Consider the following 72089-nt stretch of genomic DNA (forward strand, 5'->3'; position numbering starts at 1 on the left):
GTGCCATGCGTGTCTATGTAAATTGGGTTGGTGTTACTGTTTGCCATTCTGTCCTTGAGGATGCAATATGGAGGCTAATGAAAGTATGTATTGCCTACCCCAAAAAATTTAAAAATAAAAGCTTTGTTACTATATTTTTTATGATAAACCAATTCCTTGTTTAATTTTAAATCTCAAATCAATTATATAAAAAAAAGCTTTCTTAAGGATGTAGTTGTGGTGTGCGCAAATTGGTCCAGACGAACATTAAATCCAAAAATTTTTACCAACTAATTGATATAAAAACAACAATGATCCCATTAAAAGCTTTGCATAAAAAATATCCCCAAGCCATTCTTAAGTAGAATTTTAGTTAAAAATTACTTAACAAGTAGAGTTACCTAATGTTATTATTTACAAAATCTTTTTAAAAATAGAAGACAAGAAGACAGAGATGAATTGAAGTGATGGAACCCAAAAAGAAAGCTTCTGAAATTAACCTCGAGAGGTGGGTTGGTCATTTGGTCTCAATAGTAAGATTAATGCTTTATAATTATGAGGTCAAGAGTTTGAATTGTATGTAAAAAGCTAACGTCTCGAGAATGTGAAAACTAGGAAAGTTATTATGTGTTTCATTGCTTTATAATTACAATCGATACAACATTTATAGACTTGTGACATATGTCTACAAATATACACGTGTCATTATACCTCAACATTCCCTCCCCTTACCCAAAAAAAAGAAAAAAGAAACTAGGCCAAGGTAGGAGATCTAGTTTGTGATACAACCTAAAATTCATGAAGAGGTAGAGGTTAGTAAAAATATCAGCTAACTATAGACTGAAGGAGACAAACCAAGTCACTAAATAATCGAGTGCCACCTTCTCCAGAACAAAGTAATAGTCCATCTCAATGTGTTTTGTATGAGGGTGAAACATGGGATTAATAGTCATCCGTAAAGCACTCACATTGTCACAAAAGAGAATGGTTGGTGATGGTTGGGAATGCCAATATCCCAAAGTAAGAAGGCAAGCCATGTAAGTTCGGTTATGGTGGTGGCTATGGCCCAATATTCAGCCTCCAAGATATACTACCCAAGAATTTCTTCTCTTCCCACATGTGAAATATCTTCATTTGCCTCCCCTCCCCCAACCCCCAACATTGGATAGGGTTTTTAAAGATAAAGATAACGAGTATAAACGTCAATTAAAATCCTATTTTTAATGAAGAAGTAGTTAAATTTCAATTAGAAACTGACTCCTCAATCTCTATAATTTCCCCTATTTATTCCCCGCCTTTCTTTTCTGATTTCTTCTCTTCTCTTTCTTCACATGCTTCGGGAAAACTTGGAAAAATTCAATTTTAAGAGTTCATTTCTCTCTCTCTCCCTTTCTCGATTTTTTTAATTTGATTTTTTATTGTATATATATATATATATTTTTTCTTTTCTCTTTTTATGTTATTCTTTTTATTTAATTTTATATTGTAAATGGAATATCTCACATTTGTTTAGTTTGCATCTAGCATTTATTGTTGAAATCATGTATTTTTTTCTTTCTCTAATGTTGATTATGTAAGATTTTTTTCTCTTATGAAGGAAAACATTCATTAAAACTAAAAAGAATTATTCTGTATGATAAAAAAATAAAAATAAAAAATGTTAATGATCCTCATGTTTTAATTTATCTATATTTTTTAATGGTAAAACTGCCATTATTAATAATTTATGTGCATTTTTAATGTGCGGATCACATCCCATAATAAGATAAAATAATTTAGAGGTGAGACTTTTAATGAGCATGCACAATATGTGTAGTGAAAAAACATCAGTGCTTGCCCAGTAGAGCGGTGATCTGGATTTTCATTGTCCCCCCTCCTCCAAATGTTGAATCCTGGCTTCTCCCATAAGGCCATATAATTGAAAAGCTATTTTAATGAATGCAAAGTCCACAGTCAAGAGTGCCTTCAACATAGTGAACTATTCCTTTAAATAACACAAAATCAGCCTCAGAAAGACTATGCATAAATTGACATACTGAACATGTCTACAAACAAATTATCAAAAAAAAAAAAAAAAACGTGACTATACTTCAACAAGTTATGTAGTCAACGTCCGTGTAAGCTAGCACGAGTATTTTTTCAAAATTATAAAAAATAACTAATTTAAAATGTTAATAATTCAGTTGCAGTTCTAAACCCCTAAACTGAATCCAATTAGATTTTCAATTGGTTGGTCCAAATCTGGTCCCATTTTTGTTCGGTTGGATTAGTTTGACATGGATTTGGTATTGATTTTATTACAAATTAACACCCCCATTAAACTCTTGCTTTCTTCGACTAGTGCATACTATACTGGGTTTACTTGAGCTGAGATGGGCCTAACTCAACTATGGACAAGAAACCTGTTTAGATAATGAAAGTGTTGGGGTTGAGCCGAGACATATGATTTATAGAGCAGAGTCTGGCATGAAAATAGTTATTCTCCGGCTCATGGGCAGAGAATCCTAAATTTCCAGAACCAAAACCACCCGAACTGAAAATGGTTGCTGAGTTAGCATTTGGGGCTGGGAAAGTCTAACAAACTTCACTGATGACAAAAACTGGGCCTTGGATTATGGGCCTCCACAGCCCATCATGAAGTCCCAAAAAAACACACGTTAATTTACATGATGTCCCACGCCAACCCTTCCAGAAAGAAAGGGCCAACCAGCCTGCCCGCCCGCCAGCAACCCCACAAATGAAGGAGAAATCAAAAGCTTTAGTTTATTAAATCATTCTTCTTAAATGGGCCCCTAAGTATCATTTCCTTTGCAACCACTTGTGGGCCCACGACCCATTCCCCAATTGCATGGTTTGCATCTGAATCCAATCCATTAGTCAGAAAAAAGGAAAAATCCATGTATTTAGCATCTGGATTTTGGCATTTGGTTGGGGAGAAAGAAAAAAAGTAGGAGCACCGGTAGGTCAACAACTAATATGCAACTGCAACAAGATTCTTTGAATAAATAATCTTTACCAAAAAATAATAATAATAATAAATAAATAATCTTTGACCACTCAGATTTTGTTGACTGCTCACTTCTTGATTCATATTGTTTTCATTCAAATCTGTATTTCCAACCCCAACCCCACCCCCACAAAAATAAAAGTAAAAAAAGAATTTGGGCCCCAACAAAAGCCCATCTCTTTATATCCGACTTTCTATGGCTTTAATTAGAGTTGCAATGGATTCCCCCCCCCCCCCCCTCTTTCTGTAGGGAGTTGCAATTTTTGACCCCGACATGCATGTTCCCCAATAAAAATTTATTTCAATAGCGGGATGTCATAGGAAGGGCAAGTCCTCAACCAAAGAAGGGAATTGCCTTGCATGTATTTTATTTTATAAAGGCATAAACACAAAAGAGGCTATGACTAGACACTGGCGAATAAAACACTAAAGAATTGGTTATCCATAAGGATAAAGAAAACTTTCTTGTAGTTCCACTTCATTGTCCGAAAACAATGAAAGACCTATTGAAAATCGCTGGTTGGGTTGGTCCGACCAAGAAAGTCATGCGAGTTGTTGAGTGCTGCTTGAGCTAAGTCAATTAAGTTTAAGTAAGTTCGAGTGTTGTAAAGACTCGAGAAAATGGTGGTCCTAAAAAGCCATTGCTTATTCTTTGATCCAAATCCTACCTTACCCTTAAAAACTGTAGTTTTGCTTTTACCAAAAATATCTTACTAAGGTGCTATGGTTAGGGCATATTGAACGAGGGGTCAAATATTCATCCAGCACCACTTGACTAGACTCTTCAACTAGTAAAAAGAATAGTGTTTTTTGTGTTTTGTTATTATCAAATTAGTAGTAGCTAGTCAAAGTGTCAAACCAATAGTCCAATGAGGGTTCCTCTGGCCTTGATCATGAGAGCCGAATTAACCACGTAGCCTGATTGAATCCAACTGTGTGGGACTGGGGAAGTGTTTCAAATTAAGTATCTTAATTAATTGCATCTCCTTTTAATAAAAGGATACTACTTAACTTATAATTGAAGTTAATTTATTGGAGAAATCTTCAGCAAAAAGGGGGGAGCACAACATTCTTATTCCACAGAGAACAAAGGATAATAACAAGTCAAATATGGGACCACCTGGCTCAATTTATTCACTCGTTCTTCCTCAGAAGTTTCAGAATCTTGACCACTTCTACCTATCCACTTGATTTTGCCTCAATTAAATAGGTTTCGTTTGAACCCAAATGAACAGAAGGACCGAGTGAAAATGAACCCTGTGACTCTTGAATTCTGCATGCCAGGCCGGGCTGAGCCCTATTAATTTCCTTATCCTTATCCTACTCCATTCTATATATATTGCTGCTATTCCCTCAAAAGAATACATTCCTTTATCAATGGGATAATTTTGATTTGTCTCTCTTAAAAGGGTAAGAACCTTCACCTTTAAGCTTTAACTAGTGAAAAAAAAAATACAAAAAAACAAATACCAGTAACCGTGGACCATATATGGTTTTGAGATTTCGATATTATATTTGGTAAGTTACGTACCATTTGTATTGAAACTGTATTGTTTCTAGAGATGATTTAGGCTCTCTCACGCAAGAAGAAGGGTATAATAAGAATGGTATTAGGTAATTTTAGGGTTCAATTACTTTGATTCTGGAGTCTGAGTTCTTCTATCTTCTAAAATATCCTATCCTATCCTGCTTGGACCATATATATTCAGGAAGGAATCGAGTAAAGAATCCTGATTCTTCAATCCTTTGTAGATCCCACCATTACTCTATGCGAAATAAAAAGAATAAACAAATAATGAATGAACCTCACTATTTTAGAGTTGAAAACTTAGAACTTGGAAGCTAGCAAAGTAGAAGATTATGGAAAACGACAAATTAATCCATTGACCTTTGACAGAAATGTCGAATAGAATTAGGTAGCTAGCAACCTCAATAGTATTGGGTGGCCTTGCAGCAGTGCAACTGTGCAAGTGCAACCATCATTATGAAATGAAACCAAGTAAGTTTGATTATGCTTCATTTCTAAGGAACAGCTAGCTTTATTGTTCGGATTCATTGCATTTAAGCTTTCCATGAAAAGACCAGAGTCAAAACCCCAAGCCTACCAAACCAAAGGTCCAAAGCTGCAGGAAGGATTGCTTCCTGGGTCTGGGTCAAATCATTAGAGCCCTGGACTTCTTAGAAACTTGCCGTCTCATTCAAGTCTTCACTCCACTGTGGAACTCATGGAACTATATATATTCCCTTTCAGTTTTTTCAGTATCTTGGAGATAATTAATTAATTGCCTTTTAATTAATAAAATAGACCAAAAGCGATAAGACGAGTTTTATAGTGTTCACCTCAAGACTAAGTCTGCGGCTGACTAGCAGAGATGAATCTTAACAACCTAATCGTATAGGAATAGAAAACATGTGAAAACTATGTTTTAAGAAAAATATCAAAGTAATCCTGTGCTCAAAAAGCACCTAAAAAGGGGGACTTTTCTTCGGACTGCGCATTAAGACCGTCATGCAAAACAACTCAAGCTGTTGGATTGAAATTTCGAATCTGATGATCCAAAATTCCGCAAGACAATAAAACTGAACTCCGAGTAGTTTGGGGTCTACAATCAGTCAATTAGAAGAACGAAAAATGACCATATGTTTAGGCTCCTAAACAATCGTGGAGCTTTTTAAAAGATGAAAATTAGTCTTCATCACAAATGTCAATATCAACCCAACCCATCACCCAGAGAATCAAGAATCCATGTGTCGTCAAATTGATCAACGTCATAACTGAGGAACCATTAACTAAAAACTAATAGAACTATTCCCTTTTGTTACAGAAATTTTTTAAAAAAGACTATGCATAATTACTTGTAAGACTGCTGCAATTACAAACTTGATAGAGTTTAAACGTATTAATGATACTTTCTTTAAGATATTTAAATACCTCGATTTGTGTAACACGAGTTTTAACTGTCTTCACCCCCAAGATCAATTAACCCCAACTTTTAGGTTACACCACAGAAAATGTTACTTCAGGTTCAATTTTGTTGTATTTACTACTAAACAAAAAGACAATAGGGAGAGACAGAAAGAGAAAATTCATTGTCCACAAAAGAGTTTGATTTTGAGTTTATATAGAGCCCCTAAAGCTATGGCAAAAAGGCAAGGTCATGGGCCTTGATCGAAAAGCCCATTGCTAGGTTAAAATGTGTAGATGTCATTAGAGAGGCGGCTTTCAATAGGGAGGTGACCTGAAGAAGTACCCTCACAAAGGGAGGTGAACTTATGCTTTCGCTCATAACTTTAGGGGTTCTATAAGACCAATGATCCACAATCCAAGTTCCTAAGTCCCAAGTCCCAAGTCCCAAGTCATATATAGAAATATTAACATGAATTATTATATAAGCTATATATCCATGGCTCAGTCAAACTAGGGTTCAAGCTGGGTTTGCGTCGCACACAAGTTTGCACCATACTGCGTGAGTGCGATCCTTAAGCCCAAAGGTAAATAACATAGGTCATTTATATATCATACTAGTATTATAAAAGTCTGAATTCAAGGGACACGACTACATTTCGTGTGTCCTTTTGTATTCAATTAATTAGACCTTTGAATCAGTAATAAATGATGTTATATTATTATAAAATAAAATTCTTGAATTAATTTTAACTCTAAACCCCCCCCCGTTCCCCATTTTTCAACAAATCATTAATTACCTAACATGTTATTTGATGTTTCTTTCTTTCTCCCAAGAAAAGGGATCCAAATTAATTAGATACATTTATTTCTTTACTAATAAAATCCACGAACCAATGGGTGAAAAGCCCAAGCACATAGGAAGAAGATATGTTCCTTAAATTCCAATATTACAGTGAAATTGTATTTAATTAATTGAAACCCAAAATATAAGGAAGAAGAAAAGTTGGGGGATAAGATTGTGCCATGTGGTTTTTAAGTAATCTATCGGTTACCCAACAAACTAGAGTTTCAATAAAATTCAAATTTATGGGTGGATTTAAATACAATTCAAATTTAGTTTAAATTGGATAACCGATGGATTACTTAAATGCCACATGGCACAATCCTATGATGGAATTGTAGGGAATTCGCACAGGAGGCCGGGAGAAAGGATCACGAGGATGTGAATCCCGGCCACAACAGGAAAAAGGGGGTAATAAATAACAATAGGGGTACGGCCCATGGCACAACGGAGGGAATTATAGGGAATGGGGGAGGGGGGGGGGGGCTTACCAAGTCCACTATACATTTCGTCTATTGCTATTGTTTTTTTTTTTTTCTTTTCTTTTCTTTTCCTTTGAGGATTTGTGCTAATCCTAATCGATCAAACTCGGAGATATTTGCAAAGAGGGATTCTTCTACAATTTGCAAATTATCTAATGTAAGTTCTCTGCTTTACAATTACTACAGCTCTAACCTAATGTAAACTCCCTTTCTCTTCTTTGGCGCATCTATTATTTCAGTTCTAACCTGTTGGTACTCCTTCTTCTTGTACTTTGAAGCAAAGAAGGTGAGGAAAAGCCTTTACAAATCGTATGACATTGTCCTATTATCCTTAAGTCTCTATTTTGGATTCAAATCCTACAAGAACGAAGTGCATTTTTGTATTTTTGTCTCTTCGAACAGAGGTATTTTTGGGGTTTTTTTTTATTTCTCCCTATTTTCTTCACCCATGTGCTTGAATATTTATAAAGTGTGTTGTTAATACAATAATAGCATGTGTATTTTTCTTGATGCGATATACAATTGGTAAACCAATAATACAAGGTTTGTGTGTGTGCGCGCGTATATATATATATATATATATATATATATGTGTGGGGGGGGGGGGGGGGGGGGGGGGGGGGGGGTATATATAAATATAGGGGGGGGGGGGGGGGGGGGGGGGGGGGGGGGGGGGGGGGGGGGGGGGGTTAAAAAAAAAAATAATATGGGGGCCCCCCCCCCCAACACAAACACCCACCTCCCCAACAACACCCCCCCGATGCATATTGTGAAGCACACCTCTCTTACACAATATGGCGTCATATTTCCATTCTATATATATATATATCTTTCCATATCAGGATTTGTTGCATATATTTTATTTCCAGGGAATTGTATTCTATATATTTAATTGACAATGAATTACGCTAGAACTTTATAAAATGTTTTTTTGGGGGTTGGTTTTTTTGGTTATGAAAAAAGAAGGGGGAATAAATCACTCTTATTTAGTTTTTCTATATAATAATAACTTCAAAAAGATACTCCAAGACTAAAAAAGAGATCAGCAAGTTCAAACAAAAAGTAAATGGGACAAAGGGGATGTGAAACATGAATATATTTGACTATGGAAGGTAAGCCAAGGCTGAGGAAGGATAGAGATATTTCAAACAAAATGGTCTGAGATGATGTGGTTGTTTCAAAACTGCATTTGTTTCTGACCACTTTGGTGGATATAACAAATTGAATTGATTCTTATTTTTATGGGTGTTCTAGGAATGAGGGATCCCCGTCCAACCTTTTAAGTCTAGTTTATCTTTGATTGTGTATCTCAAAATTTCTTTGATAGCCCTCTTTACTAGATTTTCAAGTTATCAATGTTTATAAAGCGATAACCATCTCTTAATTGTACGAATGCCCCCAACTCCCTGGCTACCATTGCCTTGGGAATTTCATTATATAAGCCGTAGTGTGTGCTCCATTATTAGGTTTCATTGAAAATTCGAATTCGAATGTTTTCTGATTAGGCTCAAAATGGTGCAATTTTCTGTTTCTCAGGATAATTCCTTGTTAATAATACAGAGCAAAAGTGTACACTCATAAGATGAGTTTTATATTGTTCACCCAAAGACTCCACGGCTGAGCAGTGGAGATGGATCTTACCTTTTTTTTTTTCTTTTTTTTTTTTGGTAGAAAAGGGTCTATATATTAACGCGTGACCCACGCAAGGCATCCGGATTACAAAGATCAAGAAACCTAGGATCTAACATAGGCCAAAGAGTCCGGCACGCTACGGACACAGCCTTACCAGCAAGGAAGTCTGCTACAGCATTACACTCCCTTTTAACATGAAAAAAAGAAATATTTGTAATTCTAGAGGAAAGATTCACGACATCCCAGACTAAGTTTTGAATGTCCACTGGAATCAGTTCCCTGTTGGTCACAAATTCGATTGCCTTCGCCGAATCTGATTCCACCAGGACATTAACAAAGCCTTCCTCTAGAGCCAACAAAATACCTTCTCTAATAGCCAGCATCTCGCCCATCAGGATAGAGTCAAAAAAGGCAGGGATCGCAACCCCTGTGATGGGTTTTCCATCTGAATCCCTGCAAACGAGGCCCAGCCCACTTCCGCCCTCACTTAGAGCTGCATCAACATTGATTTTGACGAAGCCCAAAGGAGGAAAAGCCCATCTTACCAGCATTCTAGACGATTCTTCTGCTTGAAGACGATCTGCAACCCGAAGAGAAGAGGTGAAGCTTCTGGAATACTCCACTGCCTCCATTGCTGCTTTCTCCACCACCTGCTCATGAGACCATTGTAATCCCTTAAACACCAGGTCATTTCGGGCTTTCCAAATTCTCCAGCATATGTATGCGATGAGAGATGATGCTTCTCTGAAATCTGATTTCTCCTCAGGTAGGCATCTCTTCCAATTTGAAATCGCATCATGCATCAGAGGATTCACCGGAGGAGAGAAAGAAAAGGGAGATGCAAACCATACTCTTCGGGCGAAATCACGATCAAAGAGAAGGTGATCGATTGATTCCAAAGCTCCACATCTGCTACAGCTCGGATCAAAACTGTCGATTCTTTTGGAAAGCTCCTCCGCCACCGGTAAAGCCCTAGCACACACTCTCCATAACATGTTTTTAATTTTTGGAGCCGCATGACATGTCCATATATTTTTCCATACTCTAGAATCAATATTTGTTCTACTGGATTCTCCCGATGTTGAGGCTTGTTGTACTTTTTCTTTCTCCCTGATATTGAGTAAGTGATGGTATGCTGATTTCACAGAAAAGCTTCCATTCCTCGCCGGACCCCATTCAATTCTGTCCTCCCTAGGAATTAAGGAAATCTTCATCTTCAAGATAGCCTCGGCATCCCCTTGATCAAACACCTCCTTGATTAAGTCCTCCTTCCAGGTTCTAGACCCTGCATCAATTAGATCAGAAACCCAACAAATATTTCTATGATCTCTGTTGTAGCTTCTCAGTTTGAAATCTGAACTCGAGATGATCCACTGGTCCTCCCAAACTCTTATAGAATTTCCATTCCCCACAACCCATACTAAGCCAGATTTAAGTATTTTCCTTCCTTCTAAAACACTTTGAGATGGATCTTACCATGAAGGGAAACAACGAAGTACCCCCTAATCGAATAAGAAGAGAAAACCGTACGAAAGGTATCAAAATGGTCACATACTCAATTTGTCACTCTAATTGATCAACTTTGTAAATGTAGAAACCATTAACTAAAAACTTGAACCCAAGAAATTCAATTTTGAAATGAAAATCGACATCACCCATCGAATCGACATCTGTGCTGATGTGGATGCACAATATAAAAGACACAATAGCGATTGAGGGTTTTACAGTATACTTTTGTTAAGAAATCTTACCTAAATGCACAGCAGAATTGAAACAAGAAAAAAAGATAACAAGCATGCACACAAATATTATTTGGTTCGGTTCTTAAGACCTACATTCAAGGATGAGTTGAGCACCCAACAAACTATGCAATCATCAAATAGCAAAACAAGGTTACAGTCCTAAATCATTAAGTAATACTCTATACATGGACCAAGAGAGAATACACAAGACCAAGGAATGACTACACCTATAACCGTAGTCCAACCAAAGCTTATCTCCCTTCCTGCGTAGAGCCAAGAACACCACAGCCAGTGCCTTCAACGCAAACAATAGCAGATGCTATTAACCTCCATCAGAACATCACTCAAGATGAAGAACTAGGGCACAACCGAAGCACCACTCTCAAAATCAAGAGCAAGAACCAAAGAGAACGAGTGTGAGAAGATGAGAGAATCGTATGAGCAAGTCTTGTGAATCGATGCCTTAAACCCCCAAATACATGGTATACAAACATAAGGCTGAAAAGACCACTTTGCTTTACAAACTAACCCATAAGACAAACCCAATCCTAAGTTAAAGTAAAAAGACAAGTATACCCCTGTTTACATATACAACAATTCTTTTCTTTTTTCTTTTCTTTTTTCTTTTTTTCTTCTTCTTCTTCTGGTAAGAGGTTTTACAGTATTACTTGAGAATTTAAGAAACAGGTCCAAGTCAATACTCAACTCTAAATTACTAGATTTTTTTTTTTTTTGGTAAACTAAATTACTAGATTTTGAGCTCTAATTAAAAAGGTTTTGCTGGATGTCGACGTTAAAAATGTCTTTCTAGCAATGTAAGAATATAATTTTGTTTATGTAGAGTTGTTCATTTGGGGCATGGTTATGTTGAACCAGAATTAACTACGCAAAGTTGATTAAAATTATTAAAAAAACAAATATCTTTAGAGTTGTTCATGATTTTTACTTTTAAACATTTTATTTATTACAATATAATGAAAATGATCCGACTTAAATTTAATAGAATTCTTACATGTAATCTTTCTCAGTTGTGATCATTTACAAAAATTCGCAGGGCCTTCAGCGTCGAAGAAGAAATAATGCAATCTTTATTTTCAAAATTATTAAAAATTCAAAACATGCAAAAATTGCATAAATATTATATTATTTTCCTTGGAATAAAAGGATCGATCTTTGTAGCCTTCTCTTCACGTGTTAAGTACGAATACTTATTTCATTTTAAAAAAAAGCTTCTTTTAGTCAATAATGAGAAGAATTGTGCATGATGCATGCCACACAAAAGGTCATTTTCTGTTATATTTTAAAATGTTTGTTTAATATTTCTTCAAATTATAGATTTATATCTCAATAGAAAGTTGTTATAATTTTTAAACAAAATAGGTCCCGACTTAAGTTTGACCGGAAAAATTATAATTATATTAACTTGCCCACTTTGGATAGTGATTTTTTTTTTGTTGGTAAAGAACTTTATTTATAGAAGAACATTGCGAGCTATAACCAAACCCTTTGTTGTATCTAGATTCCCCTCACAAGTGGTTTGTTGGCTTCTATGAAATCTCTAAATTGTGATACCACTCTATCAAATGGCCTCTTGTGGGGAGATGATCTTCTTGTTAAATATGAGGTCATTCCTTGAAATCCAAATCTGTCATATTAGAAAAGCCGCAAAACTGGAAACTTGATCGAAATCTCTTCCTGTAGAACTTTTCAAAGAGTTCTATGACTGTATCCATTTATAGACTTCAACATCTTCATCTGGAGGAACCACAAATGGCAACGGAGAGTCAAACCACACCGCACGTGCAAAAGGACAAGCCAAGAAAATATGGTTATCTATTTCAACATCTGCTCCACAACAAGGGCAACATGGATCCACATCAATATTCATATTTCGAAGGCCTTCAGTTGTTGCTAGGCCTTTCACACACACCCTCCATAACAATTGTCTAATTTTTGGGGGAGCCTTACATGACCAGATTGAGTTCCAAACTTCATCATCCACCTGTAGCCATGATTTTTGTCGTGAAGAAGAGACATTTTGCTTTAATTCCTCCAATTTCTGTTTGCAAAGTATATCATATTCAGACTTCATTGAAAATGATCATTTGAAGATGCTGCCCAAAATTGAGAGTCTTGTTGGGGAAATAGTCCTAGATTAATTTTGAGGACCTCCTCCGCTTCCTCCCTAGACATTATAGAAAAAATCAATTCCCTCTTCTACATTTTGTTCACTTGATCAATGAGGTCTAAAACTTTATATACTTGGCAATTTTCTAGTTTTTCAGACTTCAATCTAAAGTTTGGTAAAGTTGGGATCCAGTTATCCACCCATAGATCTATGGTATCTCCTGTACCTATCTTCCAACATAGTCCAGCTTTAAGACCTTTCCTTCCTTCCAACAAGCTCTTCCATGCCCATGATGGGCTTTGACCCAACTTAGCCTCCATGAATGAGTTTCGAGGGAAATAAATGTTCTTTAAAAGGTTTGCCCATAAAGAGTTGGGGTTGGACCAAATTCTCCATGCAACTTTGGTTAAGAGAGCTGAATTTTGTAAATATGGGTCCTTGAAACTTAGACCCCCCCCTTAGACTTGGGCAGGCACATTCTCGCCCAACTGATCCAGTGTATACTCTTGCTAAATTCTTGCTTTCCCTAATAAAAATTAGTAGCCTCTGATTTCAGCTCCTTGTGAGTTGACTTTGGTAGTTTGAAATGTGAGCAAGCAAAGTTGGGTATAGCAAAAGCTACAGATTTTAATAAAACTTCTTTACCTGCTTGAGACAAAAGTTTATTTTTCCACCCTTACAGTTTTGACTCCACCCTTTCTTTAACTTCTTTGAACATCTTCTTTTTTGACTCTCCAAACTCTGAGGGTAACCCAAGGTACTTGGAAGGTCCTTCCCCATATGGTACTTTCAACACCATTGAAAACCATCTTCTAAATTTACTTGGTGTATTTGTGCTGAAAGTCAACCTTGATTTCTTCAAATTTATCCGTTGACCACTAGCTTGACAATAAATGTCCAGTCATGTTTTCAAATTGTACAGCTCATCTAACTTCACTTCTGAAAACAAGAAACAGTCATCGGCAAACATCAAATGTGTCATTTTGGGCCCTCTATTTCTTATCTGTAATCCTGCCAGATCTTGCATTTCCTCTGCTTTTTGTATCACAGCTGATAAAGCTTGTAAATATAATATAAATATAGCCGGAGACAAAGGGTCCCCTTGCCTGATACCCCTAGATGGCTCAATTTCACCTTCAACTAATCCATTAAAGAGAAGTTTGAAACTAGCTGAAGTAATGCATTCCACCACAAGAGATACCCAAGACTCACTAAATCCCAATTTGATCAATATCTTGCTTATGAAGACTCATTCTAATCTGTCATATGCCTTTTGCATGTCGAGCTTGAATGCCACAAATCTATTTTTACCTTTCTTCTTCTTTTTCAAAAAATGAAACACTTCATGTGCCATTAAAATATTGTCAGAGATTAATCTTCCTGGCACAAATGCAGATTGTGTAGGGCCAATCAAAGAGTCTATGGCATTTGCAAGTCTCTTGACTAAGATGGTCTTGAATACCACATCGGATAGGCTAATTGGCCGAAATGCTCAACTTCTTTCTGGAGAGGAACACTTCGGTATTAGGCAAATGAGTGTTTTATTCATTTCTGGAGCCATTTTCCCTATTGTAAAGAAATCTACAATATAATTGTGAATGTCATCTACACAACATCCCAATATTCTTGATAAAATAAAGGTGGGAACCCACTCGATCCAAGTGCTTTTAGAGGTCCCATTGATTTAACAATCTCATGCGTCTCCTTCATAGAAGGTATCTCACATAGTAAACCAGGTCCTTTGAATAGTGATTTATGATACTCAAATTAAGTAGGTAAATTGTATATTTCATCCTTTAATGAGTGATTATTTGTCAACATAATCCAAGTTTATCTATATATCAAAATCATGATAGGTGTGAAGGTTTGGCCCTAAGTGATAGGATCCTCCATACGACCGAACAAAGTTTTGGTGTGTTAAAGGATGAATTAAGATTAATTTGACCAGCCTAGTTTAAGTTAATATATTGAGATCCTAGAATGAACCTAGTTCTGCCTAGCTCGACTTCGATTTAATCCTGATACGGGAGATTTTGTACCCGACCAATGTTAGACCCGAATTGGGCTAAACCCGATACTCAGTTGGGACCTTCATCGACTAACTAAGGAAGAGCATCACTTACGCTAGACCTATATAGCAACAACGCCCTAGATAGAAGGTCAACTATAAGGATGATTAAGCGGGATAGACAACAAGGGAGCGTAGTCAAGAGAGATATAACGGCTTTCGTCGGAGAAACTTGTCCAACCTTGAAAATGTAACACATACACTATTTAAACAAGGACTAACTCCTCCAATAAGCATCCAATACATTTTGAACATAATTTTGTGTAGTCCTAGCAAGGGATCTTAAGTTGTTCACTGTCTGACTTAGCCATCGGAGGCGGCTGCCCGGCGTACGAGTCGGCTGCGTCTAACCCTTTTTGTAAAATTCATCGTCTCTGGAACTCAAAGGAACTTAGTCGGCATCTGTGTAATAACTGAGACGCATCAAGGTTTTATCTATCTTATCCTCAACCATGCTTTTAGTTTTGAGTTATTATTATAATTTCCACAAATAACTAACTGAATATAACTAATATCACTTAGGAGTTAAGTCATGCTAAGAAAATAGTAGTTTTTTTTTTTTGGTAAGCTAAGAAAATAGTAGATAGTGGAGCCCTCACTGAGTTTTAACTTGATCGTGTAAGTCATGCATGCTTCTAGGATAAAATCCAAAACACAATGCATAGAAAGAAATAGAACTCTGGGAGTGTGGCTTATACTAGTAATTTTGCCACACTTTCTTCATCAGTCAATCTCTCCCTTCGTTTTTACAAATGTCACTTATGCCTTCACTTTTGTAAGCATCATTTTCATGAATCTATCTAGATGGTTACTTATTTTTTTAAATAAATATATAAAACTTTATTTCAATATATTGGTAACAATAAGAGAATCTTATCGAGCTCGTGGGCCTAAGAAAATCTTAACCCACCTTCTCCTCTATACATGTACAACCTAAAAATGGAATGATACAAAGTATACATTCGATTATTCTTGATATATCTTTTCCTCGCAAGAATGTATAATTTCGGTGATACAATCTTAACTATCATTAGTTCAAAGTCAAGAGATAATTTATTCTGATTAAAAAAATAAAATTTATTTTTGTAACTAATAGAAGAAAAAAAAATTAATTTTTTATTTTTTAACATAGAAGTGCAGGTCAGGAGGTCGTTGGAGAAGGTTAAATTGATGCAAGAGACTCGTGGAGAACTGTCCCATGAACTAAGGTATTTGTATTTATATTTATTCCTTGGTAAGATAAGAAAATAACAAAAGGTATGAAGAAGAAGGAAGCCGTAAGAAAATCCCTTTTTATCTTCTTCCATTTTTGGTAATGAGGAAATTAACTCCTTTTACTAAGTTTTGGGAAAGTGTGCTATAATTGGAAAACCATCAGCAATCGCGATCCGCGATCGTTTTCGTTCTCGTTTAGGCTACAAAAGCGGCAGGAACGGTGACAAATGGCAAGTATACACGTCATTCGTGGGGGGGGGGCTATATGTGTCATACACCTGTCCATTGGATCCATTGGGTCCATCGGGTCAGGCTCACCTGTCAGTCAGATTAGCTTTGGAAGCAACCGCGCGATATGGCAGCGGTTTGGCGGGAAAACAACACCATCGTGTGGGCTCCACCTCCTCGTAGGGCGCCTTTGGCGGGAAATGAAGCGGTCGTCTCGGACCACTCATCTCCAATTGCGTAGCCCATTGGTTTTCCGCAATCAATCAGAAGATGGATACATCATATATCCACATCCATTTGCATGCATCCATGTATGTATGTATGTATGTGTGCTTATGCATGCATGTATTGGCATGATAGAATAATCCACTCCCCCCAACACCACAGTGGGTCAGATAAAACACAACACTGGGCACGGGACACTCACTTTGTTGTCTACCGTACAAGTTAGTTAGTTGGGATAGGATTCTCTACCTCCAAAGCCCTGCTGACGTGGAAAACAGTGGACCCTTAGATTTCCCGGTCTCACTACAAATGTCAGACGCTATCACGTGAGATTTCTGTTGTGATGATTTATTGTTATTTTATCCGAATATTTTTAACGGCTGTGGGCGGCAGGCGTGAGGCTTTTGTGGAGATGCACGCAGAGACTAATCTCGACCCCACACGTGGTGAGCTGTGTGCAGAGAGAAGGCATAATTCCCCTTCTACCCCCCACAAAAGTCGCAAATTTTCGCTCATCAGCCGCCCTGCGTGTGTAGGGACCACATCTCCCACCCACCCCCTAGTCCCTCCCTCCCTCTTTCCCTTCGATTCAGTTCGTCAATTAATTTAGTAAACTTAATAACTTAAAATTAGGACATTAAAAGAAATTAAAATAATTCCTTTTTAAAATTGCGTACTAATATCCCTCATAAAAATTACAGTAGCTCGTCTATAAATGTAAATTATCGCAAATTAATAAAATATAATCATATAAAATTAAAATTTTCTTCTCCATACATATGAATGAATTGAAATCCAAATTTGCATTATCCTTCTAAATTTATGTTAAAAATCTCTAGATTTAAGAAACTTCTTTACTATTAATTACAGTAAAGATGACACGTGCGATGCATAGAGACATAAAGCTTCTCAAATGCAAAACTTTTGTGATAAAATCTGAATCAAGTAGGTAGTAGGCACTTGCATGTGTGTAGAGTCTAGAGATACTATATTTTGTATAATCCCCATGAACAAGACGCTTATTAATGTAAATTAGTTAGGCAATTAAGTATTGGGATTTGCTCTGTTTAGGATGGATTCCTAATAGACGTACAAGATTATAGTCAAAGACAATACAGAACTGACACAACACCACACCCGCGTGAGAGGAGTAGGACACTACACGTGCTTCTCTGGATTTAACTTTTTAACTTTTGAGTTAGAGAGATGTAAATATGTAATGACAAAAGATATGTCATTGATTTTGAAGTTATTATATTAATGAAAGCACTTTGTCAATCTGGTCAAAGGTGAAACTGCTAATAGTGAATCAAGCACGTGAAACGTTACAGAGTTGTCATTACAGTACGATTCCGGTCTAAAAGTGATTCTTTCATTATAGTTTCAATTTTGAAAAGCCCAATCAGACCCGAGTCACCCAACTTTTATTATATTAAAGCTGAAATTTAGCTTTGGGTATGTCGCATTTAAAGTAAGGTAGAAAACGCTTCCATGCTATGTAGCATATGCTAACGGGCTAACATTTGTTTTTAATTGAAAACAATTTTTAGTGACTGTGCTTCTTCCTCTTAAGGTAAAAAGACTAAAATCAACAAGTTATAACCCTAGCATAATCAAAAAAGAAAACCCTAGAACAACACCCCAAAATCATATCGTGCGAATGAACATAAATGACCCAATAAAACAGGTTATACATCATAGTTCAATCTAAGTGACTGGTGCCAGTTCAAGATAGATTGGAAATCATTGGATTGAGATAAACCCAATAAACTTGGATCAAAGAATCTGCTAAATAAGAGGGTGCATTTACAGATTAACCCTCACATTGTCCCTCCAAATCTTTCACACCCTCCCTTCCCATCCCCTAAGATTATGGATCCCCAGTCCTATGGCCTTAATGCTCAAAGCAAATCATTAATTAGATCATGCATGTATGTGTGATTTTTTTTTATTTATTTATTATTATTTTATTTTTTGGATGAGAGGGGAGGGGATTGGGAGTTTTACATTAGGGGGTAAGGAACTTATTTTTTTTCTTTTTCTGGTAACCACGGGGTAGGGAATTATTACATATACTATCAAAGAGAGTCAAGCACATGGCCTCTTCACTAAAAATTCTCATTCTTTATTTTGCTTATTTGAAATAAATGAAAACAAGAATTCATCTGAAAAATAAAAATTTGTTTAGTAACTTTTGTCGAGAATAAATTATGGAATGAAAAAAAAGTTTAGTATGTCAAAACAAAAAATTGATAAAAAGTGACAATGATATTGAAAACCAGTAATGCGAGTTTGGAAGGGACAAAATGGATAAATAATATAATTCATAAAAAAGAATGTATGGTTACTATTTTACCCTCAATTTACATTTGAATATTAAATGAGTTGTCTGAACAATAATATAATAAGCTTTTGACCCAGATTTTATAATGGATAAAATAATAATAAAATAAAAATCTATTACCCTTCTTTTCTTTGCAAGATAAAAAAGGTAGTAAAAATAAATAGGAGAGACCCATTGGTTGTGGTATGAGGGCATAAGGAAGGGTTTCATGAAAAACATGAAAATGTGGGTCATACATTTATCATTTTTCTCCCTTTTTTACAAGGTTTTATTAAAAAAATAGGTCTTTTAAAATAAAAGGAGTGAGAAAAGTTGATGCTACATTAATAGACGAGCTTTTGCGTATTTTTCCACCCTATTGAACGAACAATTTAGACTTTGAAATTTTGTAGACTGTTTTTTTAATTTATTCTATTTTATTTTATTTTTCAACATTTTGGGAGAGAAGGATAAATAATAACAAGTCCTGATCACCTCTCGATTGAAAGGAACACTTTTTTTTTTTTTTTTTTTTTTGCCAACCCCAGTTTTCAAGGCTTTGTCCTGACTAATCCGTGTTCGACCCGGGTCGCACACCTAGCTGTGGTGGGTGAGTCTCCCAGCGGGAATTTTTTGCATCCACAAAGTTTCGATTCCAGAACCTTGCTTAAGCGGACCAAATTGCTTACCACTAATATTTTTTCACTACACATACTATGTGTGGCCTATGTGGGACCCACTGTGTATCTTATCTTTGATTTATTTTATCATATTCAGACATGAACCCACCATTTATTAAAACTATAGGTACATTATTTAAATGACATTTATATGCTTACAAAATATAAATTAAAGCATGATGATTGTTAAGGAGAAAACATCTTATAGAATCAACATAAAAAAATAATAATAATAAAAAAAAAGAGATTTCAATATAAGAAGACTAAATGCAAACCCAACCAATTATTATAGTTAGTTACCTTATAAATTATAGAGATTGCATTCGTAATATTAAATCAAATAAAAGGAATAACAAAAAACAGAAAAGAAGAGAAAGCGACAAAATATAAAATCAAATAAAAATAAAATAAAATAATCAAGAAAGTGAGAGGAAAAAAAATTCAAAAAGAGTAAGAGACACCAGGTTGTGGAGAAGATTTAAGAATAAACTCCAAATTTTAGAGATTATAGTTAGTTTGTGATTGAGATATAACTGTTTCTTCTTTGAAAATATGTTTTTAATTGTAATTATTTAATAATTATGAAAAATAGCATTTATATACATTATCTTTATCTTTACAAATTATTTGAGAGGGATAGAAGAAAAAAAAAATGAGAAAATGAAGCAAGTAACCACATTTTGTGAAAAAATTGGGAGGCCCACGTCAACTATGTAGTTACATCCTTGCCCTTAGACTTGAAAAGTTGAAGGTTTTCTAGCATTTTTGCATGGGTGCGTTTTTTAATACTGAAAATAAAAAATGAACCCAAAACCTCCTTACTGAAAAGTATGGATTTTTACCACTCAACCAACCTGCATTGGCTTTTTGGCTTTTTTTCAACCCCATCTAAAATTCTTTCAATCGGTACCTTTTAAATAAAAATAGGTTAGGGTTTTTATTTTTTTTTCTTTTAAATGAAAATAGAATTTAGTTTAAAATGGATACCAAACACACCTTAAAAAATTAAAAATGTCAAAATTTGTGAAGAGAATTGATACAAAAACATGCTAAGAGGTGTTGTGATCAATCCTTACATGTGAATTTGATGGTATGTGTGAGATTCTTTCCCTATAGGGACAAAAAAAGAAAAAGTTTTGCAGCCCTTAAATTGGAATTAAAAATGGTAGATTTTTTTTTTTGGTTAAGAGAAATGCTAGAATTTTTTTTTTTTCGGTAAGAAGTCAGAAATATTCATTCAGGAACTCCACAGGAAATACAAACGCAACACATAAAAGCAAAACATACAAAAGATAAATGCATGAAAACCCAGAGTTTGATTGAAACCGTAAAGTAGGAAGTGACCAAATGTAGGCTTTGGAACAAAAGCATTTTATTCAGCAAATCTCCGCAAGTTCTGTGATTCATAAACCCAATATATGAATTGAAGGCTCGTTCTCAAGTGATCAACCAGACAATCATCCAATAGTTGCTCCCACAGATCCCAAGCAGTGAGCTTGACTACGAGGATGATGATTGGGTCACTCATTATAGGCCTACATGGCTGAGTGAATCGGTGAATCAGAGGTTGCTAACTTATCCATTGGCAAACACCAGCAATTAACCTAACACACACCCGCTCACGGGTGAGGGGAGGGTCCCTCTCTTTAATTGCAGGAAGTCACAAGGCTGAGCGTGTGAAGAGTGCGAGTAGCAGAAACAGCAATTAGGAGAGCCACCAACCACAGCAGCAGTGCAGCTTGCTTGAAGGCATGAGCGCAATCAATGGGCCAACCAAAACTGTCATCGCCATGATCGCAATGTACAATGTGTCACATTAAGGCTTCTCCAGTTTTCACCTCAACCAATGTAAAAAGCTAAAGTTCCACCATTAGAAGTTAGAACTCAAATCTTGATGCAAGTTTTTGTAGACCTGCACAGACCCCAAAATATATATTAAAAAAAATCTAAGCAGCTTCGGCTATCTTCTTTATTCTTAAATCTTTTTTATTGCAAGGTAACTTCATGGGTCACAACGATGTAATCATAGTTGTGACGGCGCCGGCGCTAAGGAGCGCACGGCGACGGACGCCAAAGTCGGGCGACTTTTGGTAGGGGTTCGATGAAAATCGAACCCCTAATTGATGGGTTTTGGTCATTTTGACTGAAATTTGATGTGTAGCCTAATTTGAGGCTAATAAACACATTGGTAGTGTTATTTTGATCTAAAACATACCTAAACTGCTAATGACCCATGCTTACTATGGGACGAAGGAAACTAAAACAAAACTCATAAACCAAATCATATAAAGTCACATTCATTGTACAATGAATACATAAGTCATCCAACCAATAAACGAAACCGGCCGGACCCGGCCTAGGTGGATCAATCCCGACCGGCTCCATGATGCCCCAACAAATCACATACCATCCCATCTCACGATATTGAAAATTGTCTAAGTAATCATAGGTCATAGCGGAACTCGCGTGAGAACCAATTTGAGGAAGTGAGAATAGGGCCAAGGCGCGAGCCAGGATGCCCTTGTTGGTAGAATGACTCGATTGTGAAGAGAGAGAGGGCATCATGCTCCCATGTCGAAGCTGGAGGGGACACCAAGCTCCCATGATACGAAGAATTAGAGGGGTTACTAATTCCCATATCAGCCATCCGAAGGAGGGAGAGGGACACCATAATTACCCGTAGGCCAATAACCTGGTGTGGAGCCTACGGACCATCCAAGCTCATGGACCCATTGCGAATCGCGCATCCCAAGGATTAACATAGTCAGGGGCCCCCGATGGTGGCTCGGCCTCGATCGGGATATTGCGACCACGCGTACTCACCACATGATCATAATCCTGAGTGGCAGATCAAAATGACTCTCCCGGGATCCGGGTGGGGGCTCTGTGTCTCGGTAGTGGAACATGTATCGCTCTCCAATTCCTCCACCACCACCACCACCACCACCACCACCACCACCACCACCACCACCACCACCACCACACCACCACCACCACCATCATCATCTCCACCGGTCGACTAGGCGAGAGTGTGTCATCGGGAGTGTTGTCCGCGGCTCCTCCGTGCCTGGTGCCATCATCCAATCCTCATCGGCGGGGGGCCCGCATGGCGACCCTCTTCGGGGCCAATACTCACCACATTAACCCGCGCTGAGCTAGTTCTGGGTCGGGCCTCCCTCCGGGTTGGTCCAATACGGCTCACGTCCAACATCCACCGAGTGAGGGGATCTTGGTCATCTTCGGCAACATCAAATATATCATCGAGATTGATGTATTGCCTTTCATTCGAGCCTGCTCCCCGGCATATTGCGGCTTCAACCTCATATTATAGTGAATAAATACGAGGTCATTTAGACGGGCTTCCCAACCGGTTCCTCCTCCGGGAGTGGATCATGCTGAATGTACTCCAATTCCTCTCACATCGGAGGCGAGCAAGTCCGAGACGGGATTGATCGCCAATCTTCGTAAGTTTGATGAACTATTGCCATAGAGATACCACCATTCAGTGCATTATCACAAAAACATTAAGTTAGAAACTCAAAAGTCAAAAGACTCAAAACATTTATGCATCTAAGCCCTAAGGATCTAACTATATAAGTATCTAACCTGGATCCATGGTTTCTCTCGCCCGCACAAAGACACAGCTCCACTAAAAGACCCAAATGCATCTCTAAACAATTTGATCTGCAATAATACAATCATTAGTATTGATTGGTTATCTAAATTATTTAAACAATTAATACAACTCACTAATCGTTTGAAATTCCCAATGTCTCACCTCATTGTGGCAAAATGATTGGACCATCTCATCGGCTCCAACCGTTATCACCCGTATCGGGGCATCCAATAGGTTTGTGTCCAACCCTAAATGTTGACTATATTGATACTTAGGGTTTAGAAAATATCTTGCATAATTAAAAAGCTTAAAATTAGTACCAACTACCAAAGTACCAATACCTACAATTCTACAAGCCCACAAGTCTACAAGACTACAAGTCTACAACTACAAATCAACAACCCGAATATTTACTTACCGGCCCTATGAAGAGGATGCATCGGATGAGCGTCCATCGTGCATCGACAATATCTAAGAAAGCCCGATGTCCTCTAGGGTTTGCTGCCTTTATAGCATCCTTCATACGCTCAAGGGATGCATACAAGTGGGGCATAGTGGGTCCCCTCAAGGAAGAGTCCACCATACGCAAGACCTTTACTATAGGATCTATGGTCCGCAACACTACGATAACACATCTCCGGAAATCATCGGATGATATTGTGTCTTGTGCGGCGCGCCCATTGGTCGTGCTTTGAATTATCACAAACTCATTAAGTCAATAGACAATAAATATCATACAAGATAATCATAAACTCATAATATAAATATAATAATTTATAAGATGAAATAGTAGATAGTTATCTTACTTGGATCCAGCCCAATCAAACCACTCTGCGATGCAAACATGGATCCGAGGTCCGACTTCTTATCTTGCATCTTGCTCAAGGCGACGAAATTTGTCGCAAATCTTGTCGGACCAGGTCGCACCAACTCACCTCCACATGATCTCCGCATCATTGCCAAAGCAACGTTATGATTGTAGATGAAGTTGGTTACCTGTCTTGCACTCTCAACGGTGTTGTGGACAATGCTGATTTTTCCAATGTCCTTCAAGATTAGGTCAATTGAATGTGCAGCACAAGGTGTCCACATAAGGTTATAATCAGGTGAAGCCATCAACACTTCACCGGCCTTCTTATAGTTGGAGCCATTGTCGGTGACAATTTGCACCACATTCTTCCTACCAACCCGGTCGATCACATCCTGCAGAGACCCATGATATATCCGTGGTCTTTCGTATGACCGTAGCATCCACCGATTTCAAGAAGACAGTTCTCCAATCACGGATACCATGAAGTTGATGATGGACTTTCTCGTCGGGCCGGTCCATCCATCGGACATGATGGTGCATCCATAAGTATCCCAAAAGGGTTTCATACTATCAATATACTCCTGCAGCTCTTGCTTCTCCTCTTGAAGGAGGGTGGTCATCAACTCGTAGGGTTGGGACCACTATATCCGTGGCCTGCCGCGCAATAGTATCAATCATATTCGTATAGTATGGACCTGTCTGTGTTTGCTAGGATGTGATTGTAATAAATCCACTTTGACATTGCCTTCTTTACCTTCTTTGCCATACCTTTCCATGCACCGGATATCTTGGGCTGCTTGGCCCCTTTTCTCCGAATGTATCGGGATCTTGCTCCATGGTCGGGTCCGGACGGCGTGGATAATCAGATGGTTGCCGTGGTAGTGGCACCGAACGGTCTGAACCTGATGTATGAGGGGCCCGCCGACTCGTGATCCGCCAAACATGCCAAATACACCACCCCTCCCCCGGAATCGAAGGTCTAGCCCCCGTAGGCCTAGATGGACCAGCTCCGTAGCTCTAGCTCGGCCATATCCCCGCTCCCGATGGTGCAATCGTCCGCTCTCCGCCATGGCCCGCCGCATATCCCTCTCCTCCCATCTCTGTCCACATCAACAGATCAACATCCCTATCATCATCGAATCATCCACATATGATGACGGCCCCCGACCGCATCATCTAGTGCTCTATTGACTTTCCTTCGATCATCTTTCTTCTTCCCCTTTTGTTTTTGTAAATCCCGAGTAACTTGATTACATCCGGATGGGTCTCGTGCATTTAGTCACATCCTTTGAACTCCCAGTGATGTGACCCTTGAACCTACGATGCCACCGAGTATATTCTTTTGTGACAAAAATTACACTCGGCTTTATTTTTGTCTCCATCAATAGCCGTACAATATTGCCATCCGGGTCGGTCCTCCCTCCTCTGCGATCTCTCGGTTGTCCCCGACCCGTCCTGACCCGTCCCCGTCCCGTCCCCGTCCACCCCGGGAAGACCCACCCCCACTCCCACCAGCGGACATGATGATGTGCATTCAAATAACATTAACAAATAACAACATCATTATAATTGTTTATACTTTATACACATATAAACAATCATATATGAAATTATGAATATTGCATGTATGATATAATTATAAAAATAGCTGCCCATATCAAAACCGGCGATGAAGCACATGGGCAACACAACCAACAGTTGAAAAATACTTATATAATTATTCCATAATTTTCAAAACATTTCCCCCATTTTTCCCTATTTTTTGCATTTTTCATAATTATTGATATTTTTATTAATATCGGGATATTTTTTGAAAAATAAAATAACTTATTTTTCGGTCAAAAAATATTTCGACTCCGTGAGTCCATAGATCGGCTCACGGAGTTCCACATATGTTTTTTCTATCATCATACAACCACCGTATCACTTAAAAAGTAATCATACAAGATAATCAAAATATCATTTTTTACCCACAAAAATAAAAAATTAAATACTTTCGGAAAAAAATTCCGACTCCGTGAAATCGAGATCGTCACATGGTATTCAACATATATTAATTTCAAAATCATCCAACATCATATAGCATGCATTTTGTGAAAAATTACTTGGATAAGAATGGTTACCTGTTTGACGAAAAAACTCTCGACGAACGAAACGGCACGATCGACGAAACAACGTGATATCCGGCAACAAGGAAGCAAGATGTACCCGTAGATGTCGAAGATCGGACGAAAATATAGTGAAAAGTGCGAAAAATGAGAGAGAGAAGCCCGGAGAAGAGAGAGAAGAGAGAGAAATTAAAAAATTAACGAAATTCGGTGAAATTCGCCCAATTTCGCCCTATCCCAGAGTCGGCGATAAATCGCCGACTTCTCGCAATATATCGCAAACGGTCGAAATTTCGACCGTTAGCGATATATCGCGAGAAGTCGGCGATAAATCGCCGACTTCTCGCGATGTCGATGTCGCGGGGGGGTGTCGTATCGCCCCCCAGCGACATGGCGACATATCGCCGTGTGTCGGCGATATGTCGCCGACATTTGGTACCATGGATGTAATGAGTGATGGCTGAAGCAGAATGATTAGAACTAAATCGGACCGTGTTCGAGTTAAACCAATGTAACTCACCATGCATCCAAGGGATTGTCGTTTTGTTTTGTTTTTTTTTTTTGTTTTTTTTTTGTTTTGTTTTTTGTTTTGTTTTTTGTTTTTTTTTTTAATTTTTTTTATTTATGGATATTCACTAATCAGAAGAAAACCGTGAAACAGACGAGGATACAGGCATGCATAGTGCCTGGAGCCATGGAGTGGAATTAGACCAACCCGTCGCACACGGAATCGACATGACCCTTCTAGCAAGAACATCGGCAGCTGCATTAATTGCTCTTGGAATATAGCAAAATAAGCAGAATAAAAAAGTAGAACTTAGATCTCTTATGTCTTCTACCAGAGACGCTAAATAAAGGGGAGGGGGTTTGTTTACATTCCGAATATTTTGCACAAGAGATTTGCAATCTGACTCAACTATAAGGTGGCTGAAATCTTCAAATCAGGCAGACCACAGACCTGCTCTCATTGCTAGTGCCTCACCTTATTCTATAGATGAGCATGAAACCGGTTCCGAGACTGCTTTCAGAATCTCCCCTTGCTGTCCTCGGAGTGTGAAACCTATTCCTGCCTTTGTTTCTTTGCTTAATGAGAAATCTGAATTCAATTTAAGTTTACCTGGAGGAGGAGGTTCCCACTGTGCATGATCTTCTGGATTTGGAACTTGAGTCCTCGCCTCCCTACTTCCCACCTCCCTTGCCTCCTCTAATTCTGCATGTGCTCTCTGAGCTACCTCAATTATCTCCATTGGGGAGCTTTGTTGTTTCTTAAATATTCTATCATTTCTTGCAATCCACAGATGGCAAGCTATAAAGGAACAAAGGCCGAGGGTAGCGCTACTTACTGTTCTTCCTCTTTCTTTTATCTTACTCCAACTCTTGATCCAATCAACTACTAAGGGTGAGCTCGCAGGATGGATATAAGTGAGTCTGCAGCCGAACCATACTGCCTTCACAATTTGACATTCAAATAAAATACGGTCCATTGTTTCAAGGTTATAACCACAATGAGAACATGATGGGTCAATCTGAATTTGTCGGAGTGCAAGTTCCTCCCCTGTTGCTGCACCTCTTGCACATGCCCCCCAAAAGGAAATTTCGAATCTTTGGTAATGTGTGACAGCTCCATATGTTCTTCCATACCTCATCCTCAACATATCTTCTTCTTCTAAATGTGCTCGATTGTGCTCCTAGTTTCTCATCTTCGAGGTTGTTGAGGAGGTGATAGGCTGACTTCGTTGAGAAGGTACCGTTCCTCGCCCCCCCCCCCATACAAGTTGGTCTTCTCTTTGGTAGATACTCAGCCGAATCCCTTGTATTATTTTGCTGACCGCGGGAGGAAAAAGAGAATCTATCAAATTTGTTTTCCAACATCTTTGTTTCTCATCAATCATATCTAATACAAATTCAACTTCCATGGCTACACGTTCCCTATCTACTGGTATCCACAGATCTTCCCACAGTCTAATTTTAGATCCAACCCCTACCCTCCATCGCAGACCTTTCAGTAGGGTAGCACTTGCTTTAATTATTTCTCTCCATGCCCAGGAGGGATTTGAACCTAGATGAGCATATATGAAAGTTGAGGTGTGGTAGTATATCCCTTTCATCAGCTGTGCTCAATGTGAGTCTGGGTTATATAGCAGTTTCCAAGCAAGTTTCATCAAAAGTGCTATGTTTTGTAGCCTTGGATTTCTAAACCCTAGTTCCCCTTTCTCCTTGGATTTGCTCAACCTCTGCCAACTTATCCAATGCTGCTTGTTCTTCCCCTCTCGCTCTCCCCAAAAGAAATTTGCAGCAGTCTTCTGTGCTTATTTTTGAAATGAAGAAGATGAAAGGAAGTGTGACCCAGCATAGTTTGGGAGGTTGAAAGCTACTGATTTCAATAAAACTTCTTTTCCAGCTTGGTTCAATAGTTTGCCCTTCCATCCCTGTATCTTGTTGGATAAGTTTTTTTGCATTTCCTGGAAAGCCTCTGTCTTGTCTTGCCCAAGTAGAGTAGGGAGGCCCAAATACTTCATGGGTGGGGAGCCATATTTTATCTTCAATACTCGGGAAAACCACCGCCTGAACCGCGTTGGGGTATTAGAGCTAAACATCATTGAGGACTTGGAGAAGTTTACTAATTGGCCACTTGCAGCACAATATTTCTCTAGGCATTCCTTCAAATTGAATAGTGCATCCAACTTTAAGTTGGAGAACATAAGGCAGTCATCAGCGAATAGCATATGGGTCAATGCCATGCCGCGATTTCAAATTTGCATGCCCTCAACTAGGCCTGCCTCATCGGCTACTTGGATTGTTGTTGATAAAGCCTGAGTACATAAAATAAAAATGAAAGGGGAGATAGGGTCCCCTTGTCTTACCCCTCTTGTACGTGTTAGGAAACCTTCCACACATCCATTGATCAAGAAGCGGTATGAAGTGGTCATGATGCACTCCATAACCAACCTTGTCCATTCCGGTGAACACACTTTCAATAAAATGCCATTCTAGGTGATCATAAGCCTTCCACATATCCAATTTCAGCCCAATAAACCGCTGCTTACCTTTCTTCTTGCCTTTTAGGAAGTGAAAGGCTTTATGAGCTGATAACACATTCTCTGATATAGATCTAGAAGGAACAAAAGCTGATTGGGATGGTGATATCATTTGGTCCAAAAACTTTGTCAACCTGTTCGCCATTATCTTTCTGACCACTTTAAATGCCACTCCACATAAACTGATGGGGCAATAATGTTCAACTTTCTCTAGGTTTCTGATCTTTGGGATTAGGCAAATATAGGTCTCATTCATAGGTGAGTGAATTTTCCTTGAGCTGAAAACATTTTTTACAAAATTGCACAAATCAACTTAGATGAGTGACCAATACCTTTGAAAAAACCCAGGATGGAAGTCATCAGGGCCTGGAGATTTTGATGGTTTCATTGCAAAAAGAGCATGCTTTATCTCTGCAGCATCTGGTATTTTCATCAATTCAGCATTGATTCCATCTGTTACTGTTGGCTGAATGCATTGTAGAACTTGTTGTAGTGCTTGTTCATCAATTCCTTCTGATGAGAAAGCTTGCTCATAGTGTTTTAGAACTTCTTTTGTGATCTCATCTTCAGACTCTGTCCATCCCCCTTCTTCTTTTTGCAGCCTGAATATCCTATTATAGTTTCTTCTCTGTAATGTTGTGGAGTGGAAAAAACTGGTATTCATATCACTTGCTTGGAGCCATTGTACCTGAGACTTCTGCTGCCACAACGTTTCCTCCCTGATTAATTGTTCTTCAAGTTCAACTGAGATGGTTTTTCTTCTACTTTCCACAAAATCTGACGGAGATAAATCATTTAAGAGGTCCAATTCAGCAATTAAGCATGCAATATTTGTCGTTTTGTTATTTTCAAGAATGTTCGATGTAGAAACTTGAGGTCAAAGCTTTGGATTTTGCTTCAGTTCAGTGCCGTCCGAGTGAAATCTTGATAAATTATTTTTGATAGGATGGCCTACATTTTATCACTTGATGGTTCAACACATTTACAAAAGTAATGCGTCCACAAACGGTTCATCCCTAAGATCCTTGCAAAACAGATGTCAGATGTGGCCCGACAGACCTGTCGGGTTGCCACCCTCGAGTCTAAGTCAACAATAGAGCACTACAAAGCTCTAGTTAGTTGCAAAGCTTGAATTAAAAATGATAATGGAGGATAACGATTCAGATATTTCTATTGTGTGTCAAACTTTAATTTGTATAGGTTTTAACCATTGGATTAGTTTGCGCTTCTTCTCGGTGGCCGTTCAATCTTAGGATTTTTACTTCTCTTTCGGAGATAGTGACAGTTATCTTTCCTATCACGATCGCCCACCTTTTGTTAGTGGTAGTTACCCGTTGTGACACGATCACGTATCCCGAAATCTACGGGATCACGTTCATTTCCTAAACTATAGAATTCATTTATCCTCACATAATTGATGGGTTCGACCCCTGAACCGGTCTCGACTATGATTGAACCGTTCTCAACCAGAGTCATGTCTCGACCGAGGATAAACCCAGCTGGGTGTTACTTTATCCTCATCACAAAATGAAGTCCATAAATGCGTTGAACCGAAGCAAACTTCAAATTTGTTCTAGCGTTGATTTGAAGCAAGGTATGGTCATCACTTGATCATCGGTGATCAATGGTGGGGGTGGGGGTTCAATTTGGTGTGACATTATTGATCTGGATGAGCCCAAAAAAAATATATTTAATTAATTAATTAAAAAAAATTCTATTATAAAGTAATAACCAACACCTCTTAGTAAAGGTTCGTTCAACACTCCCTGGTGATATATGTAATATCCACATCCCCTCCATAAAAAAATATCATTTTATTGAAGAAAATAAATAAATTAGACTGGGAAATAAAATAGTCTTCCAAAAGCAGGAATGAGGCCTCACTTTTTTATAGAGACCTAAGGTTAATGGACACATGTGCCCTCCTAAGAAATTTACAGTCTCTCTCTTTGATCATATTAATTTTAAGGAGACAATAATAATGATAGTATGATATAATTTTGTGAGAATCCAAAAAGAAATTTAAATTTTATGATTTTCAAATCTCTTATTAAAAAGAAGGGATAATTACTATTGTCCTCATATACTTTGATTTTATTACTAATCAAACCTCCTTCTTTATGAAACTACAATTACCCCCTCACTTCTAACTATATTTAGTGGTTGTTAATATGTAATTATAATGTCTATTTTACTTTTCATTAAAATTAAGAAGTCAAAAGATGGCATTACCCTCATTTATGGAAACTATATTCAATGCCAATTATATATTTTATAATCAATTTTGGATTTGAAAGAGTATAAGTCGTCCCCATTTAACATGTGATGAAGACCCATATTAAGAAAGTTTATGAATGAATTACCTATTGAAATCTTGCTTCTTCCTCCCTAACTCCACCAAAATGTGCATCATGGTAAGACAAGCTATTTTAAAGTATAAATTTAAGTTATAACAGTAGGAGCAGTGATTTGAGATAAAATCATAAATGAATATGTGTGTGTGTCGTAATTATCGGATTTACACAAGAACAAAAGAACAATGATCTCTACTGCAGTGTGATACTTGTTAAAGAGGGTTTTATTACTGCACTAAAAAATATGAACCATATAGATTTCCAAGTAAGGTTCATATTCAATAGAAGTGTTGTCCTTAAATTTTATTTTTTTTTCTTCTGAGAATTTAATTTGGGGATTGGTGGGACCACACATTTATGGTTGAAACTCTCATGCTCCATTTAAATTTGCCACAATCACAATGTTGGAAGTTTTACAAATAAATTAGCATATAAGATGCTAATTGATATGAAATTTGATAGCATACACAATGATTAGCATATGTTAGGTAATTTTCAATTTCCAACATTGAATTATATTTGATATTTTCTCATATTTAGTTTCTATTTTGAGTTTTATTTAATCACATCTTTCATTTATTAGGTGGTTTTTTTTAGAGAAGAGAAAAATCATATCTTTTCTTTATTTGGTAGTTTAATTTTAGAGAAGAAAATGGATTTAAGGTTAATATTTTCGTATAGTTAATTAATAAAAGTACTATAACTTGACAAAAGGGTAAATAAATAAAGAGATAACTATATGATTATTTTTGAAATTTTGAAAAAAATATATAGAAGCCACATTATTAATAAGAGCCACATTGCACTGGCACCCCAAAATGGAGGCTTTAAAGCACTGACACCCCCACTTTATGTTTAAAAAACACAAACACCTCAATTCAATAAACACACTAGTCCATTTTGTTAGTGAAAATGTTAACCCACTATTATTTTATTTTTTTAATTTCAAAAATACCCTTACTAAAATCTGAGAGAAGAAAAAAAAATCCATCGTTCTTCAACCGATCAGAAATTCTGGTTTTATCGTTTTTCAACCGATCGGTTTGTATCATTATAGCTATAGATGCCCATGTTACCACAATACCCAAAAACATACATTGATCTGCAATAGCAACCCATGTCTCAACATCCACACCATTACTCCCACCAGAGCTATAAGTCCTTAAATTCCCATCAGAATCCAACTTCAGAAACCTAAAAACAATAGTGCTTTCTCCATAATCACTGCTGTAAGCCATAATAACAGGGCCAGAAAGTGAGGGATCACTAAGCGTAACAGATCCAATAGATTGGATTGTCAAACTGGGAGAAGTCTAACTTGAATTTAAAGCATGGTTCCAATAAACTATGTTGTTATTCCAAGTAAGAGTAAGATTACCCGTGCTGAGAAGATTAAAAGAATACAACCTAGATTGTGGAACCATTCATCAAAGAAAGATTACCTATGAATCATCGAGTGTTGCAGTCGTAATGTCACGATTGCCGGTGCCGGAGTCCCAAACAACACTTCCATTATCGTTGAGGAGACGAAGATTACCATTTTGAAGGAACTGAAAACTTCATTAGAGTTGATAGTAGCCAAACTACCTCCAGCTTTCCAAATTGGAATGCCATTGTAGGAGACTGCGGCTATGAAAGAAGGTGAATTGGCAGAGGTAGCAGGGAGAAAGCCGAAGGAGAAAGTGCCGCTAGGAGATTTCCAATTGGAATTGGAGTTTGGGGGGCTTATGGTTGTTCCTAGTGAAATATTTGTAGAGACAAAAGTAAAGAGAAGATGAGACACAAGAGATCAAAGTTAGAAGCAAAATTATGGGTTTTCCCATTTCTCTCTGCTCCCGGCCCGGGCCTCTCTCTCCTCCTCCTACTCTGCCCTGGGTCTCTCTCTCCTCCTCCTACTCAAACATATAGAGATGGGAAAGAAGAGAGATTGTGACAAAATGGTGTTCTATGGTTGCTGACAAGCATTAGGGGAAGGATGCATACGAAAGCCCGATCGGTTGAAGAACGATGAAGCCAGAATTTCTGATCGGTTGAAGAACGATGGATTTTTTTTTTCCTCTCAGATTTTAGTAAGGGTACTTTTGGAATTAAAAAAAAATAATAGTGGGTTAACAGTTTCACTAACAGAATGGACTAGTGTGTTTATTGAATTGGGGTGTTTGTGTTTTTTAAACATAAAGTAGGGTGTCAGTGCTTTAAAGGCTCCATTTTGAGGTGTCAGTGCAATTTGCTCTATCAATAAACTAGTGGAGCTTAATAGTAGAAGCATTAGTAATTATAAACAAAGTTAAATGTTGAATTAGTAATTTTTAAAAATACAGAACATAAAATAGTAATAAAATCAAAGTGTAAGGGACGTAGTAATTATCCTCAAAAAGAAAGGTATAATTCTCAACCTCAAATTAATGAAAGTAATGAAATAATTAAATACAAAAGTAAATGAATTTTTCTTTACATTTATTATGTAGTTTTTATAAGTAGGAAATATGATTATTTTGTCTAATATAAGATTTATCAAAACTTGAGTATGTATATATTTTTTTTACATTAGTATAGTATAAAATAAAATAATAATATTATGAACTAGGGATGCAATTTGATTGGATTGGGCCACACTTTTAGAGATCATAACCCAACCCAAAATCCCCTCAGCAGTCTTGACCTAGCAGCATCAAATTAGTTTGACATTAACCACTCTCTTAGGAGTTAGGACTAGGCTAGGCTAAATCTGTACCCTTCCTAACGAAGAGAAGTAGGAAAAGAGATTTAGGGGCAACACTGGAAAAGCTCTCTTCATACCATCCTGACCCTACCGTTACTCATAAAATCCTGGTCAAGACTTGAATGATGCACATTAAATGTTTGGCGCTTCTACCTCATATGTCCAAATCAATCCACTCAACAATCCTCTCAAATTAATCCATTAATGCAACCTGTTGGATACATGTATAAGATTCCATTAAATCATTTCCTGAAAGTAGCTGTGAATGATACTCCTATATTGTACAAAATACGATCATCTCATAAAGAATGCCAACCCCTTTTCACTTCAATGCATGTATATATATATATATATATATATATATATATCTCGGGCAGATAACCTAGTGCAGGGCAGTACAGCAGAAGTTTTAAGGTTTTATCTAACCTCTTTAGAGAAATCAATTAATGTACTCAACTACACAGAGTTATGATTAGCAAAATTAACAACCCAACCCAACCCCTCTTGATGACATTTTGGAGTAAATTCTATTAAAAGGGCTAGGAAAAATCTTCTTGTCACCACATTTGTGGTAATAAATACATTGTAGAAATCATCTCATGATTCATGTCGACCGATCCATGTGAAAAAAAATAAAATAATGACAGTGGTAAATGATCCGATCATTGAACAAAAATGTAGTAGGAAGGGAATGGGCAGGAGAAGCAGACCAGTCACATGTCCAAATAATAGAAAAATCAGATTTTTCTGATTTGAATTCTCATTTTCTAAATGTAGTCAGTTGAGCGGCTCAAACTCGGACTCGGTTGGTGTGAATTATTGTTATTATTATTTTTTGGAAAATTTTAGGAATGCCTCACAAGTCACAATGCACGGCAAAAAGCATGGATTTGAAATTTTGATTATTTGTCTCTACAATATTTTTATGTCATCCATGCACAAACAACTCTAATAAGGCCATTCGAATAGCCGTCGTTTGACCCTTTAAAATATCATACAAGGAGATTGGACTCGATAGAGCAAAGGGAGCAGGAAGCATCACAACATAATCAAATATCTGATGCACCAGTTTCTAGTATTAATGAAGTATCATAATTAAATTTGTTAGGGTTTTGATATAAGCACAAAGGTTGGTTAAAATTTTACACCTTGAGTACTATTTTGGAATACTTAAACCGTTACTTTTAGCTAGTATTTATGGATAACAATAGATTCTATGGTTAATCAGACTCTCCTAGAAGGCCGATTACACTACTGGATCGTGACTAATCCAATGATCTATAATAATACATAAGTAGGGTATGACTCAAATACCTCAACAGAACTTCACAACAGTAGCCCCACCTCAAGAAGGTGTAGAAAGAAGGACGAAATGCGTGTTCCAAAATTCCACCCATGTCCTCTTTGCTATCTCATGATGGCTCCAAGAATTGATTCAAGAACTTGGTTTACCAATTATAATATTGTTCAATGCCTTCATTCATATTCACAATCTTTAAAGAAATTTATTTCACAAACGTGTGGTTAAATTCTATGTATAGATTGAAAGATAAGTGAAAAAGTGATTATACATATAGGGTGTTTTTCCACAAAATTTCAACTGTAATCTAAATCTGTAAAAAGTTTCCATGATCACAAATATCAAAATGTCACCAATGTGGTAAAACAAATGAATCTCCATATGAGAGGTTAATCCCACTTAGGAGCAAGTGACAATTCCATATGTATTCATATAAGAAAAGATGGGCAGGGATCCTAATTAAGGATACCCTTACAATATGTGGTAAAAAATAAATAAAGTACACCATACTCAAATTCTATTGTTCCCAAAAGATCAAATCACTCACATGAAAATATGCTATTAACATTATCAAATCACTTTCCACCAAAAACGAACAGTAAAAAAACATTATCAAATCATTTCACGTGAACTATGCTATAAACATTACAAAAGCCAATTAAGATTTCTATGACCAAGGAACCCATGATTCATTCCAAAAGAAAAGATGGAGTATTCATTCATTGCACACTTTTTTTACAAACTAATCTTAAGCAATGAAATACATCTTAAGTTAAATTTAAAGCTTATCGAACACCTTATATTGATTAGCGATTAAACCATTTTTATTCCATAAGCAACCAACTTAGAGAACCACTGTAGGTAGTATGGCTTATGTTAAACAGAGAACATACATGTGCCCTAGTTCAAATGTGTATTGATCTTAGTCGAGGAAAATTAAAATAAAAGAACCAATAGTAGACTAACGATAACCATAGGACAAGTGGTGAAGGACATGCTAAGCTTATGCCTTGTTATGGGTATGATTCTAGTGATGATAGCGTGCCAATGTTGCAAGCATGGAATATCATCATATCAACATCAAATATTAACTAAGTCAGCTCCCCATATTGATAGATACTAAATATGTTCTTATTATTGTACTACAAATCAACATAATTTTATTTGCAGTATTTGCTGGTAGCTGTTGGCAATGATGGCGATCGCGCCACGTAACTAAATAAAATTGAATGGTTGAGAATCAAATGGCGGGGTTTACTTATAATATTAATTTTTGTTTTTATATTTTATAGGTTTAAGGTTTATTAATTTATAATATCTGACCCCTTAGTTACCTGACTCCCAAATCCCTATTTCATTTTGCTCACTTACCACAACAGGGCGAGAATCATCGTCATGACTAGTAACGTAGGCAAAGCCTTCGGCAAGCTCGGTAGCAAACTCGAATCAAGCATTCACGTAAGAAATTAGATTGATACAGATTATTGACATGAAAAGGCACAAATGATTTTGAGGCTGGAAATATGGATTTGAAATTGGGTTATACCAGGTATGGGATGGTTTTAAGGGCAATCAAAGGTGCTTTCAAAATCGTTGAAGGACTGATGTTTGGGAAACACTTACACAGAACAACACAAAGCTCTCGGTCATTCTCTCGCTTTTATATACATTGTGAAAACAGATGATAAAAGTTTAATCTAGATTAATTTATATCCAAAAGGTAAATGAACGGTCTGATTTTGCTTAAGTTGTCGATCATGATTATGATTCTCCGCTTGTTGTGGTAAATAAACAAAATGAAATACGGATTTGAGAGTCGAATAAATGAAGGTCTAATTTTGTAAAAATAAAAAATAATATTTACAAGTAAACGCGGATCGTCCGATCTTATTTTTTAACTAGGGATGCGATTACCACTTTTGGCAGTAAAGTTCCCCAAGTCAACCCTAGAAAGTTACACATATCCACCGATACACAAGAAAAAAGAGAAACACGGTCCACGGTCCAAGTCAGTTGGACCGACAGAATATTCCAATCCAACGGATGTAAAAGGATCCTCTCGTGAGCCTGTCTTCATGGAGCAAGAAGAAATTTTTTTCTTGTGGACCCCAATCTCAACTACCAATTTGGTGATTTAACCAATACGTATCGTGTACGATGGAATCCTAATCCTATCCCTCTAGCAGACAGATAGTACTGTTTGTACCAAACTTTTGGGCCACATACGGAGCCACCCTGTCGCCGATGGTTCACTCTAGAATGGCGGAATTAGATAAAAAAAAGCTGACGATGGCTGGACCGTCTGTAGGCTTGACCATTAGCGGTTGGTCTGACTTCGGTCTAACCAGACCTTCCTTCAGAGTTAGTCAGCTTTAACACGAAAACCGGAAGCCTGGCCCAACTGATCTCCACAGGCCTTGGCCTAGTAGTAGTAGCATGCATTAGGTCTGACAAACTTGCCTAAATCCCAAAGGACTGGTTCAATTCGTGGCTTACCGGTTCAGTACCCAAGACGGTCCATTTTTGGGTAGCGGTTACATTGCTTTTATTACCCACATTAACCGCAAAAAATATCAACCGTCTATAAACCGACCGGTTCAGTCTTAATGACTACAGCTCAACTGTTCAGCTGCTTTCATTTGCCATATTTAACCCACTCTGTGAATTAAATACCTAATTAATACTTATAAAGAGACCTAATTAGTAATTTCCAAAACAGAAGATTTAAGATTTTAAGATCTCCTGGACTTATTTGTTTCCAGGGAAAGTTGAAAAGGAAAATTGAATGGAATTAATTGTGGCGGTTTCTTTAATTTTCTTTCGGAAAATAAGGAGAGTTATACGAACAGCTAATGAACAGCTTCGCTTCAGTGGCATTTTTGGTAAATATCAGTGGAGAAATAAGGAGGTGTGACGCCTATGGGAAACCGTGACAACTAACAAATTTTGGTACCAACAGTAAATTTGGCGCCAAATGGCATATCATGCATGGGATGGAGTCATGGTGGGAGCGTCATACATCATGCATGAACCCCCCACCATAGAGTCGTATATGCATGCCAGCTCATCAGTTGTGTTTTTTTCCCTTCCATATTGTTTCTTCCTTATTTAAAGCGTCCTTTGGCTTTCATTTTGACCGCTTAGGAAAAGGTGAACGGCGAGAGTGAGAATCACAGCACCGAAGAGAAAGATAGAGAAAGCAGAAGAGAGGAAAGTAGCAGCCACAGCTACTCATCAGAGCAAGAGTTGCAGCGAAGAGAGAGAGGTCAAGCGAGGTATTTTGATGAAATTTTGTATTGTTTCTCTCATTTCTCAAATCTGCGAGAAAAACCCATAAACCCAAATCGAATTTTATCTTTCGTCTAGGGTGTGAAATCACGGCCGTAGATTCCTAATCCTCTTTTGTGTTTTCTGATTTTTCCGTTCTCAGGCTCTCTTTTGCAGTCGGAACTTGGAGGAGATTCGACCTACTCAGAGAGGTGGATTTGAGGATTTATGTCGGCTAGTTTTGATCTGTTGATTGGAGCTCCGAAGCAGCTCTGGCTGTTACCTTCATCTCAGGCTTTCTTTTACACAGGCTTTCTCTCCGTGTTCTGTTCTCTCTTCCGATCTTGCTATTCCTGCATGCGAGTTTGCTTCCACAAGCAGAGGAGGCAAAGGGAGTTTCAAAAGTTTCAGATGCGTTTGAGATCAAAACGGTATATTATGGTTTCTGTTACTGCACAGTTATTTTCTACTGCTGTTAAGGGTTTAAGGTTTTGATATTTTTTTTGGGTTTCGGGTTTTTGCAGGATTGGTTTTGGAATCGAATGCTTTGGGGGTTTTCATATAAAGCGGTTTTTATTTATCTTCTTGTTCTTCAGAGGGGCTCTTACTTGACATTCGTGCTCTGAGAAATAATTTTTTCCTTCTCTGCGATTTTTTATTTATATACTCTTTTTTCCATATTTTGTTCTGAGAGAGAGGCCTCTAAAAATGCCGGGGCCTCAAAGGCAACTTCTGAACCAGGACAAGGTCTTTAAACAGGGGAGGAAAAAATCACTCCCTCCGGAAAAATCTGAGACAGAAAGGGGAACGACGAGGAAGATCCGTATCATCTGTTATGATCCTGATGCGACGGATGGTTCCTCGAGTGAAGATGAATCATCAGGGCGTAAGAGACTCGTTCAGGAGATTTGTATTCCGATTTCTCCTTGTGCATCATCTGTTCATGATGTGGACACTTCTTTTCAGGACAGTAACTATGGCGGTAAAAACCCCCCTGATAGCAGAGTCGACAGAAACCCTAACAGAAGGGTTTTGAGGAGGAACCCCAGATCCACTTCCAAGTACAGAGGGGTTCGGCAAAGGAGTTGGGGCAAATGGGCTGCGGAGATTCGTGACCATATTCGAGGATGTCGCGTCTGGTTGGGCACTTATGATACTGCAGAGGAAGCTTCTGCGGCCTATGAAGCTGCTGCAAAGAGGCTTGAGTTAGAGAGTATTAATCTCTCACAGAAGAGTGACAACAATGTTACGTCTTCACAAAAAAGTGAGAAGAGCGTTAATGTTTCTTCATCCCTATCTCAATCTCAGCCTCAACCCTGTATCTCTGAAGACACCGAGAGTCTATTCTCTCATTCTTCCCCTGCTTCTGTTCTTGACATTTCTACTTCTGGTTCTCATGTGGTAGACTGTCCCAGCAGTATCACCAGGGAATACGACTCTAGCTCCAAAATAGTCTTGGAGTCACACCGGCAGCATCATCATCAGCAACTAAAGCAGGAAGAGGGACATGGACCTCCGCCAATGATTCTGAAAGATTCGTTGCCACCCATTGCAGAGCAAGAGATCGATCTTGATTTTGAATCATTTCTCATGAAGGATTTTGGGGAATCGTTCCCTGATTTAAGTGATATCAGGGATTTCCCTTTGGCTGGCTTTATAGATGGAGCTTCAGAAGAACTTCCGGATGTCGACTTCGATCTTGATCTTGATGCACTAGGTTGGATCGATGAACAAGAACTACTGAATATAGTCTGCCCATAAATTTTATTATTAGATTATGGTCTGCCCATACTAAGTTTTGCAGATATAGGGAATTAGTAGCTGGATTATATATTTGAGAGAGAGAGAGGGAGAGAGGGTTTTCTTACTTTGTTTTATTATAGTTCTTGAACTTCTGATATGTCAAACTGTCGAGAGAACATGAAGTGAAGTTCTTGAGATAGTGGTTTTGTTGTTGAGTTTGATCAAGAGGCAGAATATGAGTTTTTGGCAGGAAGAGTTTCTTTGGGTTTTACTGTGCTATTTGAGCCGTCCAATGTTCAACTCTCCCTAATAAATTAATGTTATATAGTTCTTAGTTTTTTCTCAATTTCTTTCTTTGTTTTCCATGGAGCAGGTTTCCGTAAATCATGCTTCTTGTTTATATCATTGTTTTATTTCTGGTCTTCTCCTAGAATGACCTTCAATTCGCAACTTGCAAGAAAATTCCAACTTTACCATATAGACTTGTACAGGTCTTTCTGAAGACTGAAACTTCCCAGAAGTAGTGCTTGGAAAGTTCGCTCTTATTCTTTTTGGTTATGGCTTCCCAATCTTTTTAATCCCTATCCACTGTGTAAGATTTCTGGCATGTCACATATGTTTTACCTTTAGACGAGCTTTATATTATATTCGTCTTGTCCAACGATACTTGATGGGATAGGATGAGCAATGAAAGATCGTTTCCATTACCCTGGGTGAGATTATAAAACTGAGGAACTTGAAAATCATATTTGTCTCTGAAGATTAATTGGAAGTATTAACAAATAGATCTTGATGGGAAGTATCTTGAGCAAAAGAGGATATTTGAACCAGCCAAAAAAGAAAGGGGAAAGTCATGGGTGAGTATTTGATTTCTCTTGGGAATAAAGTTAAACCTCTTGCCAAAAGTTGTGTTTATAGGAGTGATTTGTGGGTCACTGGAAGTATCTTTTCTGTTTAAGGGAATGCTCAATTGGGGCCCCCTAAAATCATGGCTGACTCAAATCAATCCAAATACTACTCAAGTCAGTATGTGTGCTTGTCATGATGGTTGCTTGTTTCTAAACTGCTCCATACAAAATGTTTATGACAGAGCTCTTTTATCTCATATATCCATATGGAAGTGGATCTCTAAAAAAATCTACTTGTATGTATTTGGTAAGCCAGATCAAGCCTTGGTACCTTTACCAAATCATTGCATTGCTTGATTAAAATCAAGCTCACATTCCACGTTGCTTAATAAAATGATCTCGAATGGGAATATTAACCAGAAATTTGCAAGAGGTTCAATCATTTACAGTAGCCCTGTCTGGTTCATTTTTGGGGTTGCCCAAGGTCTCATGCAGACCTACTTCTCCTTGTCCAGTAGTATTAGTATTTACTACTCATGTATGTATGCTTTTAATGCACTTTGCTTGAGGCCAAATTCTTTTTTGTTTTGCTCCACGCAATCGAGTGGCTTTTGTTTGTTCATATGCATTTGGAAATCTTGAAATTTGTCACTCTTTACAGTTTCATGTAGAAAAATAGCTTCGGCTGACATTTCATGACAAACTCCATCTGTGGATTTAAGGGTGAATGAAGCCCCCTTGGTATCCATTGCAGTGCTGGCAGAATTTGTTGTCAATCTTGGATTCGAGAGAATGGAAAATCTCCTATTGCTATAAAGAAACAAATCTGGTGGTAGATCTGCTAGCAAAATCTCCTATTACTTTTTATTTTAGAACAAACAAGAAGTCAATAGACTAGGGTTATGTGTACTTAAGTATTTATTTAGGGTTTGCATGTAATTACGCTTATGGGCATATGTGATCAAGAAGTGAGACTGATATATTGGAGACAAGAACACCATGCAGAATTCTAATGTAGGATTTTTGACATTGTACATTGTGAAACTTCAGGGATTTTTAACAGACCCGAAAGCCTCAATCCTTGAATATATGTATCATTTGTTTGAAAAAACGAAAAAAAGAATATATGCTCCCAAGTCTTCTAAGGTTTGTAATTAGTTAGTTTATTGGCCTAATTGCTTAAAATCGAACCAATTGAGAAGACAATCAAATTAAAACACTTACTTTTGTCTTACATGTCAGTCTTTGTTGCAAGAAAAAAATATTGCAGCTCTTGTATTCGATGAAAGTTCCAAATAGGAATGGTTTCATTAAACTGGACTGCAGCTTTGGTGGTGCAAATCAGTAAATTTCTATAAAGAAGTAAAAACAACTGCTGAAGATGAATGACGTTCTTCAAAGAAAATGGTGGGGTCAAAGACTCAACAGAATTAAATTTGTGAAAAGTCGATTGAATGAAAAGAAAAAGTTTGGGTAATATCATGGGCGGCATATGGAATATGAATCTTGAATTCATTACTGATATGATCGATATTTTTCTGGCAAATATGGAATTTGAAGGTTTTTTTTTTTTTGTCAGAAGAATTTGAAGATTGCAGATTGAATCTGGTGTTTCCATTTCCATCCTTATTTTGGTCTAGATATAGCCCGAATAAGATGATTTACAGTTCTTTAGGATCTTGTAAATATTAATAGCTTTGATACCAAAGATTTTACATCACAATTAATAAGACTTAATTTCAAAAAAATCTGAGAGGTGGGTCTGTACATATGATTGTGAAACAGTTGGGGACTTTGAGAGTGATTGTTTTGAGCATAATCCAGAATGTGCTTAAGATTTGAAGTTTCATCCAGAAAAGAGTAGAAAAATGACATGATTTGAATCTAGGAATGAAATCAAGGAAGCTTGGCAATGGATGTAGATGGGAACAAGTCGAGCCAAGATTTTGAGGTAGCAAATGAATTCTTTGATGAAATGAGGTGGGGCTTTAGTGAGAAAGCCGACGAAAAGGATTGAACCAAAGTTAGAAGGAAGACAAAAGATTTAAGTAAATATGATAGCATATAGAGATTTTACCCAAAAATGATAGCGTGTGGAGAGATTTTTGAAGTGATTTGCATCAATGTTGTTTGATTGGTACAGAAGTTCATGGGAATCTCAAATTAAGACATACAGAAAATGGAGGAAATAGGATTCAGGGCTATTCCAACTCACTCTGCTAGTCTTCTTAGGTGACATGTAGATAGACAAGAAAATAATTAATTGGATAAGATTGAATAGCTTAGATTCCATTGTATTTGCTTTGGGGTCCATCTAAATCCATGTAGTTGAATTGTTTTTTCAAAAAAACTTTTTTTTTTTTTTTTGGTAAACAGCACTTTATTTAGTCGAATTGTTCATCCCAAAAAACATTTGTTGGAAAAACGGAAAAACAGTAAAAAAGAAGGAAAAAAGTGGGCTTAAGAAATCCCAAGAAATCCAACAAATTTGAAACTTAGAGCATGAGACATCCATTCTATTCTTCCGTTTCTATTTCCTTTTTGGTAAACACACCAGTCTATTCTAAAAATCATGATTTGTTGAGTTTCACAAGTCCCAAACTCAACTCCCAAAGCCTCCTGTTGAGACAGAGATTTCTAATTTCTCTTCATGGTCTTGGTACCAGAGCCGGAGCTTCCCACCTTGGGCTGCTTACTACCTTGAACCAAATTGAGCAAACCAACACCAACAAAGCTGAACCCTCGAGCCCATCTACAAATTCCAAGTTTCAACGTAAGTGCAGAGAGGAGAGACGACTCTGCGCAGAGAAATCCATGACAAGTTTTTCCATTCCCAGAAAGCGGAGTTTTTACTCGAAAAAACTCCGCTTGTGTTCCAAAATAAAGAAAGATCAATCCTGACTTTGACTCTTCACCTACTGTACTACTGGCTTTGAATTTGGTGGAATTTGGTCCTGATTCACGGCGATGTCTCCCAAACGATTAATTCCACACCCACCCTATTTATTCTGTTTCACAGAAAGGAAGTATAGAAGAAATTCCTTTTTCTCTGACTCTCACGCTTCTTATGAAGGAGAATTCAGATTTTATGCATTTATATGGTTGAATTCACAAGTATTTTCAGAATGATTATAATTCCTTTTTGGTGATTTTCAAAATGATTGTATGAACTTTGAAAGGATGGATATAAAACTCTATAACAATTGCATCTTTATGTTATCTAGTTTTTTATTTATTTTATTATTATTATTATTATTTTTATAATATTATTTCTAGTAAAATAGAATCATAAATTTCAGTTTCCTTCTTTCTTCATGAATTCATTTGTTTTTTTATTTTGTCATTTTATATTATAAGATACAGAATAATATAATTAAAGATATATTATAAGATACGGAGTGGCATGTTCAGAGGAGGATTTGCTATCAAGATTCCTCTATGCCATGTAGTAGAGGCGGAACTGCGCGCAATCAAAGAAGGGGTAAAGGTAGCGTTGGATATGGGAGCATGGCCACTCCAAATAGAATCAGACTCGCTGAAGGCCATAAGGTTACTGGAACCAGAAGTTAACGAGCAAGGATCGATGGGAAGATTAGTTGCTGAAATTCGAAGCCTATATGCTTCTCGAGGCCATGTTAAATTTAGTCATGTGAGGCGTCAAAATAACAAGGCTGCTGATTGGTTGTCTAAGAGGCGGCTAATTGGAAGAGATGATCTGGTCTTTTTCAATGATCCCCCGCAGGAAATGACAAACATCCTTAGAGAGGATTGTCTCAAGAGTCGTGCTCTAGTTTGATTTGTTTTGTTTTTTGGGTCTTTTGACCCCATTTTGTAACCAAAAAAAAAAAAGATATATTAAGTTATATTTTCTAACTAATTACCAATTCTAATGAAAAATGAGCAACTGCCAATTTGAGATATCCTCGAAATATATAATTATCTAAGTGTCTCATTGTATTCTTTACAGAACTGATTAGTCTGTTGAAGAAAACTTATGCTGAATGCTCCAATGAGGCTTTACCGCCCCCCCCCCAAATTGAGGCACAGAAGAATCTGAATGGAATTTAATTTGTAGGCTTGCAGCAGCTATTGCTGACTGCTGCCAAAGGTATAGATCACGGCTGAGAATCAAACTATGGGTGTGTACTTGTAAATAATTTTTTAAAAAATTTTTAATTTTTTATAAATTTACAAAATAAGTCATTGAATCTATCCAATCTCAAACCTGCCCCATTTCTCCAATTAACGCAGGGAATGGTAGGATTGCTCTCGAGCAGGAGCAAAGTGTGGTTGGAACCCTCGAAAGATTTTGCTTTCGCGTTTTTGCAACTCTGTTTCTCCACCTTCCCAATCTCTCTCTCTCTCTGAAAGTCCTAGCTTGGCCCTCAGGGGCATCATCGTTGATCGAATCTAGCCTAGCTTTGTTGTTTGCACCTTCAAGAGTACGGTGGATTATAAAAAATTGACATGTCCACTTATACTTTAATTGGAAGATAGTCCATTAGGATCGATGCTCCCCCAATCTCATCAACCAAGGTAGGGTGGAAAAAAAATATGTGGGCCCCATGTGTAGGGGTGAGGGAGAAGAAAAGAAAACGAATGAATTTTGTGAAACAGTGATAATTGTGGGTCTCGCTTTTTACTTTTCCACACTTTTCTACAAAGTCCCACATATTTTGTGGGGTTTTGAAAAAGACTTAGGGTGAAAAAGTTTGTTTGCCACGTACCAAATAAGTTTTCTTAAATTAAGGAAACTTGTCTCTAACTTTCACAAAAAAGAAACTTTTCGGATTTATAGGAAAATTTTATTTTTTCAAGAATTTTTTGTTGGGGTAATTGTATTACAAATTCTTTAAACATACAAAAGTGAAATTGCAATACAATTGAGAGATGAAGATCTTTAGCAAATCTGAAGAGCTTGAAGTAGCAACCGAACGAACCACTGATCGATGAGGTTGAGTCACACCTTGATGCTGTCTTTAAGGTAATTGATGCACCCTACTACCAAGGGTTCTTCACACCTCCACCTCCAAGATAAAGCAACTTCCAACTAGAAGATGAGGTAGTTCTTCTAGTCCCTTCAAGGAGCCAAAAGTTAGAGCACAACACTTATACAACTCAAGAAAGAAATAAACTTTGCAAAACAAATAATGTGAGTGAGGAGTGTCACAATAGCACACAATATGCAAGGAAGGGTTGGGTTTATATAGGCCCAAACCACACCTCCTCACAAGGGGAGAACCAATTCTCCACTAATGGAAAATCAATGGTTTGTCCCTCCTCCACTAATGTGAATAAACCCCCTTGACCTAACCTCCCCACTACTTGGGGAAGTAACTCTCATATTCACTTCTTTGGAATGAATAGGCTTTAACCCATTCAAAGACCTTAACCCCCACTCATGGTAATGGCCATGAATGGTCATGAAGTTGAAATGAGAAATAAAGGTCAAGAGTTAGAATTTGAGTAATTCCACCATTCAAGTTAGCCCACCTCATCACCATGATCAAGACCTTTAAGACCCATGACCAATGTCATGAAGAGCCTCATAACCAAAGTCATGAAGGGCCTCCTTTAACCAAGGTCATGAAGGGCTTCCTTTACTCATGGTGCCTCATTACCACCCTTACCTCAAGGGTCCCACACACAAACAAAACAATTAAATAAAAGAAATGCAAAACCTAATTTTGAAACTTAATATATAGATAATATAGATTTTAATAAAAAACCTAACATTTTTGTATCCTTTTTTTTTTCACCCCACCTTTATTACAACAAACAAACACAACCTAAGTTAACAATAGCACTTAGGGACAAATTTCCGCTTCCTTCCTGTTTGATTTACAGCACTAGTCAAAGGCAATTCAAAAGAAACCCTAATTCAAGATTACATCTTTTGATGATTTTCAAAAAAAGGAAGAGATGGAAATTAATGGCTATTTAATTTCCCCCCCTTTAAAGCCCATTTGGGTTCAACCCATGGATTCAAGTACTTTGAAAAGTGAATAAGTGATCTTGGAGAAGTAAGGTAGAGACTTTGCTTATAGTGAGGCATGGGGGAATTTTAAAGGTGCAATCAACGAAGCTAGACTCGATTCAATGATGGGGATGCCCTTGAGGGCCAAGCTAGGACTTTCAAAGATTTGGGAAGGTGAAGAAACGGAGTTGCAGGATCTAGAAGCGAAACCTTTCGAGGGTTCCGACCTCACTTCCCTCTGGCTTCCATGACCATGACCAGCTCCTTCCACTAATGGGTCGCACGCATCTCGATTAAATCTTCTGAGGAGAAGCTTTGCCGTCGTAAGGATCGAATCCATGACCTCTCCATTGAGAAGTATGAGTCTCGTAACTTTAAATAAAGCTGAAAGTTTCCAGTGTATACTGACATAGGTCAACTCCCAATTTTTCCCTGCAATGATGGGTTTTAGTCTTGTAATTGAAGAAACAGTTTTACCATGTTGGTTTGGCCCATGGAATTTAATTCTTCATGGACATTTTTATCTATCATGCCCCAAGCCCAAGACCTCACGCCCAAAACATGATTTGATTTGATATGGGCTGAAATGAGTCGCTAATGGTCTTAAAGCTAATCCAACCCAAACATAAGCCGTTCAAACCCTATTTGAAACCGAACTAAACCAAAAACGCTGCTGAACCCATGTGTGTGCTCAGCAAGGTTGTCAAGCAATCATTGATGAATGTCTATGTGACTTTTTCTTAGTTGCCCAGCTTATATATCACTGACTTTCGTCTTTATCACAACCTACAGCATTCTTTTCCTTACCCCCCCAGACACACAAACCCCACATGCATTCCCAAAATGAACTATTGGACTTACCAAAAAAAAAAACAAAAAAAAAACTATTCGAAAGCTAGAACCAAGGAGCTATATATCGCCGAAATTTCGGTGATATCGAGAGGGGGCGAAACGAAATCCCCTCCCGAAACGAGATATGTGAGATCGCTATACATCGCCGAAATTTTGGTGATATCGGGAGGGGGCGAAACGAAATCCCCTCCCGAAACTAGATATGTGAGATTGCTATATATCGCCATATATAAAAAAAATAGATATTTTATTATTATTATTTTGCGATTTTTATGTTATTTCTTGCATTTTTTTAGGGCCTGTTTGGTTACATGAGTTTGGAGATTTCAAATCTATGGATTTCAATCTATGGAGTCATAATTTATAAAATTAAATGTTTGGTTGTGGAATGAAATCTATGGATTCATCCTAAAATTCTATTTGATCGACGTGATTTTTGTGAATGTGCAAATGTATAGTTTTTTTGAAATCTTTAGATTTCATCCCTTACCCATAAATCTACAGATTCACATTTTTAGTGTAAAAAGGTGAATCTCTAGATTTCATGAATCTAGAGATTTTTACAACCAAACGGGTATAATTCTTAGATTCATAAATCTAGAGATTTGAAATCTCTGGATTCATGTAACCAAACAGGTCCTTAGACGATTTCTCTCGCGATTCTATTCCTATGATTCAAGACTCAAAAGTTAATGTACTAAATATAATTATGAAGAGAATCTACATAGAATAATTTATAGATAGGAAGACATTTTATAACAAAATCTTCAAGATTAATGAGCAATCTTACCAATTATATTCTAGTGATTTAGTCCTCAAAAGTCAACATGCCAAATGTGGTTAGAGAAGAGTATATACATGAAATAATTTATGGAAACAATTTAAATTGTGAAGGAATTTTGTAATAGAATCGTCCGTTAATCATTCCAATTATGTCTGAATGATTTAGGCTTTAAAAGGTAACATGTTAAATGTGGTTAGATAGGAGATTTAAATGGAAATATTTATAGGAAATAATTTAAATTTACCACATATTTGCATCAAATTATGATATAGCATCAAATTCACCAAAATTATTGACCAAAATAGCCCAGAAAGAGGGGCGAAATTTTTTGAATTGAGGGGCGAAATATCTGCCGAGATCAATTTTGGTGGATTTTTATATTAGAAGAAAATGGATATTAGGGAATCTCAATTTTGATGGATTTTGAACATTTACAATTATCAAGTAAAACCTTCTAATGATCAATTAGTAAATATCCATTAATAAAAATATTATATTATTTGTATTAATTATATTATATTTATGAGTGATAAATTATAATATTAGACATAATTAATTATAGTTTTCACACTAGAAATTTGAGGGTATTTTAGGAGAAAAAAATGTAACCGTCCTTCATGAATTTGTGCTTTTATAATAGTAGTATGATAATATGATTTAAGGATGACCATAGCATAAATAATATGATGTTGGATATATACATAATAACTACTACAAAGACAAACACATATTATAACAACTTAATCCTCGTGATGAATAAGTTAGAAATATATTGATGGCAGGTCTTCCAGGATATAATCACCAAAACTTTAACACTAACTTCTATTATGAAAAAGAAAGAAAGAAGAGCACTTATGCAATTGAGAATCAATTCTTTTAACCAGGTTGAGATGTTCTGCTAATGTTTACAACATTTGGTGAGAGAGATAAGTGACAAATGAAAGAAACATATTAAGATTGGACGAAAGCAGATTACTAACTCATGATATTCCCAGTTAGGTCACATTGAGCCATGCATGGCTATCATACATTTTTTTGACTTTAAAACATTAGAGCAAAAAAAGTGTCCTTTTTGCCTTTTCGGTCAGGTTTTCTAGCTTTTCACTCGGATAGATGAGGTTGTTTTCCTTTCTTTCTTTTTTTTTTTTTTTTTTTTTTTTTTTTCTGGTTCCCTACCTCCACTACTCACTTTCTTTTCTTTTTTTTCTTTTTCTTTTGCTTGCTGTTTCTATCTTTCCTGTCTGGCTTCAATAACCAGATCTAGGGTTTCCCCTTAGTTCTGTTTGTTTGTTTTTGTAGTTTTCGTTGCAGTACTTCACATAACAACTCCTTTGGTTGCAGCATTTCTTTGGTACACACACAGAACAACTCCAACACTGGGTACAAGTTCTTCTGTGTCGAGCTTGACAGGTACGCCTATGCGGCAGAGCCGGATGGGAGGTTCAAACCTTCTCCGCACTTTCGTTGCTACCATTGCCACAACTGTAGGAGTTTTTTGTCCGCCCTTGCGGCGTTTTGTATGTCCCCCTATGTGGGTGTATGTAAGTCCCCCTATGTGGGTGTATGTTTGTTCTAAGGGTTTTGTGGACGTGATCCATTTTGGGCTTGACCCAACCCTTACCCTGGCTGGCCCTGTCTATTGCATGTACGACAGTTTGGTCATTTGCCGCTCCTTGGTTCGGTCCGAACCTTGTGTACTCATGCATATGTGTTTGTACTTTTTTTAGCTATCTGAATGAAGTACTGTTTACCCAAAAAACAAAAAACATGCTACAGTTTTTATTTACTGAACGATATATATGTCTGCTTTTTACTTATCTAAAATATATGTGTCAATATGGAGTTTGTTCAATAGTAAAATTCATACTTCTTAACGGAGAGATTGTAAATTTTACCCTTGCGAACGGTTTTTTAGTATTAAAAAAAGCATCAGTAATTTTTTTTTTAGGTCAACGATATCCACAGTTCCAGCTCCATACCATCATAACTTAAACAGCCCCCCGCCTTCCCCAAATTTAGTTATGTGGAGTTTAAAAAGAACTAAAAAATATTGGTCTCGCAACTTAGCAATCCGGGTTCAGGTCATGACCTTGTATAAGGGTGTTTGAGACGCTTTATGAACCAACCAAATAGAATCCATCATGGGATCTATTGTTGAACGATTTCAATCATGATATCCATGAATGAGTGGTTTTCGAAAGCCTTAGATCTATTTGTACTAAAACATAATCTAAAATCAACAAACTAGCATTCATTTTCTATAACTAAGGAATTAATGATAGATTACGTACTTTTTTTTTTTGGTTAGCCTTGAGAGAAGATTTTTTGCATCCACAAGATACGTACTACTTTCTTTATTATTATTATTATTATGGATAATTAATTTTGCCTCCTTGTACTTTGGTTTTATTACTAATCAAACTTCTTTCTTTATGAAATTACTATTGCCCCCTCACTTCTAACGGTGTTAAGTGGTTGTTAACATCAAATATGTAATGTCTATTTTGCCTTTCATTAAAATTAAGAAGTTAAAAAAAATGACATTACCTTTATTTTTAGAAACTATATTGAATGTCAATTATATCCTTAAAATCTTATATTTTACAATAAATTTTAGTTTTGGTGGGATCACACACTTTGTACAATGGTTAGCATATATTAGGAGATTTTCAATTAATTACATTTGATATTTCTTAATATTTTAATTTCTATTTTAAATTTTATTTAATCACATATTTCTTTTATTAGGCAAATTCTTTTTAGAGAGGAAAAATCAAGTCTTTTCTTTATTCGATAGTTTCTTTTTAAAAAAAATAAAATTAATTTAAAGTTAATTTTTCTCCATAGTTAATTAAGGATAGTATTATAACTTGCAAAAGAGTAAATAAGTAAAGAGATAATTGTAGGGTTATTTTTAGGTTTTTGAAAAAATATATAGATGCCACGTCATCAGTAAACTAACTAAGATTAACAGAAGGGGGTATTAGTAATTTTAGACAAAGTTAAAAGTTGGATTAGCAATTTTAAAAAGTAGAGGAGATAAAATAGTAATAAAATCAGAGTACAAGGGGACAATAGTAATTATCCCTTATTATTATTATTTTAAAAAAATTTGAGCCAACTTGAAATGGGGATGGTGTTTTAATCACCTTGTCTTTTTAATGAAATGGTTAAAGATTTAGCTCCCTAAATCTGTCAGCACCAAATATCATTATTATTTGAAGCAACTTAGTGGTCTAATCATTTAAATGAAGCGAACAGACGGAATTTGATAGCTTTTTGGTTTAAGTATATTGCTTACTCAAAAGTGTTTGAAATATAATAATATTATGGGCAATCGTATAAGACAAATAAATAAAATAAAATAAAATCCTGAGTATGAAAACTTATGTTGTTTCTAATAACATGCACAATCTTCTTATCAAAAGTATAGTAAGATATATCCATCTAGTGATACATGTAAAATTGGTAGAGTTGAAAAGTGTTAGTGGTGGTTGTCACTTTTTTAATGTATTTAAATGTCTTGAATAGTGCACACGGGTCCTAAATGCTTTTTCATCCTAAGATCATTCAACCCTTCTATCATAGACGGTGCACTCCGTAATTGATGGACTAAGGGATCCATATAGTTATGTTCACCAATCTATTTCTATGACACAATTTAAGGAAAACCAATGCTTTTCAAAAACATTCGCGCAATTATAACAGATCCCTCCCACCTTTATATAGGAGAGCAAGAGACACCATTGAAAGATGTTTTCAAAAGATATACTCTTACCTTAAGACATGTTTGTTAGCCACCAAACTAGCCTTAATTCCAAAAGAAATATCCACTGGTCATTTAGGTGTCTTTTCGAAAAAGACTCAACTTCTAGCAAAATAGATTTTTTTTGAATTTTCTAGTAAAACCAAGGTACGAACTTTCGGCAAAATTTGTCGAAAGTTCACCTTATGTTTACCAATTCTCAACCCTCGGGCCCCCATTGAGGTTAATTCAAAAATAAAATAAAAAAAGTTAAAAATTTCATCAAAACTCTTCATGCACCAGGCTTCATCCTTATCTAGTAAATTTGTGTCCATTAATAGATTGTTTGCATTGAAATTATGCATAAAAAACTCTTAAAATATCACTTGCAACTGCAAGTTGAACGGCAAACAGCGAGTATTCTCTACAACTATGCAAATTAATACCCAAAATGGCGAACAACGACTGTTATTTGTAGAGAGTTCGATTCTAAGGATATCCGCTAGAGGAGATTTCAGATTAGATCATCAAATTCACCTTCCTTTCTTTACCAATTTGTTGATGAGTTTGAAGTTCGAATGACGCCAATCGGATCAAATTCGACAATAACCTCGATCCAACCTTTCAATCGTAAAGATTGTTATGCTCAGCCACTGGAATGATGCATCGATTTCACCAAATCTTCGACTTTGCCATTCTTAGTTGAATCAACACTCCATAATCCTCATTCACTATTTCGAATTCCATCCTCGAACCACGCTGCTGCAACACCCATTTCACCCCCATCCACAACAACAACCACCACAAACAGAGAAACAAATGACTAAAAGCTAATAGCAAATTTTGGCGACTGGGGGGGGGGGAAGTATCGGCGATTTTCGCCTATATTTTGCCAATTCACCGCTAAATCGGCGATTTAATGGTGACTTCCGGCAACTTGTGGCATATATCGCTTTCACCCATTGTTTTATTTCGCCCCTCCCCTAAATAGTTGAAATTCACGAATTGTTTTTCCTTGAAAATACTAAAATTACAACAATAAGTAAGTCTAAGTGGCTGTATATATAGAGGTTTTCACAAATAAACGGTAGTGTATAATAACTATAATTCTAAAGGAGATTAAAAGAATTGAATTTGTTTTAAGTTCAATTTTAAAGTATCTCATTAGTGAAATTAGCTAATATGTATCCATATTAGATCGATGTAGTCATACGTCTAATTTGTTTTTGTTTGTTTTTTTTCCTCTTCCCTTTTAGAGGCTGCTTGTTAGGTTTTTTCCAAAATTTATTGATCAATCTGATACAGTACTTAGATACAAAATCACCTAATAATTTAAATCTTGGATGCATCAAAAGGTCTAATTAGGTATTTACCAAGAAGAGAGAAATGAAGGTGTCCATTGAATCACTTTAATTCCTGGTTTTGTAGTTCATCATTGAAAACACACCGCACAACAAAAGTAATAAATGAGGCAAGGACAATCACCGAAGAAATAGGAGTTAGTTGGGGGCAAGAATCCAAAACGTCATAAATAAGTTTCATGAAGATTTTAGACTAGAAAATCCTGTTATGTTGAATAAACGACCTTTTTATCCAAAAAATTAAAAAAAAATAATAAAAAAAGTTTCAAATGATTTTAAAGCTTCACAAGAACTCAATGGGTAGTAAATATAGACTTTGGTGGTTCAATGAAAATATGTGTAGAAGCCTAGTATGTAATGGAGGATTAGATTTTCACATTTTATGATCAGAAACCAGTCGTAGAATGCATCATATATAAGACCCTCTTATTACAAGATCAGCTGGTGCCTTAAGACATCATTTCACCCTCCAGTTTCACCTTTTAAAAAAAGTATATGATCCATTTATGGATTTTTGTCTTCATCAATCATAACTTTGCTATTGTGGGTTTGGAATTTTAGATAATTAAAAACAGGTGGGAATATTTTTTGTTATCTACCTAAGTGACAACATTCAAGTAAATAATAGCCAGGGTAAAATATTCCTTCTCTTACATCTAATGTAGAAAACAGTAAATTGATGGAGGAGAGAGCCTACCTGCTAGCTTCTGTTTCTTCAATAATTTCAGATCACTTTCTCAATTTATAAAGGTCCCAGCCTCAGCTCCCAAAAAAAGATGTACTCCACACTGAAAGTGAAATGAAGGTGGGATTAGTTGTTGAGAGTTGCCTTGGCCATTAGGACATATGAACTTCGATCCCTTCAAGGTCTTACCAGAAAACCCATTCTCTCCATCAGAATGGATTACGATTGCAGCAACCAACCCACTTTTCAGCCTACCCAATATGGCAAACAAAAACAGGTTATCAATTTCTTGCTTCACTTTCATGGATGCTCAATGAAACTCAGCAAAATGGGAAGTCATATAGAAGTTCTTCTAATTCTGCTGCTGCTTCTTCAATTCATCATCTTCCCTAGTGTAGTGTCAGCGAAATCGGTAATTGAACCTTGTAACTCTTCAGATTCTTGTCATGCTCTTCTTTCTTATCTCCTACCTTGGGATTCCAAGCTCTCTGAAATTGCCTCAAGGTTCCAAGTGGATGCAAATGACATTCTGGCTTCCAATTTACTACTAGACCCAACAATTTCTTTCCCAGGAAACCAAATTCTTCCAGCCAATTCTTTACTCAAGATACCAATTTCATGCTCCTGTGTGAATGGCATTCGAAGGTCTATGTCTACAAATTACACTGTTCGAGCAGCTGACTCTGTAGATACTCTATCAACTGGGTATGCCGGGCTTGTTAGTGCAGAACAGATTAAGATTTTTAATGGAATTGATGATAAACATCAGCTACTGAGTGGCATGAGCATTGTGATTCCTTTGCCATGTACATGCTTCAACAACAGCAGTAATGGCATTACGGTTGTCTACATGTCCTATGTGGTGCAGGAAGGGGAGAGCTTGAGCAGCATTGGAGCTAGATACAGTGCAACTGTAACAGAATTAGAAGCTGTTAATGGGCTTTCAGAAGCAGTAGTTGATCCTGGAGATGTACTAAGTGTTCCAATGCCAGGTTAGTTTAACAACCGCATTAGATTCTTTTGGAAACACACAAAGGCTAGCCATTGTTTATCCTGTGTCAATATGATTTGATCCTTGCTTTTATATTTACTTTTGCTATTAGATTGATTATAATTTGAATTACAATCAAGGCTCTGAATCTCCCACTGGTTGAACTGTTTCCTCTTGTTTGTTGTTGCTTGTGTGTTCTTCATATCAAATATTCCTACTCCACCACCCCCCCCCCCCCCCCCCAAAAAAAAACCGTATTAGAAAATTTTAAAAAAGAAGTCAAAATTAGATCAATAAATAAGAGAGAGAAGTTGCTTATTTGCTGTTTGGATTTGATTAACTACCGTAATTTCAACATGACTCTCGCTTAATTTTGGGTCGTGCTTCAATGCTGCGCATTAACAGTGAAGCGCACGGTCGAGTGCGTTGCACATGCTGCGCATTAAATGCACAGCATGCAAGTCACACTACTTAATTTTACCAAAACAAAAAGCAAAAGGAACTCTCGCCTCATCAATGCTAGTCACTGACATGGTTATCCTTATTTAGTACGAATTTAATGTCTTGGGCCAGACAAAATATGCGGTAATAAATTGGAACATTGCTTTGTAGTGCACATTTAATAATGTGCAATACCCTGCAGCGTACGGTCAATATTGAAATGAGGACTTCGACTGAGATGAGGGTCAAGTTTTCGATCTTGACCGTGTGCTATGCGATGCTGCGCATTAATTATGCATCATGCATGCAAGCAAGATGCAATAAATTGACCTTTCTTTGGCGAATAGGTTCTAGGCTCTAGGACCACAAAAATAGAATTGTATTTGCATTTACCCAATTAATATTTGAGTAAAATATTGAGCAAGACATTGTTAACCTCTCTCTATATTATGAGTAGATGTATGGGCTCTCCTCATATCTCTCCACACATGTTAGGAGGAAGGATTCACATGAGACCCACCGAAGGTCTGACCTCTAATTCATTTTTCAACAACTAGAGGTAGATCCTACACCTAACAGATATAAGATCCAGATTTCTAATCACATAGCTTTGGTAATAATGCCGAGATCAGTGAAAACATACGAACAAGCATCAACAAGGATGTAAGCACATTAGTTGCTTTTATGTTTTTTTGTGGATTTTGGATCATTCCCTCCTCCAAGGACTTCGAAGAAACTTCAGAAACCAATAACATAGAATCCGTCATGAGACCCACAATGGATTCCACATGATTGCTTTTTGGAGAGATTTGAACGTTCTACGTGATCCAGACTCAGATTTTAGTCCATGCAGAAGATATCAACTGAACATCAAAGATATGAGGTTATAATGAAAGCTTAATTGTGCCAAATGGTTTTTCTTCCCGTAAAATGATATGAATCGTTGATGTTTAATTTGTGCAGCATGCTCATCTGCTAATCTGGCCTGGTATAATGAAAGCTTAATTGTGCCAAATGGCTCTTATGCTCTAACTGCCAACAATTGCATCAAGTGTGCATGTGGATTCAATGATCTAGAGTAAGTCATCAATCGGGTGTGCCTGGATATTAATCTTGTACTTCATTTTTTCTATCTAATAATTCATTGCTAGAATACTCATATAATCCACTGTACAGTCTTCATTGTTCTCCTTCCGGTATCGAAACTTCTTGCTCCCATCTACAGTGCAAAGGGTCCAATCTCTTCATTGGTGATGTACAAATGATGCAAAAACCAGAGGGTTATTGCAATGTAACGAAATGCATATATCGCGGCCATTTTGGCCGAAAAATTTTTAGTAGGTAAACATCATTATTCAATTTTATTGGAGATCTTTTATTGTAAAGTATTTTGCTGCTACCCATTCGCAGCCAAAGATAGGGAATCCAGTAAGGTATTTTGAAAAATATGAAAACCTACGAGAGTATTTATAATCTCAAAGGGAAGCAAATTATTCCATTTCTTGGCTGCAAGCCTGGGTAGAAGCAAAATTTTTCAGTTTAAAGTTTATGAAAATGCAGGTGTTAACTAACTTGTGTTTCATTTGATGGGCTGCAGTTTAATCAACTCTTCTCAGATTGAATGTTCAGGTAATCAGTTCAGGCTGGCTTGCAGTAGAACTCTTCTTTGTAATTATTTCTAGTTAATATTGAGTGTGACTCCATGGATTTGAGAGAAACTTTAATTGACAATGCAGGTAACCACAGTGCTTTTATATTGCCGCGGCCATGTCCAGGTTCTGTGATCCCTTTAACTAATGCATCTGTATCATCACCACCTTCGGCTTCTGTGGTGTCTGGACCAAGTAAGAAGAATGAGAACATTTCTAGTGACGGTGAATCATATATTTTTCCTGGACTTCTTTTCCTTTTGGCTGGTTTTGTTAATTTAATTTCCAGGTAGTGCTTCAAAAAATACATTCTGATTGATAGACTCTGTAATTTGAATTACCTGTTACTTGTCAAGTAGGAGTTTGATTCACTGTGATGCATATTGTCAATTCTCGTTTCTTTGTTGTGGGTTTTCATCCATGATTATAGATAACCAACCAAAGCCACTACCCCAACAAGGCGCAATAGAAGACACAAGTGGATCCAAAGATCTATTGGAAAAGAAGGAGAATTGTAGGTGCAGATTTTGCCGGGGTTTGTGAAATGTGAATCTCACACTAAACTTAATCAGATCTGGCTCGATCTGGACTTGAATATACTCTTTCCTGCAAGGTGGAAGAAGAACTGTTGGAAACGGAGCTGACCAGCTGGATTGGTGCTCCGTCTCCGACGGTCAAGTCAATGAGTTTTGAAGAATTAGGGTTGCAGAGCTCCTTAGAGCTTCAGAAGTGTTTGAATGCTTAAAGGTGGGAAAAGTGTAGGTTTTAGTGAGTGAATTCGAATGTCTTACCTTTTGTGCACGTCACAATCCTATTTATAGATTCTTTCTATTGACTCCAGCTTTCCTTAACGTTGGATAGAAAGCTTTAACATTTGATGGCCAAGGTTAGATCCTTGCGTGGCTTTCTAGTTGACCCTTTATTTGGTATATACCATTGGTCGATCCGGCTGGACCGAGACAAACCGGGTTCAGGTTGACTTATTCACAACATAAATTAATTTCAAATCAACGTTACTCATCTTGGGTTTGGTCGGACTTCTTAAAACTCTAATCCCTACCAGGACCAAGAAATTGTAAAACAATACATAATTTCATATTGTTGCCTTAGGTGTACAAAAAATAGCTAGGTACAAGGTGGCAAGGTTGGGTTGGCCATAGTCAACCACTCAACCATGACACAACCCAAGAACCTAGTCAAGGCCACCATGACCTGATTCTTGTTCACGCTTGTGTGGATTTCCCCGAGTAGGCCCAGTTATCCGACACTTGGCACTATTTAATCTAACGGTTCTTGTAAATACATTTGCTTTTAAATGTTAAAATTCTTTATAATTTACAATTACACACTCTTAAACCTAGAAGTTAACCTTGTGGGATGTTGTCCAACTTGGTAACTGAGGTTGCAGAGAAGAAGAGATTTTTTGTTTGTTGGTTGAGCGATGGAGAAGATGAAGAGAGATATTGAGTTGAGTATTACCAAAAAGGAAGGCATCGTACTCGGAGTTGAGAGAGATGAATACTTAAGAAAAGGAGGAGGGAATGACCAAGCGCAGAACCATGTAGGGTCGGGGCAATTTCGAAAATTTTCGATTAGTTTCCTCAATTCTTCCTCGTTTTTCTCATTCTTCATATGAAATGCCAATATTTGTGCCCCTCAATGTTGGAAACAATTTTGAAGGTAAAGATAAAGAATATACATTTCATTCTATTTTCTATTTAAAATTAAAATGGTAAAAATCACTTACTTCCCCTCTTAGCTGGACAAATAGTACTTACACCTCCTTTTAGTTAGATAATATCACTTACCTCCCTTCTTACCTAACAAATATATCAAACACCTCCCCTTTGTTGACTTTTTCAGTTAAATTTAACATTTATCATTAAATATTTTTCTAAAATCCCAAACTACCCTTAGCTAAAATATATTTTTTTAAACCCTAAATTACCGTAATCACCCTAACAGTTAAAATAAATTAACCTCAATTAAAATACTTATTAAAAATCAAAACACCATAGTTAAAACCCAAATAATCTTTCTTCTTTTCTTTTCTTTCTTTCTTTTTTTTTTTTTTCTTTTCTTTTCTTTTCTTTTTCTTTTTTCTTTTTTTTTTTTTTTTTTTTTTTCGGGGTCAAAAGACCCAAAAAACAAAACAAATCAAACTAGAGCACAACTCTTGAGACAATCCTCTCTAAGGATGTCTGTCATTTCCTGCGGGGATCATTGAAAAAGACTAGATCATCTCTTCCAATTAGCCGCCTCTTAGACAACCAATCAGCAGCCTTGTTATTTTGACGCCTCACATGACTAAATCTAACATGGCCTCGAGAAGCATATAGGCTTCAAATTTCAGCAACTAATCTTCCCATCGATCCTTGCTCGTTAACTTCTGGTTCTAGTAACCTTATGGCCTTCAGCGAGTCTGATTCTATTTGGATTGGTCATGCTCCCATATCCAACGCTACCTTTACCCCTTCTTTGATTGCGCGCAGTTCCGCCTCTACTACATGGCATAGAGGAATCTTGATAGCAAATCCTCCTCTGAACATGCCTTCTTGATCCCGAATCACCCCAGCTAATTGAGCGTAGCATTCCTTCACTTTCACAACAGCATCCGTGTTGCACTTAAACCATCCTCTTCTAGGGCATGTCCACCCTAAAACTTCCAATTCTTTACTTGGATCAAGAACATGGCTTCGGCATGTTGTCCAAGCTTCCTTATTGGCTCGATAAAATTTTTCGATAATGAGCATACCATTCCCTGGTCTGGAAAAATCTACCTCATGGATATCTCGATTTCGCCATCCCCAGAGAAATTGTAGGGTACACACAAATCGCTCAGGCCAATCGTTGCTCCATTTGGTAGCAAACCCAAATAGAATGGTAGATTTATCAAACAATTAAAAAAATCCAAAATAGTAGTACGTGTTTAATTTTATAAACATTTTTTTTAATTGCATTTTTAATTTTATTTGATAGTAATATGTGTTTTTTTAATTGTTTGATAAAGTAAAAAAATAAAAAGGGTATGTTGGGCTTTTAATAATTAAAGATAATTGGATTTTAACTATGATGTTTTGGTTTTTAATAATTATTTAATTGAGGGTAATTTAGTATTTTAACTGTTATGGTGATTATTGTAATTTAGGATTTAAAATAAAAAATATTTTTTCAAGGGTAGTTTGGGGTTTTAGAAAAATATTTAACGGAAAAAGTTAAATATAACCGAGAAAGTTAAGAGAGGGGAGGTGTTTAATATATTTGCCAGGTAAGAGGGGAGGTAAGTGATATTATCCAACTAAGAGGGGTGTAAGTGCTATTTGTTCAGCTAAGAAGGGAGGTAAGTGACATTTATCCTAATTAAAATCTAATTTTCAAGGAGGAAACAATTAAGTCTCAATTAAAAACTAATTCTTGATCCCTAAATTTCTCTCTATTTATTTTCTCATATTCTCTCATTTTTCTTCACATACGACAAAAGGAAAACTTGGATTTGGAAAAACTAAACTTTTCTTCTAAATCTTCTCTAGATGATTACAATCAAGTATTCTTATCTCTCTCTTTAATGTTGAATATAATAGAGTGAAAGTTTCTTGATGTTTTTCTATTAATTATATGTTTTTGTTTGTAGTTGATGTGAGAGAGCATATATTTTTAACATACCAAATCAAATTCAAATTTTAAATTCAAACCCCAACCAACGAAATACAAATTCTATCGTAAAATTCAAAAGACAATAAAATAAGGGAATTTGTATTAAATATAGAGTTCTAGACTCTAAAGCCTGCAATGCTTAAGAATCTATATATTTGAATTTTGGGTAATTTTCATATGGACCCCCTGAGGTTTGGTCTATGTCATTTTTAGTCCAAAAAAATTGAAACTTTGCATATGCCTCCCCTGTGCTATAGAAAAAGTCAATTTAAGAACAAATTATCGTTTCTATGACCAATTTGCCCTTATTCTTTTTTTTTTAGGCAAATTTCATTTTGACCCCCTGAGGTTTGGTTTATGTCATTTTTAGTCCAAAAAATATGAGACTTTGCATTTGCCTTCCCTGTACTATAGAAAATGTCAATTTAAGGACAAATTATCACTTTTATGACCAATTTGTCCTCTTTTTTTTTTAATTTAAATTTTTTACATATACATCCTACCTGCCATTAAACTTGTGACTCCCCTTTTAATATAAAAATATGGTTTAAGCTAAGGGTATTTGAGTGATTTTAACATATAAAAGTATTTTGGTCATATTTTAAAATTTATTTAAATCTTAAGATTTTTCTATAATTTTTAGACTAAGAGGGAGCAGGAGTTTCATGACAGGTAGGATGTATATGTAAAAAATAAAAAAAAGAATAAAGACAGATTGGTCATAAAAGTTATAATTTGTCTTTAAATTGACATTTTCTATAATACAGGGGAGGCAAATGCAAAATCTCAGCTTTTTTGGACTAAAAATGACATAAACCAAACCTCAGGGGTCCAAATGAAAGTTGTAAAAAAAAAAAAAGAATAAGGGCAAATTGGTAATAGAAACGATAATTTGTCCTTAAATTGACTTTTTCTATAGCACAGGGGAGGCATATGCAAAGTTTCAATTTCTTTGGACTAAAAATGACATAGACCAAACTTCAGGGGGTCCATATGAAAATTACCCTTGAATTTTTGAAAAGTTTGTAATAAATCATATTAATCATCGAAGATTTTTGTGATCTAAAAGATCGTCAAGTTCCATTGTGATATTGACACTAGAAATGTATTTTGTAGCTTTCCATTTATTTTTATTTTTCTAAGAATTGAATATAAATTTTGAATTATTACTAGGATTTATTTCTAAATATTAGTACTAAAAAAGTCGTAATTATTGTCCCCTCATGTTGAATCCTAAGTCCGCCCAGAGAATGACATTAGTTTCAAAGCATTTCAAGCTTATAAAAACCATGAGCTTCCTCCTTATGTTCCACAAATCATCATAACGAAAAAAGAGGAGAAGAAACCTAACAGCAAAACCCATCTTTATCCCCAAAATCCAGAATCCATTTTCAGTTGAACTGCAATTGTAGAGGAACTCAAGAAAAACCGTTTTAACAAACCTAGTTTAGCAAATAGTTTTACAAAACCTAGTTTACAGATCTGGCTGGGTAGACCTGCACAACTCAAATGATGGCTAGGGTTTTAGGTCTTACCAGGCAAATTCGATAGCTTCCAGGGTGTTTTTTTGCAAATTTCAAAAGAACATTATTAATGGATTCACTTACCATATTACCCTTAATGATCACCGTTAGATGTTATGTAAAACACGTGTTGCAAAATTGTGCTTGTGCGAAAAAAAGTTCACCATGACCCATCCCTAACTCACTCTTGGGATCCAAATTTTGAATCCATATCCTATTTTCGGCTGAGGAGATCTATGAGAGCATTTGAAGTCACATGAGAGAATCTAAATCGTGAAGTTACTATTACCTATCAATCATCTCTCATATTTTACATAGACACTCAAAAGCTATGCCAAATTGACAGTCACCCTCTTATATCATATAATATAAAATAACTAATAGAGGAAGAAGAGAACTCAAGTATGAACAAAGAAGTAGAAATTTAGGATTCTATTTCACTAAGGGTAACAATGTAGAACCACAAGAGATTAAAGGTAGTTTAGAAATAATAAAATTATTTAACCATGATTTAACAAAATATGCTAATGGAATACACCATGGTGCAAATTTAAGAGACATTTTACAATGTCATTGCTATTTGACATGGTTTTGAGGCCTGCTCCTGAAATTTCCCCTACTTATATCTTCCTCTTTTTTTTTTTAAGTTAAATACTTTATTTCTTCATACCTTATGAAATTTGTGTAGGAACATAGTGGACGGGGGGGGCGCCCGGGCCGGGCCGCGCCAAAAGCGGGCAACTTTTCGTGGGTTTTTGGTCATTTTGATCTGAAATTTGATGTGTAGCCTAATTTGAGGCCAATAAACACATTGGTAGTGTTATTTTGATCTAAAACATTACCTAAACTAATGTTCTTAATTGACCATGCTACTATCGGGAAAGCCTGAAACTAAAACCTAAAACTCATAAAACCAAATCATATAAAGTCTACAATTCATTGTACAAACTGTAATACATAAAGTCATCCAACCATATAAAATCCGAAACTCGGACAACGTGCTAGGTGGCGAACCCCGCTCGGGCCCGGATGCCCCCAACAAATCACATACCATCCCATCTCATCGATATTGAAAATTGTCTAAGTAATCATTAGCGGCTATAGCGGCATCTCGGCCATGGAACTCAATTTGAGGGAAGTGGAATAGGGCCAATGAATGCGTGCCATGGATGCCCTTGTTGGACGAATGACTCGATGTGAAAGAGGAGAGGGACACCAAGCTCCCATGATCGAAGAACTAGAGGGGACACCAAGCTCCCATGATACGAAGAATTAGAGGGGTTACAATTCCCATATCAATTGTCCATCCGAAGGAGGGAGAGGGACACCATAATTACCCGTAGGCCAATAACCTGGTGTGGAGCCTCGGACTCATCCAAGCTCATGGACCCCATTGCGCAATCGCACATCCCAAGGATTAACATAGTCATGGCCGCCCCCGATGGTGGCTCGGCCGATCGGGATATTGGACCAGCGATAATCACCACCATGATCATAATCCTGAGTGGCATGATCAAAATGACTCTGGTGTATCGGGTGGGGGCGTGTGTCTCGGTAGTGGAACATGATACGCTCTCCAATGCCCCACCACCACCACCACCACACCACCACCACCACCACCACCACACACACCACCACCACCACCACATCATCTCCACGGCGACTGGCGAGAGTGTGCACGGGATTGTTGTCCTGGGCTCCTCCAGCCTGGTGCCATCATCCAATCCTCATCGGCGGGGCAGTGCCTCACATGGCCGACCCTCTTCGGGGCCATAACCACCCACATAACCCCTACGGCGAGCTAGTTCGGGTCGGGCCTCCCTCCGAGGTTGGTCCAATACCGGCTCACCCGCCAACATCCACGGTGAGGGGATCTTGGTCATCTTCGGCAACATCAAATATATCATCGAGATTGATGTATTGCCTTTCATTCGAGCGCCCCGGCATATTGCGGCTTCAACCTCATATTATAGTGAATAAATACGAGGTCATTTAGACGGCTTCCCAACCGGTTCCTCCCGCGGGAGTGGATCATGCTGAATGTACTTCAATTCCTCTCACATCGGGAGGCGAGCAAGTACGAGACAAGATCCGATTGCCAATCTTCGTAAGTTTGATGCACTATTGCCATAGAGATACTACCATTCATGCATTATCACAAAAACATTAAGTTAGAAACTCAAAGTCAAAAGACTCAAAACATTTATGCATCTAAGCCCTAAGGATCTAACTATATAAGTATCTAACTTGGATCCATGGTTTCTCGCCCGTCGACACTGACTCCACTAAAAGACCCAAATGCATCTCTAAACAATTTGATCTGCAATAATACAATCATTAGTATTGATTGGTTATCTAAATTATTTAAACAATTAATACAACTCACTAATCGTTTGAAATTCCCAATGTCTCACCTCATTGTGGCAAAATGATTGGACCATCTCATCGGCTCCAACCGCTATCACCTGATCGGGGCATCCAATAGGTTTGTGTCCAACCCTAAATGTTGACTATATTGATACTTAGGGTTTAGAAAATATCTGCATAATTAAAAAGCTTAAAATTAGTACCAACTACCAAAGTACTAATACCACAATGCTACAAGCACAAGTCTACAAGTCTACAAGACTACAAGTCTACAACTACAAATCAACAACCGAATATTTACTACCGGCCCTATGAAGAGGATGCATGGATGAGTGCCATCGGCATCGACAATATCTAAGAAAGCCGATGTCCTCTAGGGTTTGTGCCTTTATAGCATCCTTCATACGCTCAAGGGATGCATACAAGTGGGGCATAGTGGGTCCCCTCAGGAAGAGTCCACCATACGCAAGACCTTTACTATAGGATCTATGGTGCAACACACGAAACACATCTCCAAATCATCGGATGATATTGTGTCGTGCGGCGCCATTGGTCGTCTTGAATTATCACAAACTCATTAAGTCAATAGACAATAAATATCATACAAGATAATCATAAACTCATAATATAAATATAATAATTTATAAGATGAAATAGTAGATAGTTATCTTACTTGGATCAGCAATCAAACCACCGCGATGCAAACATGGATCGAGGCCCGACTTCTTATCTTGCATCTGCTCAAGGCGACGAAATTTGTCGAAATCTTGTCGGACAGTGCACCAACTCACCTCCACATTATCTCGCATCATTGCCAAAGCAACGTTATGATTGTAGATGAAGTTGGTTACCTGTCTTGCACTCTCAACGGTGTTGTGGACAATGCTAATTTTTCCAATGCCCTTCGACATTAGGTCAATTGAATGTGCGGCACAAGGTGTCCCTATAAGGTTATAATCAGGTGAAGCCATCAACACTTCACCGGCCTTCTTATAGTTGGAGCCATTGTCGGTGACAATTTGCACCACATTTTTCCTACCAACCCGGTCGATCACATCTGCAGGGAGACCCATGATATATCTGTGGTCTTTCGTATGACCAGTAGCATCCCACGATTTCAAGAAGACAGTTCTCCAATCACGGATACCATGAAGTTGATGATGGACTTTCTCGTCGGGCGGTCCATCCATCGGACATGATGGTGCATCCATAAGTATCCCAAAAGGGTTTCATACTATCAATATACTCCGGGCTCTTGCTTCTCCTCTTGAAGGAGGGTGGTCATCAACTCGTAGGGTTGGGACCACTATATCCGGCTGCCGCTGCAATAGTATCAATCATATTCGTATAGTATGGACCCTGTCTTGTGTTCTGGTGGGATGTGATTGTAATAAATCCACTTTGACATTGCTTTCTTTACCTTCTTTGCCATACCTTTCCATGCACCGAGATATCTTGGGCGCTTGGCCCATTTTCTCTGAATGTATCGGGATCCTGCTCCATGGTCGGGTCCGGACGGCGTGGATAATCGGATGGTGCCGTGGTAGTGGCACCGAGCGGTCCGAACCTGATGTATGAGGGGCCCGCGACTCGGACGCCAAACATGCAAATACACCACCCCCCCCCGAATCGAAGGTCTAGCCCCCGTAGGCCTAGATGGACCAGCTCCTGTAGCTCTAGCTCGGCCATATCCCGCTCTTGATGGTGCAATCGCGCCTCGCCATGGCCCGCCTCATATCCCTCTCCTCCCGATCTCTATCCACATCAATAGGATCAACATCCCTATCATCATCCGAATCATCCACATATGATGACGGTCCCCGCCCGCATCATCTGGTGCTCGTTGACTTTCCTCCGATCATCTTTCTTCTTCCCCTTTTGTTTTTGTAAATCCTTGAGTAACTTGATTACATCTGGATGGGCCTCTGTGCATTTAGTCACATCCTTTGAACTCCCAGTGATGTGACCCTTGAACCTACGATGCCACCGAGTATATTCTTTTGTGACAAAAATTACACTCGTTTATTTTGTCTCCATCAATAGCCGTACAATATTGTCACGGGTCGGTCCTCCCTCCTCTGCGACTCTCGGGTTGTCCCCGACCTTGTCCCGACCCCGTCCCCCCGTCCCCTCCACCACAGGAAGACCAGTCCCCTTTGACTCCCACCAGCAGACATGATGACCGTGCATTCAAATAACATTAACAAATAACAACATCATTATAATTGTTTATACACATATAAACAATCATATATGAAATTATGAATATTGCATGTATGATATAATTATAAAAATACTGCCCATATCAAAACCGCAATGAAGCCACATGGGCAACACAACCAACAGTTGAAAAATACTTATATAATTATTCCATAATTTTCAAAACATTTCCCCCATTTTTCCCTATTTTTTGCATTTTTCATAATTATTGATATTTTTATTAATATCAGGATATTTTTTGAAAAATAAAATAACTTATTAATATCATATATGAAATTATGAATATTGCATGTATGATATAATTATAAAAATAGCTGCCCATATCAAAACCGGCGATGAAGCCACATGGGCAACACAACCAACAGTTGAAAAAGACTTATATAATTATTCCATAATTTTCAAAACATTTCCCCCCATTTTCCCCTATTTTTTGCATTTTTCATAATTATTGATATTTTTATTAATATTAGGATATTTTTTGAAAAATAAAATAACTTATTTTTGGGTCAAAAAATATTTCGACTCCGTGAGTCCGTAGATCGGCTCACGGAGTTCCACATATGTTTTTTCTATCATCATACAACCACTGTATCACTTAAAAAGTAATTATACAAGATAATCAAAATATCATTTTTTACCCACAAAAATAAAAAAATAAAATACTTTGAGGAAAAAAATTCCGACTCCGTGAAATCGTAGATCGGCACATGGTATTCAACATATATTAATTTCAAAATCATCCAACATCATATAGCATGCATTTTGTGAAAAATTACTTGGATAAGAATGGTACTAGCTTGCGAAAAAACCTCGATCCGGCAAACGGCACGATCGACGAAACAACGTGATATCCGGCAACAAGGAAGCAAGATGTACCCGAGATGTCGAAGATCGGACGAAAATATAGTGAAAAGTGCGAAAAATGAGAGAGAGAAGCTCTGGAGAAGAGAGAGAAGAGAGAGAAATTAAAAAAAATTCTGGCAAAATTTGGGCGAAATTCGCCCTTTTATCGCGAGAAGTCGGCGATTTATCGACCGACTTCTCGCGATGTCGGTGTCACTGGGGGGTGTCGTGTCGCCCCTCAGCGACATGGCGACGGCGATATGTCGCTGACATTTTGTTCCGTGGTAGGAATAGAACTAAAGCCATAGAAGAACCCCCAAAAAAAAAAAAATTCCTCTCTTTTTTTTTTGGATCTAAGTTCATCCGGGAACTTCCCCTCTTTTTTTCCAAGAAAAACTGTAATAATAATTTGTGGCCGCTCTCTAAGATAGCCAATATCCTAGATTCTTTAGATCATAGGCCCAATAGTGAACCTTCACTAGGACCACTTAGTCCTAAAAGCCAACAGACAACGAAACCCAGGAGCATTAGTCCCTTTTAAGTGGATTTGCAACAAGTTAAATGCAAATCAGGCCCATCATGTAATTTTTCCCCCATACATATTCCCTTTAAAGGGAGTCTTGGCCCTTGGGTGTTATCCTGTAACATAACCAGGAAGAGTACTTGGGCTAAAAGATTTGGACCACCAGCTATCTTTTTGGGCCTTCAGCGACATCCATAAAGTTAACTTTAGACTTGGAAGTTTCAGCCCTGACTTCCCTTCCAAGTAGAAACGGATGAAGACGGCAGGATGAAGTTTTGGGATTGGAGCAGTGGCGGAGCCACGTTGGGACCGGAGGGGGCCATGGCCCCCCCGGATTTTTTTAAATTAGAAATATCCTTGTTTTTTCCTTATTTCTCTATTTTTAAATGTGAAATACCACTATTTGGCCCCCTCCAAAAATTAAAAATAAAAATTTAAGATAAAGATGATGGGTACAAATGTCATTCATAATCTCTATCTAATGGTTATCATTCAATCCCTAGTTTTAAGGAATAAAAAGTTAAATTCTAATTAAAAACTAATTCACGATCCATGAATTTCTCCTTATATATTCTCTCCTATTTTCATTTCTATTTATTCTCTCATTGATTTCCTCTTTTATTCCTATTTTTTCTCTTTTTTTTCCTCACACGTCTCACAAAATATTGAAGTAGTTAGCAAACTTTGGAATTTTCCTAAATCTTCTCCACATCAGGTATTCACTTTCTCTTTCTCAAATTATTTATTTCTCTCTCACTCACGAATTTTTTATTAATTTACCTAATTTTTAATGTTGACTCTACATTAAAATATAATAATATATTCTAAGATGGGACCTACAGTGGGTCCCACATTGGCCCACATACATTTGGCCCCCCTCCATGTTCAATCCTGGCTCCGCCCCTGGATTGGAGTAGATAGACATATACAGTCTGTCGATTTTGGTGGGCTTGAAAGCGAAGATTGTTTGGAAGCAACTCTAGTAGCCCTACAAGAAGGACTAAATGCTGCCAAGGAAAAAGAAATGGAGGTGCAAGAAATTTGTACTAACTACACTACACTACCAAATCTCTTACCTAAACCTGTTAATTGTTTTTGGCCATTTCATGTAATACTTAACTTAATGCAGATGGCAAGTATAGTGCAAAATATGCGGATGAAAACATTCCCGGACCCGATAATTCTGCAATGGATTACTAATATAGCTCTAAAGGCTACTTTTTCTAGGGTACAAGCCAATGGCTTCCAAACTTATGGTTGTAACTGTTTTTAAGTAATAGAACTTTCTTATTCGTATCTTAAAAAAAAAAAAGTAGAAAATTCAACCAAATCTTCTATACGGGTTGAAAGGACTCTTATATACAGGCCAAACTTTTTTCTTGGGTAAAAGATCGGGTTTATTGATTAAAATGAGGAAATAACATTTTACCTTCAATGAATTGGATGAACACTGGTCCTTATTCTACGCAGGCCTCCCTCTAAAATTTCAGAACCAATATTTCAGTGTACGATAGTATTCATTTTCATTTCATTCCTTAGTGGTCAGTTTTAGACTATTGCCAACGTTGCTTCTTTGCTACTAAACTGATAAGATAGTCTGCGGTAGCATTTGTTTTCCTGAAACAATGTGTGAACTTCATTCTTTTGCATTCGAATATAATTGAAAAGTCCTCTGCCATAGAAGCACAAATCAAGACACTTCTTTTTTATACAGACACAAATTTAAACTACGACTGAATGTGTTTAATTTATTGGAGAGAGCTAGAAGAGGCCAGGTAGGGCAAAATAATTTCAGAAATTCATCAACACAGGCATAAGGTGGAATTAAAGCATAAGAGGTCGTTTACCAAAAAATAAAACAAAAAGCATAACAGGTTTCTAACACCCCCCTCAACCCCCCCCCCCAAAAAAAAAAAAAAAAGAGAAAAAAAAAGGCATTACAAGTCGCACACATGGATTAAAACTGTTTTTTCGGCTCATATCATTGAAGTTTAATGAAGCAGAATCGAATCATATGCCCCTGGCAATCAAACCAAAAGTGAGAATATTTATTAGGGAATATTGGAGTGTAGATCATCTCCCTTGACGGAAAGCACTTTGTGTTTCCTCGACGGCATTTCAACCACAAATTGTGTGAAATTCCCAGGATTTTTAACCCGTTAACCTACACATGTTTTCAGGACTGCGAACCCGGGCCTCGAGTTGACGACAATTATGGGCCATCCGAGTCGAGCCCGAAGGTTCGGGAGTGAACCCAATGCAAGTGGATGACTCTAGTGATGACTTGACACCTCTTATAGAATTTAAGAGGAGAGAGAAGTTTGGTCATGAAGGTTTTAAAACGCGATATTGGCACGTCCGTAAAACGATGATGGAAAATCCAAATGACAAGGTAATTTCACCCATGATTAGGTCTTTGAAAGACCTTTCTAACAAGCCAAAGATCTCCCAATTTGGACTTCATTTGACCCCTCAACCAGGGCCAGTCGGTCTGGCCGATCGACCGCCCTCAGCCTAGTTAGGGGCATAATCGGATTTACCCTTTAAAACCCTATTTTTAAGCTCTCTTTCACTCATACTCGCATTTTATGTTGCTAGTACAAGACTGAGGCTAAGGAGGAGAAGAAACCAAGGGAGAGGAAGGTTCCTAACCATTCGGAAGCGTGCCAGCACCCGAATCATTGCGGAATCGTTAGGAAAGGTAAGAATCATCAAACCCTCTTCTTTGGGCTTGATTTTTTGAGTAGTTCTTCGCAATAAATGATGGATTTCGGTAGTTGAAGCATGATAGGTGTAATGAATGTTTGCAAATAGTCTTATTTAGGTTTTCCTTTAGTTTGTGAGTGGTTTATGCAAATCGTTGCAAACGATTTGCGTTTTGGCTCTCAGACTCGCTCGGGAGCACTCGCGAGAGCCAATATTTGGGCCTTTTTGATTTAGATGGAATTGGGTCAAATTGAAGGTACCATTAGAATCCTATTGCTGCCATTTAAGCATTCCTAAAGTTTCATTCCGATTCAACTTTGAATCAATAACGAAATATTGAATTTTTATCGAAACTAGGTTTAAAACGGCGGGTTTGAGCATAATCGTCAGACTGGGTTTTGGTTGGGTAATCTTAGGGACTCTTTTGAAACCCATTTGATTTCTAATATGTGTCTATTAATCTTCTTGTGTGATTAGGAATTTTTGTGAGTTAATCGCCGACT

At 37.2% G+C, this 72089-nt stretch overlaps 3 protein-coding genes across 3 annotated transcripts; 2 read left to right on the plus strand and 1 right to left on the minus strand.

The window, feature by feature from the left end:
• Positions 1 to 8896: 8896 nt before the first annotated feature.
• LOC149012533 (uncharacterized) lies at positions 8897 to 32623 on the minus strand. Its single transcript, XM_089157626.1, has 5 exons — positions 32482 to 32623; positions 29364 to 29808; positions 28858 to 29309; positions 27111 to 27299; positions 8897 to 10134 (listed from the first exon to the last, which is right to left on the minus strand). Exons 1-5 carry the CDS (start codon positions 32621 to 32623, stop codon positions 8897 to 8899), a joined length of 2466 nt encoding a protein of 821 aa, XP_089013752.1.
• Positions 32624 to 38556: 5933 nt separating this feature from the next.
• LOC149012534 (ethylene-responsive transcription factor ERF118-like) lies at positions 38557 to 41274 on the plus strand. The gene is made up of 3 exons (XM_089160147.1): positions 38557 to 38682; positions 38838 to 39105; positions 39199 to 41274. Exon 3 carries the CDS (start codon positions 39383 to 39385, stop codon positions 40433 to 40435), a length of 1053 nt encoding a protein of 350 aa, XP_089016273.1. The 5' UTR covers positions 38557 to 38682; positions 38838 to 39105; positions 39199 to 39382; the 3' UTR covers positions 40436 to 41274.
• Positions 41275 to 54760: 13486 nt separating this feature from the next.
• On the plus strand, positions 54761 to 58395 carry LOC149012535 (lysM domain-containing GPI-anchored protein 1-like). Its single transcript, XM_089159024.1, has 5 exons — positions 54761 to 55661; positions 57065 to 57179; positions 57278 to 57442; positions 57699 to 57730; positions 57838 to 58395. Exons 1-5 carry the CDS (start codon positions 54884 to 54886, stop codon positions 58041 to 58043), a joined length of 1296 nt encoding a protein of 431 aa, XP_089015150.1. The 5' UTR covers positions 54761 to 54883; the 3' UTR covers positions 58044 to 58395.
• Positions 58396 to 72089: the final 13694 nt, after the last annotated feature.

This window comes from Hakea prostrata, chromosome 6 (genome assembly GCF_041222555.1).
Source record: "Hakea prostrata isolate BN-2017 chromosome 6, UWA_Hpros_2, whole genome shotgun sequence".
Taxonomy (NCBI): Eukaryota; Viridiplantae; Streptophyta; class Magnoliopsida; order Proteales; family Proteaceae; genus Hakea; species Hakea prostrata.

Excerpts from the sequence above, each read along its gene's own strand:
- LOC149012533 (XM_089157626.1), bottom strand. The coding sequence starts at position 32,623 with ATGGCTTACAGCAGTGATTATGGAGAAAGCACTATTGTTTTTAGGTTT. Across the intron at positions 27,300-28,857 it reads TCCTAACACGTACAAGAGGG|CTTGCCATCTGTGGATTGCA; the intron begins GTAAGACAAGGG and ends GTTCCTTTATAG. Across the intron at positions 10,135-27,110 it reads GTGGGAACCTCCTCCTCCAG|GGTCTAGAACCTGGAAGGAG; the intron begins GTAAACTTAAAT and ends TAATTGATGCAG.
- LOC149012534 (XM_089160147.1), top strand. The coding sequence starts at position 39,383 with ATGCCGGGGCCTCAAAGGCAACTTCTGAACCAGGACAAGGTCTTTAAA.
- LOC149012535 (XM_089159024.1), top strand. The coding sequence starts at position 54,884 with ATGGATTACGATTGCAGCAACCAACCCACTTTTCAGCCTACCCAATAT. Across the intron at positions 55,662-57,064 it reads ACTAAGTGTTCCAATGCCAG|CATGCTCATCTGCTAATCTG; the intron begins GTTAGTTTAACA and ends TAATTTGTGCAG. Across the intron at positions 57,443-57,698 it reads GGCCGAAAAATTTTTAGTAG|TTTAATCAACTCTTCTCAGA; the intron begins GTAAACATCATT and ends GATGGGCTGCAG.